General features: G+C 37.1%; 2 protein-coding genes across 3 annotated transcripts; both read left to right on the top strand.

Annotated features, from left to right (window-relative positions):
* The first annotated feature begins 2,408 nt into the window (after positions 1-2,408).
* On the top strand, positions 2,409-47,187 carry POC1B (POC1 centriolar protein B). Of its 2 annotated transcripts, none has more exons than XM_021528014.2 (12): positions 2,409-2,513; positions 2,751-2,835; positions 10,660-10,831; positions 11,580-11,759; positions 13,005-13,112; positions 13,982-14,097; positions 14,461-14,594; positions 15,343-15,411; positions 18,371-18,520; positions 25,920-26,006; positions 44,791-44,973; positions 46,159-47,187. In XM_021528014.2, exons 1-12 carry the CDS (start codon positions 2,499-2,501, stop codon positions 46,258-46,260), a joined length of 1,401 nt encoding a protein of 466 aa, XP_021383689.2. In that variant the 5' UTR covers positions 2,409-2,498; the 3' UTR covers positions 46,261-47,187. The 2 variants fall into 2 exon arrangements, with proteins under 2 accessions (XP_021383689.2, XP_021383688.2); XM_021528013.2 differs by having other exon boundaries at positions 2,411-2,513; positions 44,749-44,973.
* On the top strand, positions 3,043-6,031 carry GALNT4 (polypeptide N-acetylgalactosaminyltransferase 4). Its single transcript, XM_021528012.3, has one exon. It carries the CDS (start codon positions 3,324-3,326, stop codon positions 5,073-5,075), a length of 1,752 nt encoding a protein of 583 aa, XP_021383687.1. The 5' UTR covers positions 3,043-3,323; the 3' UTR covers positions 5,076-6,031.
* Positions 47,188-60,948: the final 13,761 nt, after the last annotated feature.

Raw genomic sequence — 60,948 nt, 5'->3', positions numbered from 1 at the left:
ACTAATTCTTTTCCTGCAGTGACCATGCGGTCAGCACAAGCCTGGAATTACCATCATAAAGTGTTCTCTAGATACAATTTTTGTTTGTACATGTACTACCTTAATGCGGTGCCTGAGAAAAAAACAACTCCATAGGTGCTGAAACAGCAGCCTGCTGATACATGATGCTTGGAACATATTTTCTGAGGCATCATTTATCATTGTCATCACAGTGCACAACAACTTATTACAGTAAATTGCTCTTGCATATCACAACCTTAAAAAGACAATGCCAACTCATAATTGTGTTATTAGGAAATTATGATAATCTTAAAATAATTTAAAAAGTAAAACCTATACATACTAATAAGGGAACATAATCATCATAAAACCTATTACCTGCCAGCTTTGTAACTACAGTCATATAGCTAATTACATGTCTGCAGTAAAGGAATACTTTGCTTCCTACAAGCATTTGGGAGTCCTCAAAGCACTCTCAGGTGAGGAGAAACAGCAAGAAACAGATTAACTTTGTAAGCCCTACAATTTGAGAAACACACATCTATCAATTTGTAGAAAGAGGGATGCCACTCTCCTCTCCGAAATCACAGCCTTTGCTTTATGCCTATCACCTGGCAATTTATAGTCCAGGAATTTTGTGGGCAGGTAGAGATTCCAGTACATTGCTAGCATACTAAAATTAGTAAAATATACTGACCTGCTCTAAAGAAGGCAAAGGGAAAAGGATTCAGTAGGACTGGGAATTGTCATTCAGCTAAGTTTCTAAAAAAAGGAACATGTTTCTGACCAGTGGGTTTTAAGCAACTCCCAGAACAGATCCAAACTTGAAAACACAATGTACAAGAAATACCAAAAACACGCAGCACACAGTAAGAGCAGCAAAGATGGTACTTTCTTACATTCAGGAGATGAGAAGATGCAGAATAAATTAATATCACACAAAGTTTGGTAGCAGACCTGAGGGATAGAATGTAAATGGTGTCTCCCTGATGAGACACATCATTCACAGCTGAAAAAAACCTGGCAGAAAGAAGATAGTTGGGAAAAAAGGTGAAAAAGGCTGGAAGACTTTAGTAATGGTGAAGAAGTCAATTTAAGTTTAACTAGTTAACTTACTGCTTCTGCAGTGGAGTAGAGTGCAGAACATTAAAGTCTTATCATTACCAACTTTTTTCAGTGCTACATTTTATTTTGTGATGTAAATCAGAGGCACTAAAAGAAAAGGATGGGAGGATGAGCTGTGTAGAAGGAAAAAAAAAAAACCAAACCAAAACACTAAAGCAAAACGTCTCCAAAAAGCCAAACCAAAACCAAATAACGGCAAAAAAAGCCGTAGCTTTTTCTAGGTCCAAGTTAAAGTCAATGTGTCTTGTCCCACCACTTATATTTTTGAAAAGGTTTCATATTGTGAAGTCAAAATGGGAAATTATCAGCCTACATAATCTCAGTGTAAGGACTGCTAGTAGATTTTCATCAAACTGCCTTATACACTTGAGATAATTGTACTTTTTCCACCACTTCCAAAGTTATTATTTTAATTGTGCCTTTCATGGTTAAACACAATTTATTTGGAACTGTCCTATAAGTGACAATTCTTATATGTTGGCCTAATTACTGACCTGATTCTGTAGATGTAACAATTTAATATCAGAACAACTAGTAAAAGGCAGACTGCATTTAAAAGAGAAAGGAAGGGTAATTGCAGTATAAGTTACTTCTTCAGGAACACTCATGTATCGAATGACAGCTTTGACATCACAGCCATTCTTGCTGCTAATTGCTGTCAACTCTACTTTTACTGGCGATGCTATGGGAGCGGTACTTTTCCGGCCAGGTTGGTTCCCTCGTCTAGCTTTCCATGAAGCTGGAGAAACATTCAGAGCACTACTGACACAAACAATTTGGTGTTATTGGAGCAATAGGCTTTCTTAATTTTTAAGGTAGGTGCAGTTTGTTAGAGCATTAAAAGTCTGTTAAAAGAGCACTCTGTATGATACAGATGTGAGTGGCAATTTAGAAATCTAGAGAGTCCGACCAAAACAGGAAACAACTGAAGAAAAAGAAGACAAGAGGCCAAACTGCCTAAGGTAGCTTAATATAAAATCAGTCTGAGGTTTTAATCACAGCTGCCCTGCATGAACTTGTAAGTCACAAAATCGAGGTAACATGGGCCAGACTTTCCGCTAGCCGAGCATTCTACCAATGTCTGCCGCGCCCCGCACTGAGAGCGCAGCCCCTAAGGCACCGTGGCCGACCACCAGGCAGACTCGGGGGCTTCGCCCTTCCCGTCGCGGCCCCAGCCGCCGAGCGGGGCGGGCGGGGCGCTGCGGCTTTAAGGGCGCCCCGCGCCCGGGCGCGCGTGCGGCCCCGCCCCGCGCAGCGCGGCCGCGCATGGGCGGACGGGGCTCCGCGCTCTTGGCGCGGCGGATGAATCCGGCGCTCGGCAGGCCGCGCCCGCAGCGCGGGGCTCTCGCGGGCCGCTCCCCCCCGCTCCGCCCATGGCCTCCCCGCTGGTAAGGGCTCGGCCCCCGGCGGCGGCTGCGGCAGCCAGGACGGCGGACAGGCGAGCCGCGGCCGGCGGGCATCTCCTGGTGCCGGGGGCTGCCCGGCCGCGGCCGCCGCCTGTGGGAACGCTCCGGCGCCGGCAGCGCTGGCTCCCGCCGCGCGCGGGGCGTTAGCAGCCGCAGGGGCGGGGGAGGGCCGGCGCGGCCGCCCCCGCCGCAGCCTGACGGTGCGCACCCTCTCCCCAGGAGGACCCCGTCCTGATCCGGCCTTTCCGCGGCCACACGGCGGCGGTGACGGGCGTCGCCTTCAACGCGAGCGCGGCGGGGATGGGTGAGTGCGGGGCCGGCCGCCGTTTGCTTTCCGGGCGGGGCAGCCCGCTCCCTCCTCCCTCTTTCCCTCCCCGGAGCCGCCGGGCGGTTCCGGGCGCAGGTCCGGGCGCGGAGGCGGGGCAGGCTCCCGCGCCTTCGGGCGGGCTAAGGAGTCTCTTCCCCTTCCTTAAGCGACAACTTTTTGAGCAAACCACAAGGCTGGAGGAGGGGTTTGTCCCGCGGAGAGAGAGGAGGAGGAGGAGGAAGTAAGCGAGGGGAGCGCCGAGGCCGGAGGGGCAGGGGTGCTCCGTGCCTCCGCTGCTGCCCCTCTCCCCCGCGGTCCCCCTGGAATCTACCGGGCCCACCACGGAGGGCTGGCTGCAAACTCTGCCGGCGTCCCGAGCCCGAGGCTGGGAGTGCCTGCAGCCTCATCCTCCCCGGCGGCGCGGGGAGAGCCGGCAGGACTTCACGGACCCCTCTCTGCTAAGGAGCTGCTTTTAACTATCAAAGATGAGGATTCGTCTGGCGAGAAGATGGACGTGGATCCGCAAAAGCTGCATGTTCCTCGGCTTCTTAATGATTGCTTGCTTTGTGGTCGAGTTGTCGGTCTCTTCCTTCGGTACCTCCCTCACCGGCAAGAGCATCACTAAGGGGAAATGGGAGAGGCGCTTTTCTGACGGGGCAGAAAAAGGTGTCGATGTGGCTCGTCCAGTTTATGACAAACCCCCACCTGATCCTTATGCTCCAGGAGAATGGGGTAAACCCTCTCGCCCCCAGCTGAGTCCTGAGGAACAGAAACAGGAAGAAGAGCTGATTGAGAAGTATGCAATAAATATTTATTTAAGTGATAAAATTTCTCTCCACCGGCACATTGAAGATAATAGACTGAGTGGTTGTAAAGCTAAATCTTACAACTACAGAAGACTGCCCACAACATCTGTTATAATTGCTTTCTACAATGAAGCCTGGTCAACGCTGCTGCGGACGATACATAGTGTTCTTGAAACATCACCTTCGGTGCTTCTGAAAGAAATTATACTGGTGGATGACCTGAGTGATAAAGTGTATTTGAAGGCTGAACTCGAAAAATATATAAGCAGTCTGAAAAGAGTTCGCTTGATAAGAACCAACAAACGAGAAGGTTTGGTTCGTGCACGCTTGATTGGTGCTACCTTTGCTACCGGTGATGTTCTCACATTCCTAGATTGTCACTGTGAATGTGTTTCCGGCTGGCTGGAACCACTGCTCGAGAGGATTGCTGAGAATGAGACTGTTATTGTTTGTCCTGTCATTGATACCATTGACTGGAAAACATTTGAATACTACATGCAAACAGCAGAGCCCATGATTGGGGGGTTTGACTGGCGGCTGACGTTCCAGTGGCACTCAGTGCCTAAACATGAACGTCTCAGGCGCAAGTCAGAAACCGACCCAATCAGATCCCCAACTATGGCTGGTGGCTTGTTTGCTGTCAGCAAAAAGTATTTTGAGTACCTGGGAACCTATGATACAGGAATGGATGTTTGGGGAGGGGAGAACTTAGAATTATCCTTTAGGGTTTGGCAGTGTGGAGGCATGTTGGAAATTCATCCGTGCTCCCACGTGGGCCATGTGTTTCCAAAGCGTGCGCCCTATGCTAGACCAAATTTCCTTCAGAACACGGCACGTGCTGCTGAGGTGTGGATGGATGAGTTCAAAGATCACTTTTACAACAGAAATCCTTCAGCAAGGAAAGAAAACTACGGAGACATTTCTGAAAGAAAGATTCTTAGGGAGCGTTTGAAATGCAAGAGTTTTCACTGGTATTTAAAAAATGTATTTGCTGAGTTGCATGTACCAGAAGATCGTCCTGGCTGGCATGGTGCTATCCGCAGCACAGGAATACCTTCAGAGTGCCTTGACTATGTCTTACAGGAACATAATCCTACCGGGTCTCACCTTTCTCTCTTTGGCTGTCATGGTCAGGGAGGCAACCAATTTTTTGAATATACATCAAATCAGGAGATTAGATTTAACTCTGTAACTGAGCTATGTGCTGAAGTCCCTGAGCGTGAAGACTTCATAGGTATGAGGAGCTGCCCAAAAGATGGATCTCCTATCCCAGAAATTATTATCTGGCACTTCAAAGAAGATGGGACTATTTATCATCCTCATTCGAGGAAGTGCCTTACTGCTTATCGTACAACTGAGGGGCACGCTGATGTGCAAATGAGAACTTGTAATGCTGGAGATAAAAATCAGATTTGGAAATTTGAGAAATAATCACCGCTGGTAGTATGAATTGGATGGACTGTGATCTCGAAGCTTTTTACACGTGTGAGCAGATAGCAACGTTTGATTGAATACCTTGAAATGTTTTCACATCTCTCTCTGTAGTGATGTAGAAATTGTCTACTATGATGGAAAACAAAAGTAAATAGTGGGGTTCAGTTTCTAAAACATGGTTTAGAACATCTAATGCCTTTTATTTTTGTAAAATTTTGATCCATTATTACTTTCCTCCGTCTTGATTATAAAACCAAGGCTTCTGAGTGGACTGAAGAGGGATTTTTTTTTTTCATCTTAAAATTATGCAATAATCCTGTGAGATAATGTTCCATGTAAACAAAAAATTTTTACTTACAGAAGTAAAAGTTACGGTTCTTGCAGTGGTATTAGCTGACTATGTTGCAGATACATTATAAAATATGTATCTAATGCCCTAAGTAGCTAGAGTAGCATGTGATTGAATGGACATTGATGTGGAAAGTTGAATCTAAGCCTTGTAATGGTCTGCATTTTTCTGGGAATGTACATGGTGTCAAGGGTACTATATTATCCAGAAGAATAGGAAGTTTATTTACTAGCAGGGCTTTGGCACTGCTTTGCAGTCTTGTCACTATTGTAAAAATCTTACCCCATGGCGCTTAGTCAGGAGCTCTCATGCGTTTAGAGGAGAGTGTGGTAGCAGTGGAACCAAGGACATGCTGGTGATATCAAAAATAGAAGAAACATGGATGGCTACAAGTAAGAATTTTGTTTAAAGGCAATGGAGAAGGAAAGGAACCACAAAATTGCCTTAGCTACTGCTATATCATAGCTATATATTTAATGTATACATTTCCTCTGTGTAAGCTTTTCCATGTTCAGCTCCACATCTTAAGAGACACAAAAGTTATGCGATGTAGACCATGTTGAGGTTTTTTGTTGTTTGTTTGGGATTTTTTTTTCCATTTGGTCTGTCAGCAGGGTAGAGAAAGGTAACATAGAGCAACATTTGGGCTGTTTTATTTTGCATTTTGTGTTTTGACAACAGCTGGCATGGGTCAACCCTAAGAAGAGTTTTGAAATAATACAGCATAAGCTGCCTGTTTCTGGTCAAAACAATACCACTGGAGACCTTGGGCAAGGCTAGGAAGCTGCAGCTTCTGACATAAGGGGAGTTGAAAAAACAAAGGAGAGCTTGGAGGAAGCTAAGATCTGTTGATGGTTCAAAGAATTACTTATTTAGAATGTTTTCTTTATCTGTTATGCTTTTGAAGAGTACGGATTCTCAAATCACGTCAATAATCTGTTTTAATTGTGATTATAGATGGTAGATGTGATATATGGTGTCATTGGAAAAAAAAAAAAATTGCATTAGTATCTCTGTTTTACTTTCATAAGATTTAAGTTGAATACTTTTCTTAATGTGTTGGGCATTCCAGCTGTTTTGATTACTCTCACTGAGGTGATAAATGTTCTTCAGTAGCCATAGTGTAGTAAGTCTTTGCATGGGGCTGGTAGGTAGAAACTTAAGCTAGTGAGCATTAGTTATCTGGATACTTGAGGAATGTAGTGGATGTACACTTGCTACGGGTGTTAGTAGGTAGAAGGGTTGAAAAGGGACAAGTGAGACCTGATGTAGTTGAAGTTTTGCCAAAAATAAAGTTAAGAATAAGTTATAACATACTCTTAAATCTTCATGACTTGAAAGCTTTGAGAGGTTTGGGTGGAAGCAGGTTAACGCAGAAGATGAACAGAAGAAAATTTGGAGCTTGGGATGCAGGATTGAACCATGCTAAAAATGCTGGCCACTGTGTGGCCTGGATTATTTTAATTTATTTTTAGGCAGTTACTTGCAATTTGATTTTTTTCTTTTTTATCTTCTATTTTTCCCCTAAGTTGTTTTTTTGTTGTAGTTTTTTGTTTGTTTGTTTGTTTGCTTAAAAAAAAAAAAGAAAGGGAACTTTTTACTACACAAGGGAAACATTCCTGAAAAATTGCATTCCACTTTGCAGCAGGAATTCTTTTGTATACCTGCAAGTTATGAACCATTTATTGAATTTTAAAAGGCAGCCAGTCATTATATACTGGGGCAATAAATTATATATACTGGGGCAATAAATTATATAAAGTATGTGCTTTTGTGAAAAGCTTTCTGTTGGCTGTTCAATAGAAATGACAGGAAAAAGGCCTAGGTTCTCTTATGTGCAGATCATAAATAGTATGTGCAATGCATGTTTTTTCAGATTAAAGTAATTAAATGATGTGAATACAGACTATGCAAATTTTATACAGTTAATTTTTTAGTACTTGGCAAAAACTGCTTTTTGTATAAAGATATACCTTCCAATTAAACCTGACATTCAAAGTGTTCCTTATCTATTTAAGCAATAATTATAAGTTAATCTGCCTGTGAGTTTGAAAAGTTATTCTATGTATTTGAACCCTTCCTTCTCCCCATGACTTCCCTTTCTATTTTTGGAGTTATTTAGAAACAAACTTGGGAGAAGAAAAAAAAAAAAACAACCAAATTAAATGACCTGGCCATAAAAAAAAAAAAAAAAAATATATTAAAACCTTCCCAATGGGAATAAAAAACATGTGACTAAAAGGAGGAGGGACTAGAGAAATAAAAAAACAAACAATACCTTACCATTTCAATACTCCTATCTAATTATTTTTCAGTATGTACAGATTTCTGGAAAATCTGAATAGTTTTCTGTTCTGTTAGACTTTGAAGATTTGGCAAATGCTTGTATATATTTTAAACTACTGACCCTAAGTGACTTAAAAGAAATTGAATGTAAACTTAACACTGAATAAATGTGGAGGGCTTTGGGATTTCTTTTGAAAAAAATAAAATCCAGAAAATTAAATATTGGCTAGCGTGCTGACTCTTCTCAGTTCTTTTCCTCTTGTGTTCATGCATACAGAATGCAACAAAAACTGCCAGTAACTTGATTTTATGGGAGTTATTAAAAGTTCTTAGTATTTTATCCACTGTGCTTAGAATTCCAGATTGGCTTTTTTGACAGAGGTTCAATTAATAATAATTTTTTTCCAAGTAGGAAATCTTGCAATTCATTGCAGAATGTGTTTACATTGTGGTGTTGTACTGTATAATTGAGAGCTGCAGGTTTCCTGTAAAGTGTGGGGCTTTGTTGGCAGTGGTAGGGTTTGAATATTCACACACTCATCATGTGCACTCTATTCCATCTGCCCTATAATTCTTGCACTGAGTGATTAATTATATTGGAGATGCTTCAGTATTTTGAGAGATGTACATTGAGCTGTTAAAGCTTGTCTGAGTTTGTTTCTTTTGATCTTTGCACAACTATCTTAGTCACCACTTTGTTATTGTGGGAAATTAGAGTGAAATGGTAATTCTGTATTATAGCAACTTGTGTTCATATATTTGTGTATGTATATATTAAAATGTATACCATCCATAGTCACAGTTATAAATTGTTTCATTGCAAATACCACAAAATCTTTTTCATAGCAAATGTGAAGCTTAGGTATCTGCTTACACACTACTTTGCTGAAGATCTCTCAGCTTGGCCTTTGCATAAGGCCAAGTCTTTATTTTTTTGGTGTTCAGTTCTGTAATGACTCATCAGCAGAAAAGCAAATTGTCCAGTGATGTGTCTGCTATACGTGGGTGTGTATAGAAGTGTATTGATGGTTAAAAAAGAAAAAGCACTCGGGTTATAAACTGGAGTAAGTTGTATATTGGAGTCAGCTCAGTGTGACTTTTCAACTTTCTACGTGTTTAGTTATGCTTTTCAGTTGATCTTAGCAAAGGCAAATTGTCTTTCACCTCCAAACATGGTTCTGGTTATGTCATGTATTCTCTGAGGAGCAACAGGCCTATTTGTATTATGGTACATCCTAAAAAAATTCTTCTGGACCTTCTGTGCTTTTTTTTGTTTCTGATCCAATATTTTAAGTATTGCATAGGCAGAAGGGAGTCCAAAGGGAAAATAAGGAAGATGGTCACAGATGTCCCACAGGAAGGAGAACTTCAGGTCACTGCTTGTGTCTCATTTACCTTTGGATAGTCCATCTATAAGACGGCAAGCTACAAGAAACCAGGCTGACATCAATGGTGTTGTCATCTTTCTCAGAATATTTCCCTCAGTTTTTGCAACTGAAAGCTGATACTGCACAGGCTTCATGCATTATTCATAAGACACCACAGGTATTTTGTAGTTCATCAATGATTTGTTTTAGAAGCCAGTCAGTCTTGTCTGTTTCACATTTCCAACCCTGTGCCTTCAAATTCTATTTTAGCTTATATTTCATTTTTTCCATTCAGTTTTACTCCACTGTAGATCACTTTCCAGAATCAAAGGGGAAAAGGAATATTTTCAGGTACAATTAGAAAGACCCTGCTGTAAAACAGGGCTTTGAATAGTTGAAGTGGGGGAAAAATATCCTGTATTTCTTTACCAAATATAGGCCTGTTGATATGGACATAGGGATAGTCTGGTCTCGCATCTTTTAGCAGAAGCTAGTCTTTTAAGATTAAAAACAGTATCTTTGTAGAAAATTAATAAAGAGAATTTAATAGTTAATATTTAATATTCTAATATGCTAATATTTTGTTTGATGCTTGCCTGGACATGTGATAATAAGGAAATTCAATTTCTTTGTGCTATGTTGGTGCTTGAAAGAAACTGGATAGAGAAAAGCCATCTTCGTGTACACTTCCAGCTTCCAGGAGGCCCCTCTTCTTTTCTCTACTAGGGTTAGGAATTTGACAACTGGGAGTGTGAATACCTTGTTTTGATTTATGAATATATATTAACGTTTAGCAGAGATGAAGATGACAGGGATATAGGAATCACATGTACCAGTTTAATTCAGCTGCTTATTGTCTTTGCTTCTTACAGTTTCCTGAAAATGATCAAGCTCTGGTGAAAGTTAGGTTTGCCTTTTTGACTGTAGCTAGTATTGTTCACCTGTAAAGTGACTGCAAAAAACCCACCCTCAAACATGCTGTGTTTTCAGAATGACAACTTTGTTTTCTTTTGAACTAGACAAATATGAATGTTATAAAATTGGTACTTAAATAGGAATTTGGAATTGTATGTCGATATTGTCACTCAACTGTAGATAATCTGAAGTGTTAGAAGTCGTGTCTTCAGTTTAAGTTGGCATGTTTTTTTGGAGTTAAACACTTGATACTTGAAACAAGTTCCATCTCGGAGATCAAAATGAGATTACTAAAGAATTTGCCTATTGTTCTTAGGATTTGGTAAAACCAAATCTGTGTTCATAGTTACTGATGTGCATGATGTTCGGCTTTGAATGTTTTGCTCTCTATCGTCAAAGTACTTGCAAGCCAGTTGGTTTATGTGAGAGAGCTACCTGCTAAGAATTGCCCTTTACTTCTCCCAGTCTTGTGACATCCTTCTGAAAGCCCGGTCTTAGCATAACTTGCTACCAGGCTTCTGCTTAGGCTAAGAACCCATTAAAACCTAATTACTCCTCCCTCCCTGTAATACCCATTAAGTTCTCTGGTGAATCCAAATCCATAGTCGTTTGCTTTGACTTTCATAAGCGCAGTGAGGAGACTTCTGATGTCTTTTACTTGCAGTTAGCTGCTCTGTGGATACTCTTCTTATATTGTGGAAGCTGAATGCCCAGTGCAGAGCCTACAGATTTTCAGGCCATGCGGAAGCGGTGACAAGTGTAGAGTTCTCACCAGATGGGCAGGTGCTGGCTTCAGCTTCTCATGATCACACTGTCAGGCTATGGATTCCTTGCATGTGAGTATAACTGAGCAATGTTGGATATGTTTCATGATTGTACAATGTGAATGTTGGAGGCTTTACTCAAGTTTCTTTTTCCTTTCCACGTGCCTGGACTTTTACAGAAACGGAGATTGGGGACCACACGCAACACGGTTCTTTATTACTTTATTATTTTCTAAATATTCTGTTGTTTCAAAAGAAAAATATAACAACTCGGAGGTCACAATTTAGGGTGTGTAGAACTATGCTTTGTATATTTCTCTGGTTTAAAGATTATATTTTAATAAGGATTGCATGGCTGTGCTTCATTTTGGGGAGACAAATGATGAAAACAATGTTTTTTTGGAAAAAAAATATTTTAATTGACTTGGTTTATCAGACTGTTCTTGAGTAGTAGTAATTATGAATTATTCAGTATGATCTTAGACAGATGTTACTTGAACTTCCAAGTGTTTTCTAGATTACTATATTAAACAAAATCTCTTTCAAATACTAATGAGACTAAAGGCCAATGCTACTACTTAATTGCACTGTTCTGTAAAATTGGTCATGCTAAATGCAACTTAAGGAATGTTATTCTAATAATATTTAAATAAGTTAAAAATAATGGTGACATTAAGAGTTGGCCTCTGTATACTGGTTTTTCATTTGGGTAAGATTCTAAATATGCCAAAATTGAGTTTTATGGGGATTTAAGCTCTTTAATGTAATTGTGATTTGTGACTTGGTATTCAGGGTTTTGTTTCATTTTCTCCCCCCTTAGTCATGGAGAATCATCAGTATTGAAAGGTCATACAGCATCTGTTCGGAGTGTGAGCTTCTCCCATGATGGCTGCTCTGTAGTTTCAGCATCTAATGATAAATTAGTAAAAGTATGGAGTGTTTGCTATCAGCGCCTTTTGTTTACACTGTTCCAACACACTGGTTGGGTTCGCTGTGCCAAGTAAGTGTTGTTTTTATTCTCTTGGTAAAGTAGAATTCCTGACAAAGGGGATTTTATATCCCAGAGTAGAAATAAGAGAAGGAATGTCTGTGAATGACAAGTAATGATCTCTCACCAATAATTAAATTTTAATAAATGAATCTTGTGCACACATGTTTTGTGTAGACCTAGCTGAAGTATGAAAGCTTGCTTTATGTTAATATGTGTACGTACTAAATCAGTTGCTGTCTTCATTCTACTACATTAAAGGACAAATGGGGTCTTCTGTATTTATTTTCAGTCAGTGTCCTGTCTTTCCCCAGTTTTGATTGGTTTTTTGTTGTATTAACTTATTTTCCACCACTTATGTCTAGATTTATTATGCATTGTAGGGGTTTTTCTCAACTATTCTTGGAATAGTAGTGGCATTAATGAATGGTCATGAATCCAGATGAAGTACATAATTGGAAAAGATAAAAGAAATGGCCTTCGGACTGCAAGTTGGGGTTCATACTCTATAAAGACAGGACAGCTCTTCAAAGACAAGAACAGATTGTTTGCTGATTTTTAAAAAAAAAATTTCCTTCATATTAGTGGAAAATCTGCAGCTAAGAGAGGCCTGATATAAGCCTCTTGAGAAAGGAGTTTAACACTGGTGAAGTGCAGGCCCCTACGAAGTTTCAAAGTATCTGATTTTTGAAAAGAAAAAGGAAAGATCCAGGAAATCACATATGATAGTTCTTGAACAGTTTTTTTCAATGTCGTTGGGCAGTTGCTCAATAAGTGAAATAATAATGATTGAGGAAGTTAAGTCAATTTTTCTCTTTAAAAACCTGGTCTGCTAGTCTAGGAAGAATTGTGAATGTTTTCCCACTATTTGTAAGTGTAGAAATAACTTGGACAACATAAATATAAGTTAACATTGAACACAAGATTCTGCTGTGTTGTCTTTGTCTTATTACTTATAGTTTTCTATAATAATCTTTGTCATCTGAAGTGACATCCTTAGGTTGCTGATAGCTTTCCCCAATCCCTTCTCTTCCTCTTGCTTATGGCTCTGTTTTTAATTGTAGGTGATTGTGAAATGGGATGGAGTGGAATATGGGGAGAAGCTTTTCTTTTCAGTTTTATTAGTCCATGAGAAATACTAGAAGTATCCTTTTTTTCAAACTGGCTTCCTTGCTTCTGGTGTTTTGCTACTTATGTCTCTAATGCTAATATAGGCAGAATCAGTTCTTAAGTAATGTATACATTTATGTGTTCCAGATTTTCACCCGATGGAAGAATAATAGCATCTTGTGGTGAGGACAAATCTATTAACATCTGGGATACAAGAAATAAAATTTGTGTTAATAGATTCTCAGATTATGAAGAGTAAGTTTTACTAGAAAAAAAAGGAGAAATGTAATAGTGTAATTTTAGTGGCATTAGTTTAATGTTCTGTGGTATTAACATCTACATATGTTAAATCTGAAAATGGAATTCTATAACCCATGTCAAGTAAAATAATTTATATAATATTTTTCCAAAGAGGTTAACTGGCTGCACTTATACAGCTGTTTTTCAGCAATCAAGAGATAATCCAAACAGAAGTAAGATTATTCTTAGATTTTGGAATGTTTCCACATTTTCCCTCAATTTTGTTAATGCTGTTTGATATTGGATGCTTCAACAAGAAAGCTTTAAGACTTTTCTGCATGTGGATAAAAATATTTTGTTACCTTCAGTGATCTGCATTATTTAAATTTAGAAAATACTTGCTTTTACTTATATGCAGTTTTCTTAAACATCTTGGATCCAGAGTTTTAGTTAACAAGTCAGTGGAATATTTGTATATGTGCTCTGCTGATTTCATGGCTGCCTTCATCCTTTTTCAAATCCAAGGTGTTGTTACAGCTAGATACTCAGTTGTTAGACAAAATTATTTTATTTGTTGCTTATAAACTCTTTGCAACACTATCTTCCAGGAACTTTGTACTCTAGCACAAACTCTGAAGGTTTGACTTGGATCAATTTTACCGTATTTTCAACCAGAGTGAGATTATGATTTATCATGTACATCTTGTTTTCTTATGCTTATTTCAGTTACTTGAAATGCCTTATTTGAGTTTCCATACTTATAGATTCCACACAAGTTTTTGGCAGCTCAGTGTTAGTATTGTAGTCTTTATATATATATATATGCACACCTAAATATTTCTGTGGAAACACATTATAAATCTGTTTTCATTAATTATATTTAGATTTCCAACTTTTGTGGATTTCAACCCAAGTGGAACATGTATAGCTTCTGCAGGTTCCAATAGCACAGTGAAACTGTGGGATATTCGAACAAACAAGCTACTGCAGCATTTCAAAGGTAAAAACAACATAGTTTGTTTTATTTTCTTTACAGTGGGCTCTTTGCAATTAAATGTGGTAAAGAGTCACACAACTCAACTGGAAAAAGTTGACAAACAAGTCATACTGATATGTTTTAAGTATATTTTTGTAGTGTAGCAACCCCAAGAATCCAGTCTGTATTCGTTTTATATCTTTGATTCTCTTAATTTTTTAGAACTGAACTAAGCAAATACTCTGAGTCTTCTATGCCCCAGCACTTTTGTTGTTTTTCCCTTAAATAAAGTAGTTCTTTGGGAAGTAGAAAAGAGCAAAGAAATAAAGTGTACATATCCTCTTAGTAGATATCTACAGCTTTTGAATATTGTCTTCTGTAAATCAGTTCACAGAGCAGAGGTTAATTGTGTATCATTCCATCCTTCTGGTAACTACCTCATCACTGCTTCTTCTGACTGTACCCTTAAGATTCTGGACCTCTTAGGAGAAAGACTTATTTACACTCTTCATGGACACAAGGTATACACAATAATCCTCTTTAAATGGAGATCTTAATAGGTTGTTCAATATCTTTACAAAGGGAAAGTAACATTTATGCCATTGCATTTTTTATCTTGCAACTTGCAGATGAAATTCAGTGGACAGCAAGGTGGTGTGTTAATGCACCTTGTCACTAGTGGTTAAGGAAATGCATCAGTTTTTACCTGTAACCATGCTTTTTACCTGGCAATATTACACACTCGTTAAGTAAAAGCTCACGTTCTAAATTCATTAATAATTCACTTGATTTTCAAAATCATGTTATTTGGTACTTCAGTCCTATTGACTATTGAAAACCAATGTTTTCTAAGGAGGGGGGCGCTTACAGAAAATTACTTTTGTGAAGAATGGCAGGCATTTCCTCCTTTTCCTGTTAATGCCAAACAAATCCTATTTTTGATAATAAATAATTCAAATGTATTGCCTTGAGGAATGTAATATATATTTTGTAATTTTTCATTGCAAAGCTGAAATGTAGAATCTAAGGATAATGCCACTATTTTCCTAGTATAGGTTGTTGTAGTTGTAATGTAGCATCTTACTAAAATGTGCAATATTAACTTTTCAATCAAGTTTTGCAGAAATTCCACTACAGTAAAATTGTTCCTTATTGCATTAAAATTGAAAAATTTATTACATTAGGTAATGGCATTGGTGTTTTTCTCTGCACTAAAATGTCATGATTACAGTAATAATCTAATTTTACTGTATGCTATTTTTTTTCCAGGGACCTGTACTTTGTGTGGCTTTTTCAAAAGGTGGTGAAAATTTTGCCTCAGGTGGAGTAGATGCTCAGGTTTGTGGCATTGTCTCCTTAAATTAAATGTCTTAATGTTTCTTATAGTGGATGGGAGTTAAATATAGTTTGTCACAATAACTTGCTAATTACTTACATGCATTCTGTCTACTTCCGTGTTCTGTAGGCTTTCCATTGGATGTTATGATAAGACTAGACACTTCTATTTTACATATTAAAATAAAGGAATGATTTTTAATTAAGAATATTTAAAGTGTTGCAATTCAGTGTCAATGAAGTAGTTGTGTTGCAATTAATATTAAGTTCTACTTGCTTTGTTAAGTTTGCACTGCTTTTAAAGTCCTTACTCTGTAATTGTCGATATTAAGTTGTATTACTGGGACAACTTTGTCTAGAATTGGGAAAAAAACTTCTTGTGTTACCTTTATTAATTTACTTAGATGAAACAGTAAAGTACTGGATTTTATAAAGGGAAGAGGAGTAATTTGAGCATTTTAAAAAAAGTTAAACAGTAAATCTTATGATTAATCTCTATCTGCTGTAATAAATTTCATAATTAAGAACAAATTCTATCAAGCTTGGAATCATCTCTATCAGGTCTATAAAGTTTCCAAAAAGAAAGAAATTTTGTAGCACAAGATTTAAATTTTCAGTCTGAAATGTTCCTTAGTTGTCTTTTCATTTTTTCCAGTTACAAAAACTAAAACCTTGATGTAGATATAAAAAGCTATGCTATTGAAATGAAGATCTTTTGAGTTTACCATATTTCATGGCTGTATTCTGTTTTGTGTAGTTTGAAATAAATTTCAGCTAGTAGCAGGGATTGTCTTGGGAAATAAAAAAAAATTGCTTTCTATCACAAAGTGTTAAGTAAGAAGTACTACCAAGACTTAAAGTTATTGGAAAAGTGAAAATGTTATGAAACATCCAATATTAATTTTATAAGCAGGGAAAAAAAATCCACAAAAACCAACCAAGAATGGGGGAAAGATATTTATTTCTTGACCCACTAGTATGATCTTTGATTTTCCGTACTGAAATAAGATTTTAAGTCCCAAAATGCAGCTTAGTCCTACGTGATTCTGAATTGTTGACCTTACCTTCTAGGAGTATTTTATTTTGGGTTTTATGACTGTTGGTACATTATACTTAAGAGGAACAAAAGTGCATGTCTTCACATGACAGAAGATTAATCTGAGAAGCTCTGATGAAGGCAAAGACTTACAGTATTAAGCCTAACACAGCCTACCCATTGAATGCCAACACACCTTGGGAATGCCTGTCTTACTTCAAAGTCCTTTGAATTTGGGGTACCCTGAATGACATGTGTGTTCAGCTCAGTCATGTCATTGTCTTTTTACTGCCTTGATTTTCTGTTGTAAAGCTTCTGGGGCATGAGAGCATGGAGAAAGTAGGTAAAAATCTGTCTCATGTTCCTCAGCAGTTAGATATAGTGGGTTCATACTGAATATATGAGAGGGAAGATCAAGTTTCATCAGGAAACACTTCCTTAGTTAAATGCTAAATTTAAAAAGTAGTCATAGAAGATCTAATAACTGTTTAAATTACTTTAAAAATGGGCCTTCCTGTGTTAAAGTTTTTCACTTTGTTTTGTGAAAATTTTGGTGGGAGAGGAGTATTTACTTTGCTACAACTTTCACTTTTCTAAGTTTTAAAATGTGCTAACCACTGTTGGGTAACTACCAAGGTGTATATCTTTATCTATAGTAAACATAAGAACTTTATTCTTTAGTGTCCATTTTCTTTTGGTGTATACACTCATACTTTTCAAATATCCTGTTTTGCTGACCCATGCACAGCGTTCTTCCAGGTGTGCCAGGAGGATAGTTGTGGGACTTCTTCTCAACTCACTGTGATTTTTGGTTTACTGTAATTGTAGGATGTATTTGTTGGAAAAGTTCTGCTGGCAATGTCATGCTTATGAGCAGAGACTGGCCATAAAGTTATCATCTTCTACTCCTCATGCAGTATGCAAAATATATTGTCCATTCACAGTATGTGCTGGAGGCAGCTGATGTACTATTAAGTTTATGGAAGACTGCTTCCTTCATACATATATTATTTCAAGTTTTCAATCAACAGACCATTCCATACCTTTCCATCAAAGAAGGAAAACCAGTATCTCTGCTTTTTGTATCAAGTTTCTGGTTGGTGCAGAACCAGCTGACAGCATTGTTTAGAAGCAGGTTAAATATTTGAAACAAACACTGGATACATTTATTTATTTATTTTTGCTTCTTTCCTCAAACAAAAAAGATCTCAAAGTGTAGTGTTCTGTCTGTCATGTTCCTCACATTTCTGGCTGTATGTGCACATTGCAATTTATTTCATTAACCTGTTGTCATGGAAAACATAAGACCTTTTATGTGAAAGAGCAAAGTTATACCTATTTTTTTGGAAAGTAGTAGCCTATGTGGCTACTACTTATATTCATAAGACTGGATAGAATACCTCTGGACTACCTCTGTATCTCATGACCTTCTGCATTTGGTCATTGTGTGACTTAATATATGGTTTCTACCTAGAACATAACTAGAAAAAGCTCAGAAAAGAGATTCCTGTTGCTAAAACATTGGAACCAGGTGTTTTAGAGTTCTGTGGAAATTTCTTATTTCTCTTATTCCTTCAAACATTCTTGTTAGACCTGCAAACCTTTGTAGGGGGCAAAAATTTAACAGTATATGATCCCTTAATCTGGCAGACAAGTAACTTGGGATAGTTCAGTGGGACAGGAGTTTGCTTTGTTTTGTGATTATAGACATGCTTAGAGGTTAACTTTTTAATAGATTGAACCACATCTTTTAGATTTGAAGTAAAAATACTCTGGGGAAGTGCCTGTTTTGCAGTAGAGTTAGGATTAAAACACCATTGCAGTTACGATGCAGTTATCTACTAGTAATAGCAGACTTTACTAAATAGTTAGGTTTTGAGCACTGAATAGCCTTCAAGTAATTACTGATATGAAGATTTCTTATAGGTATTACTATGGAAAACCAACTTTGATACTTTGGATGATGAAGTTCTCAAACACAATTTTAGAAGAACATGTATTGATGATCCTCCTCACTTTCTTGATGTTTGCCCAAGGTCATATCATTTCCATGATGAAAAATGTAAGTCAGTTGAGGTGAGTGCAGTAAATTGTCTAATATAAGAAACAAGAAGCTTCTGTGAACACTGTCTGACATTTATAGTTAAATATGTTTTGTGTATACCAGGAAGCTTTTTATTGTTCTGTATAATAGTTTTGAAGCAACCATAATTTATGAATTCTCATGAGGGTTACTAGGCAGGCTGATACTGGCAGGTTTATGCTGAAATTACTTTCATGCCTCTTCTGTGTCTATACATCTCATTCAAGCAAAACATACGTGATAATCTGGTTTCTGAAATAACTCTGCAAGTGTTGCAGTAGGTATCTGAATTTCCAATGAGCTTTACAATACTTATCGAAATACATCATTATAAGGAGAAAAAAGTGCTGATATTACTGAATGTCAAATACTTTCTTGTCACAAGCTGTCCCTCTTTCCAGGACCTTTAGGTATTGTGAGGTCTTGATATCTATCTAAAAAACTTTCTAGGCTAGCAAGTGTGTTTTACAGTACTATGTATTCTGATTTCCTGGTATTTCATTCTTGAACTACTTTACTGTCAAACTATCTACTGGCATCCAATGAAAGTGTTGGAAATTAGGGGATCAAAGTGCAATGTTAAATGTTCTGTGTCAGTATTAGAAGAAATCTTGTGCTTGTCAAACAGTCTGAAGATTATGCTCAATAGGTAACCAATGCTATGCCTTCAATGAGGCCATTGTTTACACTTTCTTTGTGACAGTCTCTGATAGAGCTGGCTGGCTTCTGCATGGCGATTATCTATATTTTCTTCTCTTTCTTGATAGTCTCCCAGTTCCTCTAGTGTTGAAGAACTTACTTGAGATAAATCTAGAAATTTCTGATTGCTGTAATACGCTACCAGAGTACTATAGAAGTTCACTATTGCCTCATTGCCTACATTGAAAATGTAGATACTGCTGCCATGGCATTTATTTCATACTCAGAGTATTAAAACATTGGTATTTGGGGATATTGAGCTTTTTTGTGGGTGGGTGTTTTTTCAATATGAATACATGCAAATGGGTAGTATAAAGATTGAGAACATTTGCTGGGGGAAGAGAACTCTGACAAAATGAATGACAAAGATTTCTTCTGTGCCTGGTTCTATTGTCAGATGTGAGGCTTTCTAATGCTTAACATTTTGGTCAGAACAGGATGACTGCATCCTGTTCTGACCACAAGCTTCATAAACAAACTTCCATGCTGCACTTGGATATTTGTTGTAAAGTAGATGAATGAAGTTGAGTTTACTGGCACCAGCCTTCAGTATGTATGGTCAGTGCCAGAGCAAACTCAATCACAGCATTTGCCAGCAGATTGAAGCCAGTCTTGCTGGAGCAACATTTTGCTTCAAGACCATTCAAACTGCACCAGTTATAATATGTACTAAACAAATACAGTGGCTTATAGCTGCAGGGGTCTATTGTCTTCCTTTCAGGTCAACACTTCCAGACCTCTCTGCTGTTTACATGCCTGGCAAAGATGTGAATATACTCTAAACTAATTTCTCAAATAATTTTTTTCTTGTTCCTGGTCCTGGGTAATTGAGAAGCTCTGGAAAAGCATTAATGAGTTCAGGCTAAGGTTAAACCAAGGCTAGGAAGCCTCGTTATCAATACTGAAAAGGCTCATGAAGGAAATTCATCAGTTGTTAAGAAATTATTTATTAGAAATTATTTATTATTATTTATTAGCTTTGACAGATTTAACTTAGCCTTATATCTGCATTTATTAATGGCTGCAGCACTTGTAGCAGCTGATAGGCTCCTAGGCTGCTCTGAAGCAGTGAAAGAGCTCTATGGCTTTGTCATAGAAGTTTTGGACTCTTTGTGTTACATTTTCTGGACTCTTTGTGTTACAAGAGTTTGCTGTATTTAGTTTTCTATTAACATCATATTGTCACTAGAATATCTTTCTCTACGTAACATCAAGTATGTTATATTCTTTGAGACAAAACAGTGCCTGGCAGTTTCAATTAAACTCATTATTGTAATATAATATATTTTTATATTGTAAAATAAGTGCTCTAGTAATAGTGATTAGAATTGCTTTTGCAGCTAATTTTTAGAAGTAATGTAATAATAATTGAGATGGTTTTAAGGTGAAATGATCAAATTTTCTCACTATATTTGTCTTGTTTTTATTTCTACTCCTGTCTGTCTCAACAAAAATGGTGGGATTTTTGTTGTGATGAGGAAGAATAGACCTCACCAACTGGACAAAAACATAATTTATACAGACAAAACTGGTATCAGGTTACTACCAGCAGTAACATGCTTTAGTTAGCATGCACTAATTCCTAGATAGCACTGTGCTTGAAATTTTTCAGTGTCAAATTTTCTTAACTATTTCCTCTTGTAACTAAGACAAGCATAATGTCTAGGCCCACTGTGCTGTTCTCTGGATAAGGAAAAAAAGAATTTTTGTCCTTCTTCAGTTAAAGCATTTTTTTTTTTTCACATGCCAATGTGTTTCTAAGCCAGAGGCAATAGAGAGAATTCTAGCATTAGGCTGTCCACTGCAATCCTACCCTCATCTTTCAATGGCTCATCATGTTTCTAATATATAAGGGAAAGGAGGAATGGAATCACAGGCATGTCAGAGGGAGCTTCTGGAGGTCATCTATTCTTCCTGTCAGTGCTACATCAGTTCGCCTGTGTTTGGTTAGAGAGTCTTGAAGAGGCTTGGAGATTCCTCTATCTCTCTGTGTGATCTATTCCATTATGGCATAGCAGTTGTAATGACAATTTTTCCTATTATCTCATCTACACTTCAGATATTATGCACAGCTGTTTCCTTTCTTGTTATTTTCTTCCTTTCTTTTCATATTTCTATGTGAACAGGGTAAGATAATTGATCTTAGTCAAACAGGAGTAGCAGTATTCAAAGAGGCTTGGTAACATATAAAGGAGTTACAGGCAGGCAGAGGAAGCAGTTTGGAGGTGGGATTTTTAAAAGTATGAATTACTGCTTAAGGTTTGCTACGTCACTACAATATTATCTAAATGCTTGAGATGTGTTATAATTCATTGTGTTGAGTTATGCTCATCTGGTTAAGTTTAGTCACCTCTACAACAGTACTGAAGAGGGATTACCTTAGGATAAAATTAAAGGTGTTAAAATACAAAAAGTTCAACAGATGGACAGGCAGAACTCAAGAGGAAAGTAATTCTCCCTCTATTTTTTAAAATTCCTGATGTTTCACACTTTTATTGCTTTTGGTTAGCTATTGCTTCTCTATCCCTGCTTGTCTCAGTGTGGCAAAGTCCCTGTAATTACAGGACTTGATTCTGAGTGATACACAAAAATAGAGCTGGCTTAGAATTTATTCATCTGGGATCAGAGGCACAGTTGCCATGTTTTCACACATCACCTGTTGGAAATGCTGTTTTGAATAAAGCAGATGGCACAAGGGTGTTAAGAATTGCAGGTGTCATCTGGTGTTTTGCCTTCAGGATAGTGACAGAAAGATAAAGCTTGAGTGTATTTTGCCTTTTCTGATTACTTTTTCTTATTCACTCTTCAAAGCTATACATTGAACCAGGAATATTTCAGATGCCTTCCCTATTTTATTTTCACTCTACCTATCTATTTTTGAGGCATAATTAACTTTTACAAGAAAATCATTAGTTTTGTCTTCTCCTCAGTCCAGTAGCCTGAATTTTAATACAGTGTTGAATTTCATGTTCTTGAGTTGTAAAACTTTATAACTGTTCTCCAACTGCACTCATCAATGTGATTCTTGAATATTCGAGTAAGTAGAGTTTTACTGCTTATAATAATTTCAATTTTTCAGACAACTTGGAAATGTAAATAAATTATTTGTTCTCTAAAGGCGCCTGTTTTTTTCTGTTGGTCACAGAGGTAATCTTAGGTGATTACCAGCTCAAATGCAGGTGTCTAGCAGTATGTCTAAATTTAGGTGAGATAAATCCCAGTTGTTGTCTCTTTTTGACATAAGGACCTTGTGGAGCTATTTGAAAATAGTAGTTTAATCAGTTATGCCATTTTAGTGAAATATACTAAAAACTACATTCCACTTGGTGATAATTGTATTTCTGAATTTGCCATGTTTGTATATAATCGACCTTTCATGTGCTAAAGACTTCTTTAAAACAGATTAATTTCTTTCAAAACAGCTTTGAGGTTTGAACATATTAAGGTGCATAGAGTTTACCTCTTCTGATTTAATTTAATCTTAAAATTTTCAGTGTATTTTCAGTTGTAAATATTTTCTCAGATGAAGGAAATTCAATTATACACTAGGTGGCAGTAGGAAAAAAGATTATATGGCTTGCTTGGCTTTAGGGCCCCAGTTTAGAACAATGAACAGTGTTTAATCAAAATGAGAGCTAATTTTCTCTTGTGTTTGGAGAGACTATTTCACAAGTAGCTAAATCACTTTCCTATATAAATACTTTATGAGTAATTTAAAACTTCCTCTTTTTATTAACTTTATTTTTCTAATTCATGGAAGATTCTGTAAAACCCTTCCATTCAAATATATTTTATTGTATTATGGATCAAAAGGTGCTAATTGTATTATCATGTCAGAAAATTATAATGAAAATATTTATGTATCAGTTTACCAGGAAATTAATGCAAAGCTTTGAAAAAGTGTTTTTGAAAACCTGTAATATGTGACAATACTCCCTGCCTTGCATTTTAGTGCTCTGGTTCTTCTGTCTTGTTTCTTAAAGTTAAGTCTTTTCAAAGACTTAACTTTAAGAAACAAGACAGAAAACCTTGAAGATTTTCCTTGGTAAGATTATTTTACAGCTAGACTACATCACCTTGTCAGGAAATGTCAAGTAATTTGAAACTTTTACATCTAGCTTAATTCTATTACCTCATTCATTTTTAGTGCAATATTAAACACTAATATTTGTATGAAGGACTTAGATACAGCCTTTATATTTTTGTGCATTTTTAAACACCTTTTAGATGTTATTTCTGACAAGTTGCTTGATAATTTTATATTTAATTATTTTAGTTCCTCCACCCCCAGTCATTGTTTACAGTAGTCCTCATCCTCCCTTTATCACTGGTAAAGCAATAAGCAGAAGTATATATACTCAGAGGAACTTTCATTCTAGCTTCAGGATGTGACACTTGTATGAAAAGAACATTTTTTGAAACTTAATAATACCATGTATTTATTTACCAACATGTATCAAGAATTTAACTCATTCTGCAATATCTCCGATGTATGCAATAAAGAGATACTATCTCAAAGATGTTTCAAGAGCTATTTGCGATAATACTGCAGTAGAATACTCCATGTTAGAATACTGATAGGTAGTAGGCATCTACTGTCCCTCTTCTGCAAAGTCCTGCAGATGCATTGTCCTCTCTTCCATGCCCAAACAATGCATGTCAGAAAATGACTTCAGTCTTACCTGCCCCTATTATGATTGGCACTTGGATAATACATTAATGATATTTATTGTAGGGCTGACAATGTCAGAAGCAACTGACCCTGATTATCCTGGGCACTGAACAAATGTAAACGCTGTGGACAGTGGCCTGTGTAATCTCAGTAGACATAATATGTATAGAGGCAAAACAGTAAAATTTGCAGTTCCTCTCCTGCTCACCTTAGCCGTGAAAAAGTGGTAAGCAATACTGTATTCAAAGGAGGTTTTCATTAATCATGTTTCTGCAGAAAAAATGCTAAAGGAGGAGTCCAGTTAAAATGGTAGAAGTTTCAGCTAAATAGAAGGGTATTACATAGACCATGTTACCTGGCTTTGGTTCTCCTCTCTCCCTTTCTTTCCTCCAAGTCTATTCAACAAAATTGGAAGAACGCAAGATGTGATCCTAATATCTACAAATGAGGGAGAATTTTAAGTGTTCAGCTTTTATGACCATGTAGTTGAATGGGTTTTCTTAAAGATTGTCCCTGTGTCCCTGCCCATTCTTGACTGATACACTTGTAATTGGAGGACAGAAAAAAAAAGATCATAGATGAAGAATAAATGGCTTATTGAAACTGAATAAAAGAAATAAGCATTGCTACTCAGAGAAGTGAACAAACTTTAAGATCTCACCTTAAGGAAGATTTGTCATCTCTGATTTGTAAGTGCTGCAAAGTGTAAGAATCACTTTTACTTTAAATAATCAGGTAATATCTGTTTTTAAATATTTCTTTACCTTCTAGCTTGCTAGTAAACTGCATCTATCTTCTTCACTTGTATTTACTGAGGGAGATCTTGTTTCTATTAATTTTTGCCTAGATTTCTACATGTAAGTTATGGAAATCTAAATAAACTGAATGGAAAGTCTTCAGGCAGTGCAAGGTGTTGCTGCGCTCCTTCCCTGGCTATTAATTTCAGATGTAAGATTGTATTCTAGCTACTCAACAAACATGTCTCTAACTTAAAGGTCCTTATACCAATGTATGGACCCTAGCATCAGGGATTTTTCCTTGTGGAAATAGCACTGAAGCAGTTACTGAGTGAACAGCTCTGGCTGAGCTGAGGTTTTGACAGTCTTCAGGTGAAATAGTAGGATCTCTCTCTTGAGAAGTCAAAATAAAATGACCCTTGTAGCTAAGAAACTTTCAGTGACTAAACTCTGTTACTAGGCAAGTGAGTTTTGGTGGTTCTGAGATATTTTTTCTGCTTTCAATAAGGTGGTTGGAATTAATACTGTCTCTGGATTACTGATGCTACTGCCAAACTCTTGATTTGAAAGTCATCTCTAGTCTTTCTGTAAATTATGCCAGTTCATAAAATAATAAGAATAGTACTTCCATGCATCACACTGAGAAAGCAAACATCTTAGGCTGTGATACACCTAGATAATATAATGGTAGGGATAATATGCACACAAATTTTTATAGGGAGGTTATTCTGATCCTTAGGCAAAACCATAAGATAAAAGCAGTAGCTTTCTCAAATTTCATATTCTCTGGTACTTTTTTAATGCTTCACTTTCTCAGGAAAGGACATTAGCAAAATATTGCTAAAGTTATAGATTAACTTCTTCAGCCAAAAATAAGCAAGTAGTAACTGTGAAATTAAGAGCACAATTGCAGATACTGTGACGACATTTCTGTCATCTATCATTCTATCTGATCAATCAGCCACTGTCCCATTATAAAGCAGTTTTTCCTGTGGTTTCAGGAGCAACATCTTTTTGTCTTTGATCTGTTACCATATCACAGATTTCAGTGTTACCTATTACTTATTTTCCACGGAAGTGCTTTCAAATTTATTTTGGCAATCAGAGTTGGTACAGAAGAAGTAAGCATATCGACAGTCTGTTAGTAATGGATGACTTAATGAACTTGAATAGGGTTTGGGAACTAATTGATCTGGACTGCTAAGTGTGTTCTCACTTTTTATTTCAGTCTTATTTCCTTTTCTCTGTTGGTGCTGAAATAATGATATAATTCATTTTCAACAGGTCAACCCTATCTTTGATGTGCCTGATATACAAACACCTGATCCTGTTATCATCGATATTAGAACGTCTTCATACATCAGTACTCCTGTAAGTTGCTTTAAAAAAAAAAAAAGAAAAAAAAATAGAAAAAGGGTAAGGTATAGCTAACATGTTCCAGAAATGTGCTTTTACTGTCCCTAAGAATGAAATAGATTTCTTAGCAATTGTTGAGTGCTCAAAGCTCAATATCCTAAATTCTCAACTTAAACCTTCTGTCACAGTTCCCAAGTCTAACCAGAAGATGGTGTAATAGCAAAGCTTTCCTTTTATGCCTGCAATTTTCCCACTATACTAAGCACAAATTCTATTTATAATTAGTGTTAAAATTTATGGCTTATTCTCAAACACTTTTTGTAACTGTCTTTATCTGCAAATAATGGTAAACCTAAAGAATCATTGTCTCACTGATGCAATTCTAAAAGCGATGTTTTATTATTTCTCCTTTTAAGGCATTTAATAGTTCCCTAGAAGGAAAAAAAGGAAGTAATGCATTTTAAGACAGTGATAGGATTAGAGTCTTCTAGTGTTGGCTTTACATATGACATTGGTATGACGTGTGGGAGGAGAGGAAGGCAATGTTTTAGGTGGCAGTTTCGTGGGAGGAGAAATATGCTTTCCTGGTAGGAAATCTAAAAGACATGCTGTTCCAGAATTAGGTTAAAATGAGAATTTTTCTTTTAGCTCTGAGTCTGTTCCTGTGAAGGCACAAACTGTCTTGAGCAATTTTAGTTACCATAAAATGTTTGTGTGGTTGAGGGGTTAATACCTAGGAAAAGGCAGCAGGTGTGTTGTCTGCTGTTCTATTTTGTCATGAATGCTTTGTGAAAGCTATGTTGTGAAGTTACTATATAGAATTCTTCAAGATCATTTTTGAAGACCATGATGTACAGGTTGATGAGAAACCTTAACTTCAAAACAATAATCATTTAATCACTTATATTTGAGAGGTGATAATGTTATGTATTTAAAGATTTATCAGTTGTGTCATGTCTTCATAATGAGAATATGGTTCTTTGTAGACTTACATGCATCTGTTTAGTAGGCTTCACAGTGGATTATGGTAGATAAAATTTATTGACTACTTATCACTTTTAAGTACTCTGTGTTTATTACTTAATCTGTTCATCACAGAGTTCAAATGTATGGTTGCACTGTAATTCTTTATTACATACCTACAAATCACTTAGTCTCCATTAATTCTTCTGCTATGAATGCAGCTTATAAAACTTTATGCCCAGAACTCAGAGGAGTACATTGATCCAAGAAGTATAGCATTTTTTGACTGCTGTCTGGCTGACTTTACAATCTTCAATATAAAAATGTTGCCTCAGAATTTATGCTTTTTGACTGTGTCAGTAATCACTATTTTTTTTCCCCCAGCATCTCAATCTACCAGTTATCATTGGTTCTCACAACTGTTGCATTTCAGCATTCCCCATCTGGGTCTTTTTCCATCTAGAAACATTTCTATAACCTTGTTACTTGGACTGTAGCATTAAGGGCAGCTGTCCTGTTCAACACAGGTTAACCCTAACCCTGCCACACTGTTCACACAAATTCAGGAATCATTTGCATGTTTTCTTTGCCAGTAATATCCTTCCTCTCCTGTAGTGAAATAACACTTTCTCCAACTTTGCCAAACCAATTTGGTCCTCCCTGCTTTCTATTGTCAGCTCATCCTTTATCATCTTCCTGTCCAGTGTCTGTCTGTTGCATAATCAGCTTCTGTCATTATCACCCATTTCTTAATCAGGCCAGCTACCTAGACTCCTTGTGTCTTGTTTCTAGAGGGTTCTAGATCTCAGTGACTTGGACCTTTTTATCTGAAGCTTTCTCAGTTTCCCTAATGTATGGAAACTCTGTCTAATAGACGTTTGATGTGTTCTTCATAAGAAACAAGGAGAAAAGCGCAGATGCTGCCTTTATTTCTATCACATCTTCACTGACAGATTTCCTCTTAATCCAGTTTGTCCTCAATTGAATGATACTGCTTTTGTGCATTATTTGTATTTTTTTTCCTTAGTCCTTTTTCAACTTGAGGTAGCCATCCTCTAGTTCTAGTCTAATTCATTGTCCTACTTCATACTTATCCCTGATTTCAGTCTCAATGGGTTGCTCTTTTTCTACTGGCTGTCAAAGACATCACTGTGCATTTTTTGTCCCTGCAACATTTCAAGACCCATTTTAAATCTGTTTATGCCTTTTTGGCATTACTTCGACTGAAAGAACGCTATTCAAATAACAAAAATCTTTGATCAGATTGTTTGGTTAATTTACATGTGTCCTATGTATACCTACTTATTCTTTTAAGGCTCTGCCTTAAGGAGTTCTTCTGCCCTTCTGATATGTGCAGAGAAAAAAAAGCAGTCTGCATTTAGATGTCTTTATGCATTCTTGTTCAATGCGTTTATCATGCATGTAGCACAGCAGGATCTTAAGGGTTATTTACAAAACATGTTGGCAAGTCCCTACACCACTGGAAGTAGCTAATCAACCATATTTACTTAAATTTTTCTGCTAAAGGAGATACTTGAGACAGTGATCCACGAAAATGCAGGTCGTTAAATACAGCCTTTCTTTGGGGTGGGTAACAACATTGAAGCTTTTTTAGTATATCTGATGAGTTTCTTAAAGCTCCTTGAAATGCCTTCAGGAAGGCTGGAAGTCTATGCAAAGCCTTGTAATTTTTTGTTGAATAACTACCAGCATTCCTGACAGTAAGTGGTTAAGTAGGTTTCTGTCTAGTCCAGAAGAAAGGAGAATAGGAGAAAGTGCTCTTCTTACTGAGAATCTTTTTCTTCAGCTGGAATTGTATGTTGTCCTATTCCTTTATGGGAAATACATTATTACTGTCCCTAAGATGATTTGTGAGAGAGCAAAATGGTTTTTCCTTGTTTTTCCTTCTGTAAAGATTTGTTAATAAAAGTGATATATACTATATGTGGAGAGGGATGTCTGGGGTCATTTCATCTAACCTTCTCCTTAAAGCAAGGCCAGCTTGGATCAGGTTCTTATAAGCCTTGTCCAGTTCATTTGTTAATAATGTGTAAGGATAGAGATTCCACCACCTTTCTGGGCAGCTTACTCTAGTATTTGGTTGATGAAAATATTTTTTTCCATAATATATAACTAGAATATTCTATGTTCTAGCATGTCTGTTGCCTTCAATTCATAGCAGTCCTCTAATATGTGTGTGTCTGTCTTCTTTCTATCTACCCATTAGATATCTGAGATGGCGGCAAGATCTCCCTGTATTTTTTCTTCCAGAGAATAAACCTGGTTCTCTGTCTTTTCTCCATATTGTGTTCCAGCCCCTTTGCTATCTTGTTCACTCTTGACTTGCTCCAGGATGTCAGTGTCTATCTGGGACCAAGAAGCCCAAAAGAGGACACACTACTCTAGATAATTAGGGTGCAGCAAAGTAGCACCATCATCTATTCTTGAGAAATCTGCCTAGAGAAGATTTTAAAAACAGATATTTAAAAATATAATGTTCTTGATTCTTTATTGTAAATTTAAAATAGATGTTTTCTTAGCAGTTCATTTATTTAGAGCTGTAGCTATCTAAGAAAATACTAGTATTCTCTTCCTCCTACTTCTCCTTTTTTCAAGGAATTTTAATTTATTGCTTCATCAAAACCAACAGTCTATCACAGCTTCCACACTTAAAATGCCTGCTTTTGTGTTCTTTTTTTAATTTAGTTGTATTTTCTTGCTTCAGAAGTTAAGCTGAGATAGGCAGATATAAACATTCTTATACGGATTTTGCTAAAAACACATTATTAAACTGCCTGAGTTGTAAACACCTTATCTTTTCAGCTTCTTTTCTAGCTTAGTACTAAAGCCAGTTGTTTTTAACATGGTGAAAAATCTTTTTTCATCTAAGGCTCATATTGATGCAACTTCTTTCGTAAACTCAGTGAAAAGAGTATGATTCTTGGGTCAGTGGAAAAATTTCAGTGAAATCTTCAGTATGGAGTTGCTTTCTTTTGGGCTACAATTACAAAACCATTAAGAATTCCTGTGTATTATTATGGTTAAGAAATAGCTTTGTATTTGATGATTCATTTATTCAGTTCTCCTGTGTATTATTGAAAGTTCTGTAAAAATTAGCTGTGAATGCCTAACAAACTGGTACTTGTGTAATGTCCTGACTTTTTCAATGATAAGAGTCCTCATATGCTGCAGTTACTAGAAATTAGGTGTGTTCTAGCCTTTTGCACTCTGAAAATATTCACTAATTAGGGTCAAATTTGGGGGCTGGGGGTGGTGCTTCTTTCTCCTTTCTATTTCATTAAGGACTCTGAAAGCATTACTACCTCTCTCCCACACCTACATGTGTCAAAGAACCTCACATTGCCTTTGTTTCTGAACTATTGAAAAGGAAAAATTGGAAGTTTTGTTTCTCTTTGGGGCTACTTCTTTCTGTTTCATCCTTCAATTTTAGTTTTTGCCATGAGGGAGGTTGAGTCTTTCCAATTCTGTAAGGCAATACACTAGTAACCTCCGGTCCCTGATAAGCTGTTGGAAACAAGGGAAAGTTGATGGTGTCTCTGTAGTTTTTACTGACAGAAGCAGGAAATCACTGTAGAGGCTCTCTAATGTTTCATCCCCTGACCTTGCTCATGTAAACAGGATTTGGAGGAAGCAAAGCAATGTGCTGTAATCTGGAAGTCAGAGTGTCTGCACTAGCTGGGAGATGTTTGCTGTTCTTTTCCAGTGCCATTTACCACTAAAAAGAAGACATTCTTATTGTTCGTTTACAGTACAACTTCTGCAAAGTTAAGACTGGGTTAATTACTGAGTAAGGAAATATAAGATTGTTTCTGTTTGGAGCAAAAAGAACATACTAAGTTTTAAAATAGAAAGTTTATCTGTACTGCATTTGTAGGAGGTTTCTCAAGGCAAAAAGTAGAAGCATCTGTACTTTCAATTTGTTCAGTACACATCACTTTCAAAGTTTGTGTTTCAGGGTTTAGGTATTTTTAATATACTTTTCTCTGCCCTTGTTTTGAATTTTAAAAAATCTCCAAAAAATAACCAAGCTCCACAATCAAAAAACACCCTATGTATTTGGAAAGACAGCAATTATGAATGAAAAATTTGCATGTATTCTTCCATTTCTGCATACATGAAGGCTTAGTAAACTCTCCTTCCCCATGGAAATTTGCTTTGAAAAGTTTTTGCAGTAATGTCTCTTCCTTGTTCCTTAACATAACTCCAGAATCCAGTAGGAGATGATGACAATAGATATTGTGTCTTAAAAACTAATTTTTAAAATACTTCATATTTTCCTTACCATGCAACTTCAAATTTATTCTGATCTGCATTCTTTCCTAGCTTCAGCCTTACATGGAAATAAACACCAACTGTCTTCACTGAGGAAGGAAGAAAGGAAGTAATGGCAATTTTATACATAGATCATCTCCTCTGGGGCCTAGGTCCAGTTCAGAAGGGAACAGCTGGTAGAACAAAACTCATGTCACTTCATTGTGCAGAGTAGTTATCTTTGCTGTTTTTTATAGATCATTTGAAAGCACAACAAACAGCTTTCTGCAGTTCATGGATATCAACTTTCCCAGATGTCTTCAGACAAAAACTCTGATCATTACATAGTATGCATACATTTTTCTCTACCAAAGAAAAGTTCCAGCAGTATTCCCTTTGAAAGAAAGACTGGAATCACTGGCCCACTTGTGTTCCTTGTCCAAAACTCAGTTGCCGTTTAGACTGAGCTCTGCACTGGGGTGTGATCCCATGGGTAAAAGGGCTTTGATAAGAATTGACAGTTCCCAGCCTCTTCCATCACCTTACCTTCTTTGTTCCCAGGCAGGGAAATAAGAAAGGCCACTCCCTGAATAGCTATGAACTTTTTTTATTTACTGCCATTCTTCTGATTACCAATAAATGCTTATTTGAATTGTCAGCTCCCTGAACTCCCAATGACAAACTGAATTAAATTAGGAAATGGTGTGAAGAGATCCTGTGTCTCCAAAGTTTTGAGGTAAAGCCATTTGTGCCTTTTTCATAGGTGAGCATACTAAAAAACTCTCAAACTGGCTCTGAATGGCTCATGCTAAGTCTTATACAAACACAGAATAAATACTGTAAATAGAGGAAATCTGAAGTGTTCAGCAGAATAAAAATAAGTATTGTGCTTTTGTGTCTTTGCAAATTAATCCCACTCTTTGTCCACTCTTGCTTTTAGACAGGCAATTTTTAGTGCCATCTTGACTTATAGCACACTTTAGACAGACCTTTCTGCTCTTTGCATGCTAGGCAGGTAGAGTGTGTGGGGCTGGTGCAAGAGGATAGGCTGCCTTCTTTCCAAAACTCTGCAGCTGAACATGTTCAGCTGCTCTCAGGGAAGGAATATCTCCCATTCCTTCTAAAGGCTACTCCTCCATCTGGAATAAGCATGAAGCAGTAGAGACAGCTTTTTCTGTTGCCCAGCTGAGAGTCTTCTAAAGAAGATATGGTTTATATGAACAAAATGACTCATCACAAGTGCAGAAAAGATGAAGTGTTTCACATATTGAACATGAATTTCTAAACTTGCATTTTGAGCTGCTGTAGATGTCTAGTTATGTTTAAAAAGATTTGTATATGTAATCTTAAAATTAGTATGCTTTGATACCACTAGCATCAAATAAAGCTGAAGGATCAAATGCTTGAAGGTGAACCCTACACATGTAATAAAAGAGGAATATGATCCAAATGGTCCTTGCATTTTGTGGTAATGCTATTCTAACTGGTTTACAAGGAGAGAAAGGAAGTATGTTGTGCCTCTACATAATTAAGTAATAATACATGTCCTGATATTCCTTAATGGTCATGATTATATACTCTTAGCGAACTGGAGCCGAGGAGAAAGTCAGGTTTTTATTGGAGACTGAGTTCTGAATTTGGTCACTAGAGAGTGCAAGAATATAATATTTCCTATGCTATTTTTAGCCTGCTTTCCTGAGGAAATACTGTATGAGATTGTACAGTTTGTCTGTCACTGTTCTGTCTTTCTAATAAGTTTATAATCAAATAATTGGTGGGTTGTTTTTTTTAATGAAATTTGGAAATAAGCAGTTAGAATAAGGAAACATATTAGTGCTATTGCTTAAGAAAAAGTCAGTGGATGTAGTACTGGAATAGGTATGGAGTAGCTACTGGTGAAACCACCCTGTGACAGTGTCTCAGCACATAGAGAGGGAGCTTGAGTTCTTATAGAACAGGAAGCCTAGGAGAGGGACCTGACAGGAAAAAAATGTACATGTGCACACATACAGAAATATTTTGTAAGAAGACAGGCATTTTAAAACTGGCAAAGTTTTACTTTGTGTAGGGTCTTACTCAGGGCAGCTGTGCTTCAGAAATGTTTTTCAAGTTGATCCATGTGTGTATATTGTTCCTTTAGCACATTAGCACATTTCTGGGAACTGGAGGGATGGAAGTTCCAGGTATTATTTCTGTCTCAGTTTCCTGAGATACTGTACATGTATGCTCTGACCTTGTCTGCTCATGCAGTGTTTTCCTCTGCTTTGACTGGAAATCTAAGCTGCATTCACAGTTCTCACAGCTGATTCTGCGGCATGCATAAAACGCCCGACAGCTATCAGCCCACACATCCAATAACAACTGGTTCCTTCCTCTTCCTGGGGAAGAGTAACATCCTTTGAGAAGAAGTGTCCCCTGAGGAATGCAGGAACAGCAGCAAGCCTTTCACACAGGAAATTACTGCTATAGCACTTGTAGAAAAGTGTTTCTGTCACTTGGATTGTCAGTCTGTAATGAGCTTCCTGCTGACCTAGATGATGATTTACTACTGATCTAAATGCCATTTGTGAGTCATTTAGCTTAATGGAAGTTAATGAAGTTATCATTCAGTAGTTCTGTTACTCTGTAAGCACCTAGTTTAACTTTTTATATGCAGTAATACAAATAAAGTTTTCAACTTTGTAATATTCACAGGACTTTAATTATTCTGAGATTGTACATTTTATGGGCCTAAAAAGCCAGGGAATCCAAAGTTTAGCTCATAATGTGTGTCTCTTAGAGAAAGCTGTAAGATTGTGTTTATCTTAAGTTGCATAATAAAACTGAGCTAGAGATCAAGTATGTCAGAAAACAAGATTATAAAGCTAAAATACTGCCCTTGAATTACTCTTTGTTCTTAAATACAACTGGAGTATAATTTTAGCACAGCATGCTTGCAACTGTGTGGTAGAAACTTGACTATAAAATGAAATTTATTTATATATAACCCATATGTTATTCAAAATGGTTAAAGCAAGTTTCTTATGAAAGCAAACACTTGAATACTGCTTCAATGTTTTCTTATTTTTTCCCTAAATGACAGTGCTTAAACAAGTGCTAGCAAATTATATTTATCACATAGATTAGAGTGATATCTAAACCCAGAGGATGCTTTTTGACTAAAAGCTTGTTTGACTGTTTTCCAAATAGATTAGTTATTGCAATACAACACATCTCTCCTTGAAGCCATGCTGCATTACTGTCGATTTTGCAGTAAGAAATGTAGTTACTTGCTTAATGTGAGATAATGGAAACAGTGAGTCACATCCAAAGATTACATAGGTTGCTTAAAACAAGACTGAAAAAACAAGACTTTTCAAATAAAATTCAACAACTAGGAAAAAAAAAATGTTCTTCCACAGCTAGGTGTTTGATGTAGAAAAACATCTTGGCTTGTATCTTCCACCAAAATAGTGTGGGGTTTAGAAATTAGATAGAACAATGCTAAAGGATGATTTCACAGTAATTTCAACTTAATTAATGTTTTTATCTGGTTAGTTTCATCCATGTCAATTCCCTGATCTGTTCAGCTGTCCAAACACTAATACAAGCACAAAGGAAATAATGAGAAAAAATTATTTAGAGATGAAGGAGTAGATCAGAGCTGGCTGTAACCTAACTGAATTGACTGATGTCTATGGAGCCATGTATCCAGTGTGATTGTGCTGTAATACAAACAGGTGTGTTGCATGCAACAACTGACTATCTTTCTTAAGTTGCAATGGAAAAAAATAGGAGGAAAGGAGGTGATAGTAATGGTTTCCTTTTGTTCAGGAAGAACATATGTTGGATTCAGTAGGTTTTTTTTTTCAGCCTAAGAGGATTCAGATTTCTTCTTTCTGCATGACTGTAATGTAAACAGCAGGTAACAGAGACTGAATGGAGGGAGCCCCTTCCTTTTTGCTTGAATCTGAAGCATTGTAAAGTAAAAGCTGAGAGTATATGACATCAGAGGAAGTATGTGGCATCACTGCTCTGAAAAGTTGATTGGTTGGGTTTGGGCTTGTTTTTTTTTTCCTGTATCCCCTGACATATGGTACTCTGGTTGTAGCAGTTTGGGTTGGTTGAAGGAGGGAGGTGGGGAGGGGAAAGATGCTGTGCTTTGCTATGTTCTTACTGCATAGATATTTCTTGTACACCAAAGTGTGAGTTCCACTCAGCATATTAGATCCTGAAGTGAAGGCATTGCAACGCAGCTCTGAGTTACATGCTGAGTACTTTTATTGTAAAGGAACACTCCTTACTTGCAACAGGGATTTAAAAGAATTGCTCTATCCTTAGACTGTTCTTATATTAACCAGTATCAGGTGTTCCTCACTGAAAAAGTTACTCTTCCAAGATGTTTCCTCCTTCCTTATTTCTCTTACGAAAGGAATTCCCTGTCCACACTTCCAATTTTTGCTAGTGTAGTGAAATAGTACAATACTATCTTGGCAGTTTCAGTTAGTTGCATGTAAGATACTGCAATTCTTCACTCAGTAACCTTATCATAAAGGTTTATAATTTTGTCCAGTTATATATCATTGTAGATCTTTTCAACACCTCTCAAAGCATTTCTGTAGTGTATTACTCTGTAGTGTATTCTTCTCTGATGCCTTGCATGTGTACATAAAGTTGCATTTCAACAGCTGAATGAGGTCAGAATGCCAAGTTACCCTTTTTTGTCACCTGTAAACTTGATTTTCCAGATCGCTGGTACATTTTGTATGGGACTAAAACAAGAGCAGGTTTCAATGGAGTCACTAAACCCACCATAATTCTGCAGTTTCTTTCTGATTTAACTGTTTTTGAAGAAACACTAGCAAGATAATTGAGTTCATGATGCATTACAACCTAAAATGCATTAATAAAATTGTAGCATACATATTATGGATATTAAAAAAGGAATGATTTTATCAGTAGCAATTTTTGCTAAATATTTCATTAGAGAGATCTTTAGTTTGAAAAAATATTTATTTTTTGTCTCCTCAAACTGTATTGATGTTAAGCGTTACGTATTTGTTCGATATATCGTAGGTCAACTTGTTAGTTGATTTTTTGGCTCTTTCCTGACATAGTTCTCATGCTGATTGTGATCTGTGACCACACAGTTCTCCTGTTTATCCTTTGTGATTACTGATGGAATTTCAGCTTCCCCACACCCCTGCTATTTTCTCCATTATTCTCCAGGATACATCAAAATCAGTATCAATATCTGACTTGTGAAGTCATTTCAAAACCAACAGTCTTTTTTGCTGTGGTTGGAGTAAAAAGTATTTTGCCAGAAATACAATTACAACATTTATTATCTTCTGAAATGGAAGATAAAAATACCCCATTAAACACAAAAAATATGTATAATGTTTTAACATCTCCAGCTAATAAGTATGCTGTTGCTGGGGCTTCTTTTGCTTCTGATACTTTTAAAGTACAAATAATCCTTGGGTTACAGAAATTATTTTTAAGAGTATAACAGTCCTGTCAGACCACTCCAAAGTTAACATTTCTTGGATATTTGTGTGTAATTTTAAAATTTATCAGTTTCTGCTGTTCCCTAATTTGATTCCCTATCACAGTAAATTGTAAAACTCAACTGACTTAAGTACAAAGTTGTTCTGGTGCTAACAAAGCAATTTTTACAATCCCACGTCTGAACAAAGCAGGACTGAATATTATTTTTACCTTGACAAATGGGACAGCTTATCCAAACCTTCTGAATATTTACTAATGCTGAGCACTGAAATAGCTCAGGATGGACTTTTGCTACTTTCTCCAGGTATTTTGTTAGATCTAATAAAAGCACATAAATTTGACTTTTCAATCAAAATTTTGAAGCTTCATTTTATCCTTATGGGAGTATTTTTTTGGCACTGTTGTTAAAATGTTTGATGTTCTTTTGAAACCATCATCCACTATAGGTGTAACATGTCATTAACAAAAACCTTGTTAAAATGCTGAGGAACCATGTTTCTTCTATTACACAGTAAAATATATTTTTTGTGGCTATAGTCAGAAGATTTCAGTTCAAAGCTATGAAATACTGGATATTTTTGTTCTTCTGCAGATAGTAGTATCTGTCTCTTTGACAAAGTGTTCAAGCAGTTGTACTGGCCCTGTTGGATTTAACTTTGGACTCTGCTATGCTGGATTGCTAACTTAATTTCAAATGCTTTTAACTTATTGATATTTTTTTCTGTAAGTAGTTTCTATTAGAGAAGATCTGACACTTGCTTCTATGGAGTAAACAAACTCCATGGTATTAAGTGGTATAACCACCTGTGGTTACTGCTGCCTGAAAGGAAATCAAAGCTGGCAGATGTCAGCTAGGAAGAGATTTCTCTGTGAAATTTTTGTGTGGACATCCTGCCCCCATAGCATCCACTAACAGGAGGTAATTTAGGTTTGTCTGAGCAACATAGTTTTGTTATGACATGAGTTATGTTGATACGAGCTAGCAAATAAAGAAAATTTGTACCACAGCACTGACGCTTATCCTGACAAAAGCCATCGATACAGATGCAGCAGAAAGGAGTTTCTTTTAGCTTTGCATATAACTTTGAAAGTAAATGGTGTGTGATATGCATATAAGTATATGGTTATGTAGGAGCTGGCAAATAGCTTCAATGTGCTCCTGCAGCAGGGGACCCTACTGCAGTGCCAGTGCATGAAGGGAGGCTCTGCAGCACAGGCAGCTCTGCCCTGTGCCAGCTTCCTGCTCCTGAGGAGCACCAGACCCCTGGCTGGAGCCCAGGAACTGCAGCCCTTCTCAGCTTTCTGCAGGGCTGAGGACAACACTATTCCCAGCCTTCAGTTCTTGTTCTGGCAGAGCCTGGCTGTTCAGGATTTTGTCTTCAGTAATTTTTTGTTCATTCTTATTGACAAGTGGGGTTTAAGACAGAAGTGTGTTCCTTTAGTTCTTCTCATTTACATACAGTGTAAATTTTCGAGATTTGTCTTGCCCCAACAGGTTGGAAAGCTTTATCTAGGAGAAATCAATTGCATGTTGTAAAGTATATTCTTTTTATTTTATTTTTTTTTCTTGGGAGTAAACATGCCTTCAAGAACAAGAAATTCCTCTGGGTTTATTGATCAACCTCTTTTCATTGTAAATTCATGTTGAATATGGATATACTAGGTGACTTTGAATAAGATAGAGGAAGTGCTGTCCTTATATATAATTTAAGACTCTGTAAAACAAACTTACTGCTACCAGGTATTGTTTCATTGTAAAGTTCAGTTAAACTTTTTTAGCTAGGTATTGTTCTAAAGGTTTTCACTCAGGTTTTGTTTTAGGTAGGGGAAAGAGGACAGAAAGGAGTCATGAGCAGGCAAGCCAGAAGAATGGCTGTCATTTCTCTGATTAGATATATTGGTGAGAATGTTCTACTGTCTCTCATACTCTCCTTCCTTCCATGTACTTGATTCCTTTGTGAACCCCCACAATCTGCTATTTGAAGTACAAGGAGTTGGCCCACATGCTAGGGAAGTCCTAGGGTTTTTATGCCTTTGTTTTTATTCATTAGCATCAGTAATATCAAAAATAGCAGGATATTCTATTTATACTGGTAGAAAAGAGGCCTTGTCCACATAGAGTTATTAATTTTCTATCATTATTTCATTATAGTGAATGTTTCATTATATTTCCAGTTTCTGTTAGAAGTATTCTTCCTGTCCTGCTTTAGCTTTTCTCTGACCTGGAATGGATATGAAGTTCAAGCAGAGTCTGTAATATAATTTTTATTAGAACTCTATGTAGGTAAAAAGAATCCATCATGGAATTTTTTTTTTTTAATTTCAGCCATAAGATGTCTCCTTGGGCATGCAGACAAGCAGTTAAAAGTAATTTGCCTAAATTAAACCTGGCTACTGTATTTCATAATTGTAAATAGTAGGAAATTCTTCTATAGTGTCATGTTATTTCTCCTTAGTTTTGCAAAGTTTCTTGCTGAAGCTGAAGATATATTGGAGGTAATTGATTACCTTTCTTTGCCTTTCTTCTACAGGGTATATTTTTATTTTTTGGTGCCTGTGGTGCAAGTGTTTTTATAACTAATGAAAGTGTTTGAATATAGTCTTCCTGAACTGTTATATTAGAATTGACTTCCTGACAGGGGATTCTCACCTTTGGAAATTGAACCTCCAATGTTTTCTGCCTGGTTTGTTTTGTATGTTCATGATATGCTTTGGGGGTTTTTATTTGGTTGTTTTGTTGGGGGCTTTTTTTGTTTGTTGTTTTGTGGGGTTTTTTGTTCAATTTGTTTTTAAGTATCAGTTTCTAACTTTTCACCAGTATTGCTTGTTTTTTTGGGGGGGAAAATTCTTTTTCTAAAAGTTTAAACTGATGCAGACTCTGTACAGGGTACTATTTATGTTAGAAATTAACATCAGTGAGCAAAAACTGATGATCTGAGAGTTTAGAAAGAAATATTTTAGGAATATTATTTATTTCTATCTGGATGCACCCAAATATTGTGGACTTCTAAGAGGTTTTTTTAGGGAAATAGAAATAATTTTTTAATGTTTTCTGGAGAAAGCAAGGCTTATTCTGTGCTCATTTAAGTGTTTTTTTGATGTGGATGGAATACAGAGAAAATATTTTGGTTCTCTACTAGATTCTGTATATGTGGAATTATAAAATACCGAGTGCATTGGATGTATTCTGTTTTATAAGGTTTTTTCAAACCAGAAGCAGCACTCTGGGAAAAAGATGACATAAGAAAACTATGTAGTCAGTTTCTCATTATGTGTGTGAAAGGATGTTTGTAAAATGTGATGTAATTTCTTTGCCTAGAACTTTCAGGATATCTTGAGATGTGCCTATGGACAGAGGAGTTTATTATTTCATGCTCTCACAGGAATACTAAAATCAGTATAGGTGTCATCCTGATAGAAATAAATAAATCTGATTAATCAGACCATAGTTGTACGTGCACCAAGATTTCAGTTAACTTTGTACAGATAATTAAATAAAAAACCCCACCAAAGTAAGCTGTGAGTTTCCATTGCTTTGTACTGGCGTTCTGGCCTCTACAAACTCAGTTAGCTTCAGGCTGAATTTGCTACTTTCAAGACTTAAAGTGTTATTCTTTTCCATCTAAGGTGAAAATGCCTATTTTGCTAAAGAATGCAGTCTGATAGTCCGGCCTGTTTTATTGGCTGTGAGTTTGTAACCTGGTACCACTGCTCATGATCAGGCTCTAAACTGAAGGGTGTGCTACCTTCAGTAGTCCTTCAAGGTATTTCCATGTCAGACTGGATGTGATGCTCTTCTGTTAAGTGCTTTAAATTTTTTATTTCAGCTTGGGCATTTTTTTAAAAGCTGGAGAAGACTGATATGTAAGATGGCATGATAGACTTTGACTGAAGTGTGAAAGTCTGTGTTACAAGTTCTGAAAGTGGACTGCTCAAGCTAGAAATGCTTAGCAGAGCTTTGCTCTGGATGCACCATATAGTTTATCTGTATTTTAGTTCTTGAACACAAAACTTCATTAAAATTTGCAAATAAACAATTCCAGAGATACCTCATCAGATGACATGGGGCAGAAAGACACAGTTGGCACATGGCAAATTGTTTCTGTGCTGATTCATCTGCGTGCAAGAGGAGAGGAAATGAGGAGTGCTGTCATCAGCTGAAACTACAGGGAAATTTTCTTCAGTAGGAACTGATAAAACAGATTGTGATTTAACATACTCAGCATTCAACTAAGAGATCAGAAAGCTGTTTTATGTGGATCAATCATTGGCTGAAAAAATAATTTCAAAGCAGTAGAAGTGATCTGTGAGTAATTATATCCTACAAAAAAAACCCAAAAAAAACCAAAACCAACCCAACCCCAAAAAAAACCCAAAAACAACAACCAGAAAAAAACAACTCTCAAATGGTTAAATTTAGCATTTCGACAGTGAACCATTTTTATATGAGAGTAGGTTCACAAGAGGAGGAAAAAAGTAGTGATAATGATAGTACTATTTCTCCTGAAAACTTCCCATGATTTCAAATAACCAAAAGATACAGGAATTCAACATCTGGTATGGGCATAACATCTGTTATGCCTTTGCGCTTTGGTCTGTTTGAGCTTAATACCCTACTAATGACTAATTATTTGTAGTTGTTTTAATCACAGTATCAGAAATATTTTACTATTAGTAGGCAAATGTACCATGTGTTCAAAATTTAAAGGTTTATTTTTAAAAAACAGATCATGCCAATTTTTGTGATTCATTAGGAAGCTTACCAATGTCACTTTTTAATAAGACTGTCTTAATTATGAAATCTCTAAGATATGCTTTTAGAAACTCTGGTCTGTAGTTTCCAAATTTGGAGCTCATAGAAGATGGGAACCTGTTGATAGTCAATTTTGTGAGAGAGACTTGTACTTTTTTTCTTTTTTTCTCTTGAGGGTTTTTTTATTATTTCTATAAATAAAACTGCTCAGGCATCCTTTTATATGGATGCATTTTACTCAGATTCTATGCTTAACAGTTATGAAGCAAAGGGAGCCTGAGATGCAGTGTTTGTGGCTATGTGCTGTGTGAATGTTTCATGGGAAAACGTTTGGGAACAGGCAGAGGTGATAAGGTTATGTGTAAGGATTTTTCACAAATTGATCAAGTACCACCCACAGAGTTTTGGCTATTTTGCTTGACAGAAAACAAAGATGAGCAATTATGGTTTGCTGTTTGTGACATCATTTTATAAGCTAAATTTAATTTTCTCCTGAACATCCGCTGGTAATGTCATGGTAATAACTTCCTATTGATTAATTAAATCTGTTCCTTCTCCTTCTTATTTGTAACTTGCATGAAATGTGGATTTATGTTATTACTAATGGTCTGTGAATGTAAATGCTGTACACATTTTAATTTTCTTCTTTGCTTTGCTCAGCAGTAACAATTTAAAATTTATTGCCTTATTTTGAGAGAATAAATTTTAATAAGCTATAGCTCTGATTCTCAGAATATTTTGGGTTTTGTTTTTTTTTTTTTAATATGAGACATTTTTACATTGCTGGTGACATACAGAATTGTTGTTCATGAATTGGTAGAATTTCAAGTACTTTGAATGGGGCTAATTTGAAGGAAAGACAATTTTTAATTCTTGAAACTTTTAATTTGAAATAGACTTGGAGTAGAAAGACTTTCTTTAAAAGGAACTTAATTTAAAGTGAAATGTTGTGCTGAATGAAAGTGTTGGATATCAGCTGACTTACATGCAAAAGTAAAGGAAATCTTTTGAGACTAGTGTCCCTCCTTTACAGCAAGTTTTTGGCATTTGAGTTTTGTGTTAGATTTCAGCTATTTTGGATCCTTTGATGAGCTGGAGGAGATTGTAAAGTTAGATATTAGGAAAGATTAAAATATAAAGCAGATCACCTTAAAATTATAGCAACATACTTGATGTCTGACAGTGTTTAAAGAAGTCTCTACAAAAAAGTAACCATTTTGGACACAAGTTAGATAAGTTGAAAATTTGAAGTGGTCTTTTTTCATTTCTCTTACAAATTTTGAAAGCTCAGTTATTTGCTTATCTTGTTTAAGTTTTGACAAATATCAAGGTCTTTGCCTTACTTCTGTAAATGCTTTTATGTGGTATTGTGCTTCTAAGTCTTTGAATATGTAACAGAAAAATCTCAATTTGCTGCTTAACCCAGTAAATGATAAAAGGACTTTTCCACTACTCTGACTTGCAATGCTGGTGGCAGTTAACTGAGATACAAAACATTCTTTTGTGGCCTATTTGATATATTGAAGTTTGGATCAATTTTACTGTAGGACAAAAGTGATGAGCTTTTGTAGCTTACCTTTTGCTCTCTTTACTGAATCGATAGCTTTCCTCCTTGGGTTGAAATAATCTTTCTTACTTCAGACCTTAACTGACAATGCTATGATAGAAGAAATCAGTGGAAGAAGTTAGTGATGTCAGTGAATACCATGGTACTATCAAACCTTGAGATGGGTTCCCTCTGGCTTTGTAGCATTGTCAGTAAAGGTGTGAAGTGCATGCCTGGGTATGTGCCCCTGTCTCTACTAAAGTCATGTTCTGCACTGCATGGGTTCTTTCCTGGGGGCTTGAGACCTGTCCTTGCAGAATGTAAGTGCACAATGGAACTTTTAACACAGAGAGGGTTGTAAGACTTTCTTCTTTGCTGTCTTACTTCAACCTCTGAAAGTCTCTGCTTTCAGCTGTTTGCCACCACACAGGACTATGCAAGATGGCACTAAAGACACAGGAATGTTATTGCGGATAATGCAGCAGTAAAAGTTCACAATAATATTGATATGATTTAGGATTACTTAAATTTAAAATAGTTACATTATCATCATAGCAGTATTTAACCCATCATTCTCTGATCCTGTGTGATTCAAAGGCAGGGTTATTATGCATGTAAAACATTCTTGACAGAAACTCATCAACATACCTAGGTGATCTTGTAAAAGTCTGCTAATAATTCTGCCTAGCAATTTACATTCTACAAGATCAGTTTAGAGACTTAGGAGATGTTTTTTAATGTTTGACAATTATTTTAATACTCTCTCCTTTGAAAATCTGTTCAGTCTTACAACATAATATTTTGACCACATTGTAAATATTGTGTATTTTAACTACATCAGGTGAGACTAAAATTTTCCCTTTGCATAGCTAATGGATATTTTCATGGGCTGTCAATAAATTCCAGAGAAATAGTTTCAATATAACCATTTAAAAGGCTTATTTTATAAGAAGTTTTCAAAGAAATCTCAATAAATCATTAATTACTCAGGTAAAGTTGTTGTGAATGACTTTCTAATGAATTAGTAATGATCTAACCTTTCATGACTCAAAAACACCATTGAGAGCTTTGAGGCACAGACAAAACCAAATTGGTGGGGAAGATCATGCTCTCTCAGTTAGGCTGAAGCAAAGTTTACACATCAAATTTATTTCTCTCAATGTTACATTGTGTGGATCTTCTCTGTTGTTTCCTTCTCCCATTTTCTGAAGGAATCAATTTTTCAAAAAGTACCATCACTGAACAAACAACTGAAAACTACCTTTTTAAATAATGAAATAAAAGGTTAATTCATACTAAACAAAGGTTTGATACTATGAAGTTGGAAGGAGCACTTATGATTGTCTAGTCACTTACAAATTTTTCATTCATATGATTATTCTGAACTAATTTCTTTGTCAACCAGAGCTATCTTTTTGGAGAAAATGCCCCTCATTTATTGTATTTATTCAAGCTTTAATTCAAGCCCTAGTAGTATACATGTAGCTCTTCAATCATATGCACTTTAAACACATACCTAAAGACTGCTAAGATTTCCCTTATTGCCTCATCCATCACAGCTGGAATTCTCTCTTAGGTCAGAACAAATTGAAATGTTATGAGTTGGACCTGGTACAAAAAGCAAATTTGAGAGTCCTTGTGTGTATGCATATATATGTGTAGATTTTTTTTACTTAATAGCCTGACTTTTGGCTATCCTGTCTATCTTATGGTGTGGTTCCATTTAAATGAAGACAAAGGCAGCTGAATCTTCAAATGATGTTTCTGTGTTCAAGGATGTTGGCAGAAGTGAAGAACTGCAGAGGCCCTCTGCTTCTTTCTCAGCAATGAGTTCAAGAAGGAAGGCAGAGAATGAGAGTGGGTCAGCTGTGCATAGTGTGGGACAGCACAGAGGCATCTCCTCCTCCGTGAACTGTGCTTTGGACCACATTGTGGGGCAGCTGGAGATGTTAACTCTAGTAAGTATGCAATAACAGGTGATGCTTGCTGTGCAAAATGACAGTGCTATCAAAGGACAACAGTACTCTGGAGTCATGTTCATAAATCAGAACATTAAAGACTATGGGGCTATTTTGAATAGCTCTGTAGTCAAGTGACTGTTTTAGTGTTTTCCTTTCAGAAAATACTGATTGCATGTATTGTGTTTGCTAAAGTGAAAGCTTCCTGGTACATTATCATAAAGATTGTTGCTGTATTTTTAACTCTAGATGAAGAGAATTGCTGTTTTTCAGTAGTTAGATCTAGGTAGTTTTGTCAGAAGCCAGTTGTTTAGCAGACATTCCAGCTGGAACAATCGTGCACTAGCAGGGGATGTACAAAGTAAATTGGCCATGTACCATTAAATCCCTTTCCCAACTTAGTGTGTGAGGTGCTGGCTTAGGTAGGAATCCTGCAGTGCAGTAAGTCCTTGTGCAAATGAAACTGCACAAATACTCAGTCTCAGTCAGTGACTCTGACTCGCTTGCAAATGCTCAATACAGCTTTTTAATCCAGATTTAGCTTATGTTTTCAGATATTTCTTTGTAGTCTGTAATATATTGACATTAAATCATTTCAAAATGGAGCTGCTAAGGGTTTTTTTTCTGTGTTCTTTTACAATATATATATGTTGATTTGGAAGAAACAAGTTTTGGGAAGTATGGAGTCAAGTCATGAGGTGGAAAGGATTTGTGTAGTAAGTTGTAAAAGAAACTGCTAGCCTGCATCCAAAGACCTACTTCTGCTGAAGATAATATCTTGGAGAATAAATGCCTTTTAATAGTATATTTTTTTCTCACTTCCTTTTCTTAGAGATGCCATAAAAGTTTCTTTTAGTTTTTCATTTGTGGTCACAGTGATGGCTGTTTTTCTATTGAAATATGCATGCAACTTTCACATAGTATTTCAGAGTACTTTACATTATACGTGTATGTATTTCTCTTTATTATTGAAAATGTTTTGTGAAAACAAAAACCTTTAGACAATTTCCATGGAGGCAAAACCATAATTTTAAAATACAGTTGTAAATAGTGGAATAGCTAAGGAGAAACCATCTTATAGTATTTTTTCCTATTGAGTTAAAATTCCTTTTCTTGTGTTGCACACTTTTATAATACTGTGTGAGTAATATAAACCCAATTGAAATTATTCTCTTCTTGATGCAGACTATTTCAGGCCTGGAACAACGTCTTACATGTACAGAAGATAAATTGAAAAAATGCATAAAAGATCAGCAAAAAATGTTACCGAAGGGAAAACAGAACTAATAAAATATGAAAATGAACTATGTTGATGAGTATGCTTCTTAAAATCACAAGGAATGTTTCTTCACTGGATTTTGCTATAAGCAGAAACATCAAATCAAAGTGCTAAAAATGGAAGAAATTTAAAAAAAAAATTTCAAACATTGATAGCAAGCAGATATTCTGATTATCTATTCAATGAAGTGTAGCCCAGTCAAAACTAATGCTTTCTAAATAATTTCTATTGAACATTCCAGAACTCTTATTTCAATCTAAGAAGATCTTTGAATATAACTAAGCCACTAACTTGTATTTTTAGATGAATAGCAGTTATTATGCAGGTTACCAATGTGCAGATTTTTAAATTCACTCAAGGATTGTGAAAATAATGTTCTATGCACTAAAACAACATTACTTAAACACCTAAATTAAGTAAGATATAATACAAAAATGCCAGAGGTGTTCTTTGTCCCTTACATATTCTCAAGTGTTTTACCAAAAAGTAGTTTGTTATTCTATATCTTCTAAACATTTTAGTAATGATTGCAAGAAGATGTAGTGTGAAAACTTTTAGTTACAAATGCAGAAATTAAGTCACACTTTGAAGCTATAATATCATCTATGTGAATTCAGATGCAAAACATGAGTTTTGATGCACTTGAACACTTCTGCTTATTGTATCCCTGTCAAAATTCACGTTTCAGATTTACAAAAACAAAAATCACCTTTATACTTCTGAAGAATATATTTGAACTAAACACAAAACAATGCAAAATCTAGGTCATAAATACAAATGATTCTTATCCTATAAGGATGTCCACGTGTGCTCAAGCTTTGCATGTTGTGAATGTACTCCATCAAGTAATGCATTGTGAATGCAGACATAAGTCAGGAAAAACTTTGTATGATGATTTGAGTTTTATTTCTAATAAAAATGTAATTCTTAGATGATTTTGGGTCTTATTTTTTAATGGAAAATTTATTTTCTTTATGTCTGTTATTTTTTAAATGGCAATTGCAGAACACCTGTTGTTCTAGTCAAAACTAGATAATCATCCTTTTCTGTAACTTTACGTGTATGTTGAAAAATAGGACACTTGAAAGGGGGAAGCACTTTAATCCAATTCTGCAACTACTGTATATAGATAAAGCCCATTTCCCAGGCTGAACCTCATCAATGTCAACAGAGTTCAACTTTAGTACACAAGCTCACTGTATAAATATGACTGCAGTTAAGGCCACAGAAATGTGCAGTCAATTTTTCTTGTATAACTTATTTTCTCTCAGCAACCACCTTCAGCTAGCCAGAGATCACCTCACTTTCTTCGTTAGCTCTGATTTTTACCAATAAGTACTCTGTATTTGCAGCTGTCTTGAGCACTACTGGTTATGGCAAAGAAGCAGTCTCATAATTTTTGGATGCAAGTGTTTCTAGGTCTGTTTCTAGGCACCCTAACCATGGATTTTTTGTCAAAGAATGGTCGTATATATTCCAGCCTGACCTTTGATTATGCAATTGTTTATACTACTATATAATACAAAGTTATGTAAATGCTGTCTTTTGGATCAAATGTACTTTATGAATTTGCAAATAACCTTGTGGTTTTTGTCTTTTCTTGTCTCCATTAAAAGACACAAAACCATGTAGCTATTAAAATTTTTGCTTGTTTCTTGTTTTTCCTTGGTGGACTATATATATATATGTGTGTGTGTGTGTCTTAAATCTTCAGATTTTCTTTTAAGATTTTTCAGGATTATTTATCAATAAGATTTGGATATTTATTTTACTTCCATATTTTTAAATAAAATCTCTGCTGAAATATTCCCTTCTGCCTTAGCTCCTGTCATTAATCCCTCTACCTTTTCAGTACCTGTTATCTGGAGCATTTACTACTTAATCCAGTTTATTCCTCTGTTGTTTGTGCATCTGGTGAACCAACATTAACATTCCCAAATTAAGACATGTTATTGTCATTCTGTCGGGTGGTCTGTTGATACTGAACATGATGACACTTGGGAGGATGTCTGGTCATGGTTGGTTGAAAACAGGATGGATGTATTTTCCTCAAGCTGTGATGACTTTCCTAAAACACAGCCACAACCATCTAACATGATGTTTCTTTTCAAAAAGCATTGATGTGGGCTAGTTATCGTATTCTCTTGATCCATATAATTTCTAATAAAGTTTTGGAACAGAAATACTGGCTTTAAAAGGCCCTGCCAAGGCTGTTAAACCTTCAGAAGCATTTACTCTAGGGTTTGTATTCTGTCAAGTAACTGGTGACTTGACTAATTTGAATTATAAAACTAGAGGAAAATGACTGCTGTTTACTCTTAGCTGTGGTTTTGCACTATGTGAAAAAAATAATTGCATGGATCTTTAAATTATGAAAATTGTATCTGATTGGAGACTGCAATGAAGTACTGATAGCCCATACTTGTTCTAAACAAGCTCAACAATGTACCTGATCCAGTACACTTACCCTCAGGCTAAATTATCCCTCTGATACTAAATATAAATAGGCCCCCCTGCTGGAGAAAGACTGCTTCCAGCTTTCAGGCATGTCACTGCAAAAATGGCTCAATGACTTATTAAAAAGAATGACATGTAGTAGATCCCCAAGGTTTGTGTGTTGAGAGAGAGAAGGTGGTGGCAGGAATAGTTGTTGCTGGGAGACTGTCTCTGGAGAAACCCAACTTCAAGTTCCTCAGGTGTCAAAGTGCTGTGCAGTAGCTCAGCAGCTCATTGCAACGTACTTCAGCAGACATTTCAAACTAAAAATGCTCTTCCAAATTGAAAGAAATGCTACCAATTGTTACTTCAGCATTCACTTTTTGCTATTGATATATTTTTTATAAATTTAGGGCTTTGGAAAATCAGTTCCCAGAGGTGAATGCATCTGAACAATTCCTTTGTTTTACAAAATATTTGTTTCTTGCTTTTACACATGTAAGATAATAATCAGTTTTTTCATTATAATCTTCATTGTGAGAAATCTAAATCTGTAGTTTTAAATTTTAATCATATTGATTTTCTAGCTGGAAAAATAGTGGTAAAATAGGTTCTCATTGCCATTTTAGGATGACCTGAGCAGATCGATATAGCATGAGGGATTTGAAAAATACAGTTTGCCATCTTTATATCTCTTTAAATAAATAAATATGCTGTAGTATTTTTAGGGTTCAACGTTCTTTTTTCTTCCTAGAAGTTTTTTATAGTGTTGCTGAATTATTTTGATTACTATATCACAGCACAAAATCACTCTTGATTTTTCTACTGAGTGACAGTGACCAGGATGTGGCTATTTCCAGGGACATAGCTTTATGTAAACTGTTTACCTTGTAAGACTTGTAAAAAGCAGAAATTCTGTACTCATTGCCCCAAACAATTAATGAATATGTATGTTCACATTAGATCCAGGAACAGTATGTTGTTGTCAGAGTACCCCCTCAGGGACTTTTACACGCTTCAGATGCATAATACAATTGAAGCTCTTTCATTGTGAGAAAATAGGTTAATGACTCGCCAAAAGGCAGATGTTAATTGGAAAAAGTGCATACAAGTCCTTTTCTTTACAATATATATGGGTTGCATTTGTTAAGACTTGCATCTAAGAGCAGGTGCAATTTCAATTGACTCAGCTAACAGGATGTGCTGAGTGCACTGCTCACCAATTTCACCAGAAATTTTAAATCCAGCAGAAAAAAAGTTTCTAAACCAGTCAGTGAGCGATAAGCTGCTTTTATTTTCTGTCATAAAGCATATTTATAACTTAATATTGTACCTACAATTAAACATCTTAATAATATGAAAATAAAATTTTTGATTTTTTATTAATATTATAAAATTTTACTGGTGGGCACTGGTACCTTACATGATAGAAAATATGTCATTCTTTCTAAAGTATTTTTTTAGGACAGTCAGCAGTTCTAGACAAGGTACCACCAGTGTAATTATAAGTAAAACTTAAAGCAGAAGGATTGTCTTTTTTGCTAATACATTTCCTGCCATGAGGCTATACTATCAGGTCAAGGTATTTATCTTGCTTTTCTTCATTTTCCCACAGTTCAGAAGCAAAAGGTAATGAAACAGATGGAAAAAAACTATCTGGAAAAAACCCTGTGTCAGGGTCAAAAGGGCTGCTGTTGGATAGTTTAATAGTTCTGAGGTCTCTGGGAATTTCTACGCTACTCATACAAGCCCACTGGAACATGCTTAGACTAACCTCATCCTTCAAAAGTCTGAGGAGGGCTGGATGTGAAATTTCTCTGCCTGGGCTGTATCAACAGTCTAAACCAGTGCAGGAAAAAGTAGTTCAAGATGGCCCATTGGCATTAATGAGACTGCTGGTGACTGGGGTTATATGAATTTCCCATGCCTGTAGCAAGGACCTGCTCAGTGCACTTGCAGAAGCAGGAATGGACTGTGAAGAAATACTGAGACAATATAGAATTCTGCAGCTCTCAGTAGCAGTTAGGTTTGTAAGTCTATCTATGGCCTGTGTCCTTACAGACCTGGTTAAAAAAGAGGGACCTTGTTTCTCTTCAGAGCCGCTAAATAAGGAGTCAGTTGCCAAAGAGAAAGACAATCACTGACTGTCTTTTTTCATCCATTTGTGCTTTGTAATGTAATGAAGTAGTAGCTCTGTCTTGGGTTTTTATCTCCTCCTAATCCCCAGAGGAAATCCCTGTTCCTCTTACAGAGATAAAACCTTAGGACACAGAAGGTAGCAAGAGCTGGGATTCTCTATGCTAAAGGGTGTCACTAAACCCTCTTCTGACCACAGCAATGAAAACCAAGGGCCTGCAGTGCTCACTCCAACACCTGTATTGAATGTCAATTCTCCCTTAATATTCAGGAAAATATTCATAAGCAAAGCATGTTTGTGTAAATCTGCTGTTTACAGGGACTTCATGAACAAGTGTCAGAGAGACACAAGTCTGCGAAGGTCAAAGCAGTAAAATTCTTTCTCTGATTTTTTCTAAGAAAGATGCAGGTGAGCCATATGCACAAAGTCCTGCTGCTTCATGCTACCTACATCTTGCACATCTCAGAAATATTTAAGATTAAATGGGCTTGGGTGATAAAAAGAACAGCAGCAATGTTTTCTCCTGAGTGCATTGGTTGAACAGTTTTTAATTAACATTTTTATTTCATGATACACACTGGGACTGCAAGACTCAGGATGTTTGCTAAAGCCTAAAAAAGAGTGATTTGAAAGAGAAAGATAAAATGGTTGGTGATGGTTTCTGACAATGTCCAATTTCTGCTCTGACTACTTGGGGGTATTCTGTTAAACTTCAGTGATGCCACACCTAAAATTTGATGTTGTGAGCAAGGGCAGGGTTTAGTCCTTAGTCTAAGACTTGAAAATTCTTGTACTTCACACAAAGAGCTCTCACTTCTAAGAAAATTATATAAATGTGTTAAAATGCCATTAACTTTTGAGTTAAGCAGTGAGTCTAATCATGCAAAACATTGGTTATATTTGATTGTATGTAACCGTACTGAGTGATTTCAGTCTGCTCTGATGTTTCTCTGCAGCTTCGTTGCTGAAACAGTGAGCTTTTGTGCAGCTTCTGCAATCTGTTCAGGATAGACCTAGTCTATAAATAGCTGCATTACTTAAAGACTGTGAGAGGTTCATTAGAGAAGTTGTGAAAATCTCCTTGAAGCCAGGGCTGATATAGTACCACTCCAAACTACCAGAGAGTTTCAGCATGTGGGTAAGAGTAAGCATGAAGCTGGGCTTTTGGCCATGCAGCAGCCGTGATGCCCGGCTGGAGCATCCCCTCAGCCCGGCTGCAGGCTCTCACAAAGCGCAGTGCACTTCTTGCTGGCTCTGGGCACAGGGACGAAAGCAGCGTGGGAACTCGTGCTCACACCGATCCTGTCCCAGAGCAGAGGCAGGACACAGCCAGGGGGCCAGGGCCGCGGGACATCCTGCCGAGGCACCTCCCGCCACTGCGGGCGCAGCCAGGGAGGTTAGTCATCTTAAAATCATACGCACGCAGGAGTGCTTTGCTGACTCAATAGGAAGTCACTGCCTAAAATCAGTGGGACTTCTCACATGATTGAATTTACATGCTGGAAATGTCTTAATCTTATGCACTGTGTTCACATAACTGGGGGGGGGGGGGGGGGGGGGGGCAAAGAAAGAAAGTTTGAATTGTAGCTGATGTCTGCTTTCTTTAAAGGTACACAAAAAACAAATACTGCTATTTAATTTGAGCTTCTCGTTACTTTAAAAGGGTACTTTGCTATTTATTTCACAGCTATCTGAATCAGAGCCTCCCAGGTCTGCCTCTGGTTCTCAGGTAACTTAAGAGAATGTAGGATTACTTCCCCAGTTTGTATTCAGGCCTTCTACACCTTTTGGGTTCTCCTTTGGAAGAGATGCTAGACCAAGAGAGGTTTCCAGTGTCATTCAAAATCATAAAAGAGGAAATATCCCTCATCTTCTCTTTTTTTTTTTTATTTGAAGAAGAAAAATGCTGTCAACCATCCAGGTAACCCAAGTTGTGCATATGTTTTCTACATTTCTCTTTTTCCTCTAAATGCTCTAGTTAGTAATTTCAAAGTGAGAGAGTTATGCCCTTGTTACAGGATCTGTGTTTGGGAGAGAAGTCATCAATATTTTCCTATCTAATGGACTTGTAGGAACAAGGAGGAATTAATAACTAACAACCTGTAATACCTGTAAAATGCTATTCAGAAAGGAAAGAAGATGGATACAATAAAATTGCTCCATCTTCACCCAAAATCGCACCGTTACTTCTATGTTTGTATACCCTGTAGGGTAACAAAGCTGAGCCTTCAGCACTTGTGGAAGATCAGACTGAAATGCTCAAGAGCTCATTTTTAAGATTTTCTCCATATAAGGAGTGACTTACAAAACTATATATAATGTAGCCCGTTAACATTAGCTATGACACACCCAGTTTCTTTCCTCTTCCTTCTTTTTTTTTTTTTTTTTTTTTATTATGTAAGAAACAATTATGCCATCAGGAACAGAGGCTGGGAGGTTTCTGTCAGCCCAGGTTTTTGTCAGAGAATGCCGATTTGTTGTAAGCAAAATGTTTTGCAGAAGCGTCTCTGTGTGAATGAACTTCCGATGAAACACAGGGCAGGTTTCCATCACAAGCCCGCCTGACTTCCTGCCAGCTTGCCTGGCAGCTCTCCAGGATCCACGGCTCCAGGATGGCTCTGGACTGAACCTGTCATTCTTCCTGACTTCTTTTATTTTTTTTTTATTTTTTTTTTATTATTATTTTTGAAATTAGAGGGAAAAGGTCTTGGCAGAAGTACACATTGGCTCTGCTTGGCTTTTACTGATTGTCCTGAATTAGACATTTTAATAGTAAGGACCTTGCATAGCCCAGTCCCATGTTTTATGTGGGAGACCCAGGGCAGCCCTGAGAAGCTGCTCGAATTAAACTGCCTTGGAAGTGAAATATTTTTCATATCAGACATTCAACTTAATTTCTGAGCATTTTCAGGATACCTCCCAGTGCCAATATTGTCTCTTCTACTTTCTAAAATGCTCACTTGCCTTGTGGTTTCTTCATGCTAGCAGTGCCCTTCAGCACTATCTCCTTCACTCAGTTCTTCCAGGCCATTTCTGGGACAGAAGCTGACTGTCTTCTAGTCACTCTGGCTGCTGGAATTGTGGACGTGAGGTGATTTCTTGGGACCTTAGACACAGAGATATATTCTTGAAAGCCACCTTGGTGGCCAGCTGCTGATGGTTTGGCTGCTGTTCCCTGGTTTATCTGCTCCATCTTCCCTTGGAGCCAGAGATATTTCTCTGCACTTCAGTCTGAATGACGTGGGGTGTCAGATATTTCATTCCTTCTCTTTAACGTGGGGTGATCTGAGGACAGGGCCTTGTACAGGCATGTATTGGGATCCTGGGGGCTCCTGGGTGAAACAAGCCATGGAAGGCAGATAACTTCCCTTACACCTCAGGGCTCATGTCATAGGCAGTCACCTTTATCTGCCTTTGTACTCCAAACTCTTAACCTCTAACAACATCCTATACTCGTTTTTTTAACTTCAGTTCATAAGCATCTATATGTTAATTTTATCTGTGTACCTGGGTTAACTGGGCTTTGAAAAGCATTTGACTGAGAAGAAGCATTTGGCCAACATCAAGAAGATCTGGTGATTTAACCTCTGAAATTGGCTTGGTCTTGGTGTTACCAAACAACAAAATGCAGCTGCAAGCATCATTTTAATATTCTCTTTAGGCATTAGAGTATATCATTTCTCCAGACTTCTTAATTTTAGTTTCTCAGTCAGTGACCCATTGCATCCAAAAGTGGATCACTCAAGAGGTTGGCACAGCCAACAATTTCAGCCTTGTATTGCTGTCACAGCATTACCAGGAGCTATAGAAAGAATTGGGAAAGAAAGTTATGTGCTCCAGTGTCATTTTCTAGGCAATGCCAGACCCTGAAACTTCCAAGGAGAAAAGGCTTCAAGTTTTCAGGGTTTGAGAGGAAGAGACAATGCCAGTACAGGCTGAATGCAGGAAGAGAGACATAGGGAGAGGAAAAATATGAATCCATTCTACTTAAATGCAGCCTCTGATAATATAGTTGTACAGTCTTCTCAAATGGACCAACAAGCTTTGCCTCCTTCTGCACTAATATTTGTCTTGCCTATATTGTCCACCCTTCTGCAGCCCATCAGTTCTTTGCTTATCTCTTCTGCTCTGTGTTTTCACCCTCTCTTCTCTCCCATCCTTTTCCTCTGAAAAATTATTTTGCAACCTTTGATTACTGCGCTTGGCTGAAGTATTGTTGGGCATATCAGGAAATTTTCTGGATTGCTCATGGGTGGAGTTTCCCAAAAGCATCAATTTGGTATTAATGCTGTATAAACAATGGGTCTGTCAAACCCTGAATACCACGAGGCAACCTCAAAATGTTGTACCTTCTTGCAGATTTCCCTCATGGTTACTTCACATGACAGAGCCAGCATGGTCTTCATAGTCACACAGTAAAAAGTGACCATGGACATAACCTCACCATATGCCAGGAGAAACCTACCTCATGTTTATCTATTTCTTTCCATTGGCCTGAAGCATCAGTAGCAATCCTGTTTAATAGAAGCCTGTCCAAGCAGCCATTAAGAAGTTCTGGTGAGTGACAAAAGCGTAGCCACATTTTCAAAGCTGCATGTGAATTACCAAGCTCACTTCTGCCAGTTATCATGCTATAACAAGCTACAGCTTGTTATATAAATAATGGCATTGTTTGCAACAGCTATGGAATCCAGTTTGAATCAGGAGATTGTCTATGAGGATTTTAAGTAAATATTACAGTTCATACAGCGCTAATATGGCTGAAATAGAGGATCACTTAACTCCTGGTTAGGAAAGCAGTGGACAAAAGCTCATATAATTACTTCAATCACAGACTTGTGCCACAAATAGTCATCCTTTCCTGTTTTTTGTTTTGTTTTGTTGTTTTTTTTTTTGTTGTTGTTGTTTTTGTTTTTTTTTTTTTTGTTTGTTTTTTGTTTTTTTTTGTAAGGGGCTGTTTGCATATATTTCACAATATTTGAATTAAATTGTCCATGCTAGGTATCCTTTTCAGGATTAATTTTTCTAGAAATTCTCTGCCTTTTTAAAGAATAAGATAATATCATGGGAATGTAAAGAATAAGATAAGACCATGTCTCCCCTTTAGACCTTTGCTGGAGCCTTTCTGGCATCAGAAAATGTAAAGACAACTGATGGGAAATAACTGGTGCAGGAGACATTTCTTCTGAGGACACAGGCAGGCAGCTCACTGAAAGCTGTCACAGCCAATGAGCCAGGCAAGACCAAATGCAACTACAGTGGGACCAAGGCTAGCTCAGCATGGTGATGAGACTGGGGTAAGGAGATGAAAGAGTAGGTCTGAGAAACAGAGAGTGGCTTGGGACTGAGAAGTCTGGAGGACTGAGATCTTGGTGTTGGGAGAAGTCAGGCTTGGGGCAAAGGGAAGAAATGGTCTGGTCCATTAGATCCTGTTTCCTAGCACTTTGCAGAGCAGCCTCTTGCTGAACTAAACAACTATTGAGCCCCTTGCTTGGTATTTTCCCCAACTGCTCACTTTCCCTGTGGTACAAGCGAGCATGGAGGTTAACACCCTGCTTGTGTTGTTGATTTCTTCACCTGTTCAAGAGGCAAAGATCAATGCTGTGAATCTAAAAGCATAAGGAAAATGCATACAGATAAAACTATCTGGAGCTGTATGCTTAAATCGTTTTACTAAGCCAACTTTTGAGAATTGAATTTTATCTCTGCATCTGTATCATCAGCCTGGCAGCTGTACTCTGTGTAGGAAGCAGTGGGATGGAGAACTGAAAAGGCTGGCAAGGAGGGGGATGTAAAACCCAAAACTTGGAGATTGCAAAGTTATAAGGAAGTGTTTTGAATTCTCATTGATATCTGAGATACCCTCCAAGGAAGAAAGCAACAGAGTTTAAATCAAGAGACAATGAAAACACATAACTTTTATGTCAATGGGAAGATGAAAAGGACAAGGAAAGACCTTATGAAAAGCAGAAATAAGAAAAGCTGCCTGTTCTTCTGCCTGAGAAAAGGATTCTGCTATCTAACAACAGTTCTATGAATCATAGACCATGTTTATTTGTTGCTCTTCCTGTTTGATTTTATAATAGCAAGTGCATCCTTTTGCATTTTTCAAAATAATTTTGATGTTTGCAGACTGATTTGCCACACTAATATTCTCTCTCTATCCATTCAGCCTCTAATAAATAGCTTATGCTGCCTTCCTCTCATGTGTTCACATCCCCACTGACTCCAAGGTATTTTCCAGTCTTCTAAGCACCCTGCAGCATTTTCCCCCTTCCCCCTTCTTCAGCAGTGGCACTGAGGTCTCGCCTTGGCTGCTGTGCCTGCTTGTCCATGCTTGTTGAAGGCAGAAAGTCCTGCTCACCTTCTCAATGCTTCTCCTGCTGTATTCTCAATGCTTCTCCTGTGCTCAAGCACAGGAATCTCCATACCTGGGAAAAGCGCTGAGTTAAGCACAGCATCATCAGGGATTCTAAAATATTTGATTTCCTATAAAGCCCAGCATGGCCACTGAGAATGCTTAACCTCAAGCTGTGTCTGTTGCTTCTTGATTTGCTCCCTTGGAGTCCCTGGCAATGTGTGCATGTCTGGCTGTGCAGTGAGGGAGACAGGGTTTGCTTTAAAGCACATGGTGAGGGTTTGGAGCTGCAGCCTCAGGTAGATGCAGGAGCAAAGAGAAAGAAAACCTGCTCAGTGAACTGGAAATTCCCACACTCTGTTGTCAAACATGCTTGTTCACTGGTGTGGAAAAGGTAAGCTGAGGAGAAGAGAAATGAGTTTGAATGCATTTTAATTGGAATTACGGGCATATGGTGTGGTGTCATTTGTTTTCCTCTTCCTGCTCTGCAGTGAGCCTCTAATACCTTCACACATTTGCCTTGATTTGCCATGTCAAAAGAGAAGACAGAAACTGGCATTTTTCTCCCCTCTTTTGAGGCCATGTTAAAAGGAATTTTGCCAACTTTGCCAAAGGAACAATCATGATTTTCAGAAAAAGTGCAGCCAGATCACAAAAACAAATTAAGCATCTCTGACTTATTTTTATTAAACTTTTCAGCTGCTCCTTGGAGGACCTTTGCTCTTTTCCAGTAGCAGGAAGGGATGGATTAAAGGGGGGAAGGGAGACATGATGGACATAGTACCACATGTACATAATTCACCAGCAGCTGGATAGTTAGGTTTTATTGCTATGATAGTATATTTAGTGTTTTGTAAAAAGCTACTTAGGGAGCTGTTTCCCTTGTTGTACAGCAGTTTGATAGATGTAAGATTCAGACATAAGCCTTTAATTGTGCCCAGCATCACCACAAAAGCAATTTCAGCTCTTTCCCCTGTCTCATGAAGCATCTTGGGATGAATGCTCTGCATTTGAATGTGAACAACCTATTGTTTAACATGGCTTTATATCATTACAGAAATATTCTGTAGCATCCACTGGGGAAGGCTGCTACCATCTGTCCTGTTCATTTCTCACAGTTGCTTTGGGAACCAGGGCAAACAATCACAGAAATTTTGTTTACAGGTTAAGCACAGAGTAGCATGATCTTCATACACTCTGAAAGCTAATAATGGGTGAAAGTGTTGCTCAGAAATATTTAAAGATGAATGCAAAGCTTAAGGCTAAGCATCTTTCTCAACCTTCACATAAGTCTTTCCACGCATTTTCCAAAACTGTTTATGGCACAGTATAGGATTTGCAAGGGACCTGCAAGCCAATGCCCACTTCAAACAAAATGTCTCTAACAGGGTTGTAGGCAATCAGTCTCCTCCTGGCACCACTGACACAAAGGCTCTGCATTAGACTTTGGCCGCCTCAGAGCCATGGCATCACAGCCTGACTCAAACTCTAAGTCTGTAGCTCTGGGAAAAATGTCAAGTCTATTATTTTTCTTTTGAGAAATATGTATTTTTTATTATGGCTTAGACTTGCAGAAAGCGTAGCACACTGCCTAATGTTTTTCCATATATCCAATATTTGATGCTGCTATTGTCCCAGAGTTTCTGTTTCAAATAATGACAGGGGGAAAAAAAAGAAAAAAAGTTGTATTAAATTTACATCAAAGGAAAGCTGGGATAGCAGAAACATGAATAACAAACACATGCATAATATGATTCTGAACAAAGAAACCTGTGCTGCCAATGCAGGGATGGGCTGTGTGGGAACACGTATGTCATTGCAGTGTATTGCTAACACATGTGGGGTCATCCAGATGTGCTTGGGGGCAGCTGACATTACTGTTTGAAGGTAAATTTGATAGAATATAGTTTGTGGGTATTGTGGCAATGTCTGCAATTTACATCTTTTACCACAGTCCTTCATGTGTAATCCTGTACAAACTTCCCTATGTAGGGTGTGCCAAGGGCAGAGTGTATAGAAGATGATAAAAAAAAAAAATAATGATAATGACATTCTGAAGTTGTTCATACACATCTTTAAATTGAATGGAAAAAAAAAATCATTAAATTGTAATGAATTTCACTCACTAAGAGCTCCAAAGCAGTTCTGCAGATTTTTTTCTTCATCAGCTTGCAAAGTTCCCAGCAACATTCTTGGTGAAATGCAGAGCATGGCCAAGGGAACACAGCTCCACATGGAAGCGTTTGTCTAGAGCAACTGGAAGGTTCTTGGTTCAAACCTCTTCCACAGAAACTGAGGACATGCTAGTCTTAAAGGTACCTTAGATTATTGTGGAAGTAATTTAGTACTTTATACTTGTTACACAAAAATAGGTATGCTTGATATTTTTCAGTAATACTCCTGTTTTGGTTTCTTTCACCAGATATTTGGAATCTTAAACAAAGAGTGTCTCTTACTCTGAACACATTTTTTTTTCCTTTACAAGCAGCTCTGGTCCTGTTCTGCTGTCCTTCATGTCACCTTCAAACCAAGGCAGCACTGCACTGACTGGCACGCCTTTATTTTGGGATCGTCCAAATGTTCAGCACCCATAACACTGTAGCAGATTTTCAGCAGCGGGCAGCCATCAGTCATGGTAATTACAGTTTAGGCCAAATTCTCAAAAGAGCTTGGCATACTGCCCTAGATCTGGTCCCAGACATGGATACATAATGCTTTCCTGCAGGAATCACAGCTCTGATTTTGGGCACCCCCTAATTCCATGCTCCGAGAGCTGGAGAGTGTGGTCAGGATGAAGGTGGCAGCTGAGTGCTGGTCACTCATGGTGATGCTGGTTTGTGATATTTCTGGTGCAAGAGAAGGCAAAAAAAATGGGAATCCAGCTATTAGAAAATGATAATTACAACCTTATTTTATGTTGCTAAAATCAGGTGGCTGGCTCACTGCGTGCAGGGATTGAGGTGAAAATAGACACTTAAGTTTTGGCACATTGTAGCTAAACATACTAAAGCAGGCCTTTAAACCTTGGTGCCTAAAAGTGCTTTTACTGGATCTCCAAATAGTACCTAAGGAAACCCAGATTTATATTCATCATCCTGGTATCTTAAATTTCCATTGATATTATCACTGAAATATGCTTACAGCTGCACAAATTCAAAACAGTTGAAAAAAATTCACTGGAACAGAATTATAATCAATCTTAAACCAGTAGTTTTCATGATAGTAACCACTAAAATTAGTTGCAGGTTGTAGGTTTCTTGAATTTCTGCCTCCCCAAAGGCAGACCTAAGGGTAAAATAAGCTAGATGAAATCAGTGAACCTAGTGTCAGAATTATCCAAAGGCTTGTTGGCCTTTCTAAATGACCCTCAGAAACTATTCTACCCATTTTGGGAACGGACTAAATGAAGGCAGTTCACCAACTTTTAGATTAATCCAAACAATGTTAAAAGACAGACTAAGAGAGGAAAAAAACCTCAAAGAAAAAGTCCCCAAGCCAAAACCAAGCAGGCAACCAAAGACCCCTGCCAGTCCCTTGAGGTGGGCAGGGTCACTTCCATGACTCGTGAGGCAGGAAGCTGTGCCAGCAGGGCGAGGCAGAGGTGCCTTGGCTTGAGGGCAGCCCTCACTGCATGGCAGTGCACTGCCAGTGTGCGTGCCATGCCCCAGTACTACAGGGAGTAAGGTGCTCACAGTGTTTCTGCCAGAGCACTTGCACAAGGTCCCACCACATGCACGGAGAGCTGCTGAAACTTTGTCCTGCCAA

Source organism: Lonchura striata, chromosome 5 (genome assembly GCF_046129695.1).
Source record: "Lonchura striata isolate bLonStr1 chromosome 5, bLonStr1.mat, whole genome shotgun sequence".
In the NCBI taxonomy this organism is placed as follows: Eukaryota; Metazoa; Chordata; class Aves; order Passeriformes; family Estrildidae; genus Lonchura; species Lonchura striata.
The sequence above is the reverse complement of the archived record's forward strand: the minus strand, read 5'-3'. Positions and strand labels throughout refer to the sequence as shown.

Excerpts from the sequence above, each read along its gene's own strand:
- POC1B (XM_021528013.2), top strand. Across the intron at positions 11,760-13,004 it reads GGTTGGGTTCGCTGTGCCAA|ATTTTCACCCGATGGAAGAA; the intron begins GTAAGTGTTGTT and ends TATGTGTTCCAG. Across the intron at positions 14,595-15,342 it reads ACACTCTTCATGGACACAAG|GGACCTGTACTTTGTGTGGC; the intron begins GTATACACAATA and ends TTTTTTTTCCAG.
- GALNT4 (XM_021528012.3), top strand. The coding sequence starts at position 3,324 with ATGAGGATTCGTCTGGCGAGAAGATGGACGTGGATCCGCAAAAGCTGC.